General features: G+C 44.5%; 6 protein-coding genes across 11 annotated transcripts; 4 read left to right on the top strand and 2 right to left on the bottom strand.

Moving 5' to 3' along the window:
- Positions 1-2,778: 2,778 nt before the first annotated feature.
- Positions 2,779-3,934, top strand: LOC133929415 (uncharacterized). The gene has a single exon (XM_062376157.1). The coding sequence runs from the start codon at positions 2,921-2,923 to the stop codon at positions 3,593-3,595; it is 675 nt and encodes a 224-aa protein (XP_062232141.1). The 5' UTR covers positions 2,779-2,920; the 3' UTR covers positions 3,596-3,934.
- A 2,893-nt stretch (positions 3,935-6,827) lies between these two features.
- LOC133929416 (splicing factor U2af small subunit B-like) lies at positions 6,828-10,216 on the top strand. Of its 3 annotated transcripts, XM_062376159.1 has the most exons (3): positions 7,044-8,789; positions 8,908-9,680; positions 9,759-10,216. In XM_062376159.1, the coding sequence occupies exons 1-3, from the start codon at positions 8,631-8,633 to the stop codon at positions 9,886-9,888; spliced, it is 1,062 nt and encodes a 353-aa protein (XP_062232143.1). In that variant the 5' UTR covers positions 7,044-8,630; the 3' UTR covers positions 9,889-10,216. The 3 variants fall into 3 exon arrangements, with proteins under 3 accessions (XP_062232144.1, XP_062232143.1, XP_062232142.1); XM_062376160.1 differs by lacking the exon at positions 7,044-8,789 and adding an exon at positions 6,828-7,037 and having other exon boundaries at positions 8,908-10,216; XM_062376158.1 differs by having other exon boundaries at positions 7,045-8,789; positions 8,908-10,216.
- Positions 10,217-14,969: 4,753 nt separating this feature from the next.
- LOC133929418 (probable E3 ubiquitin-protein ligase ZFP1) lies at positions 14,970-23,644 on the top strand. Of its 4 annotated transcripts, none has more exons than XM_062376161.1 (6): positions 14,970-15,108; positions 20,363-21,265; positions 21,518-21,822; positions 22,553-22,651; positions 22,740-22,904; positions 23,170-23,644. In XM_062376161.1, the coding sequence occupies exons 2-6, from the start codon at positions 20,437-20,439 to the stop codon at positions 23,314-23,316; spliced, it is 1,545 nt and encodes a 514-aa protein (XP_062232145.1). In that variant the 5' UTR covers positions 14,970-15,108; positions 20,363-20,436; the 3' UTR covers positions 23,317-23,644. The 4 variants fall into 4 exon arrangements, with proteins under 4 accessions (XP_062232145.1, XP_062232148.1, XP_062232149.1 ...); XM_062376164.1 differs by lacking the exon at positions 14,970-15,108 and adding an exon at positions 16,450-17,479; XM_062376165.1 differs by lacking the exon at positions 14,970-15,108 and adding an exon at positions 19,380-19,694.
- Positions 23,645-35,378: 11,734 nt separating this feature from the next.
- On the bottom strand, positions 35,379-37,060 carry LOC133929419 (ras-related protein RABA1f-like). The gene is made up of 2 exons (XM_062376166.1): positions 36,586-37,060; positions 35,379-36,052 (listed from the first exon to the last, which is right to left on the bottom strand). Exons 1-2 carry the CDS (start codon positions 36,801-36,803, stop codon positions 35,620-35,622), a joined length of 651 nt encoding a protein of 216 aa, XP_062232150.1. The 5' UTR covers positions 36,804-37,060; the 3' UTR covers positions 35,379-35,619.
- A 5,942-nt stretch (positions 37,061-43,002) lies between these two features.
- LOC133928193 (WUSCHEL-related homeobox 12-like) lies at positions 43,003-45,947 on the top strand. The gene is made up of 4 exons (XM_062374429.1): positions 43,003-43,120; positions 43,283-44,323; positions 45,590-45,831; positions 45,936-45,947. The coding sequence occupies exons 1-4, from the start codon at positions 43,003-43,005 to the stop codon at positions 45,945-45,947; spliced, it is 1,413 nt and encodes a 470-aa protein (XP_062230413.1).
- A 13,917-nt stretch (positions 45,948-59,864) lies between these two features.
- Positions 59,865-60,662, bottom strand: LOC133928194 (ethylene-responsive transcription factor ERF094-like). The gene has a single exon (XM_062374430.1). The coding sequence runs from the start codon at positions 60,660-60,662 to the stop codon at positions 59,865-59,867; it is 798 nt and encodes a 265-aa protein (XP_062230414.1).
- Positions 60,663-60,948: the final 286 nt, after the last annotated feature.

Here is a 60,948-nt window from a genome sequence, read left to right on the forward strand (position 1 = left end):
AAGTAAAAAACCAAACAACCCCTTAGTTTCTTTCGGGCCGAACACTGCTTCCCGGGCCTAACCTGGTAAGGTAAAGCTACACAGGCCTTGAGTGTTTTGGGTCGGACCATCATGTCATCTTGACGTTAGTGTCTGGCTCAGTTCCGAGTAGGGCTTCTGTCATGCTGGCCAGGTCCGGTCCAAACTAGCTACTGGGCCTGAATACCACAAAGCTGGAGCAGAACACACAGTACTATGTAGTTAGGGCCGTCCTTCTTTGAGCCCAATCACCGGTCGACAGTGTCGTTAAGGGTACAGGTGTCTTAATGGTTAGGCTAAGTACGTTACATGCGCTGTTAGATACGATGAATCATTAGAAAATAGAAATTTAACTATATCATATGTATCATGCAGTCACAACGTGAATCCGCCTCCCGCGTCTCATGCAAGCTACACCATATAAGGTGTGATTGGTTACCTATTTGGGTCTTGCTCCGCATAAACGGTATATACAGGTTGAGAGGAATTATACTGGAGAGAGTCATATTTATTAAAAATAAAAGTGTTTGATTAATTATATTTATTAGATATATTGAGCTGAGTTTCTGCTTAGTTGATCGAATCTGAAGTCACATGAGCGAACGAAAAATTTGAGATTACGATTGATCGTTCATATACAAATGATTTTATAACAATAATAAGTAAACCTGTATGTATGAGTGAATCTGCAGATGAAGAAGCTTATATTCATCAGACCAGTTTACAGGCGTACATTTGTATCCACTAATCAGAATATAACAATATATGTAAATAAATAAATAAATTTCTCTTTAAAATTATACTATCTATTAGCTCCGTGTGCTCTCGTGAAGACAACTGGCAGCCATCTGAATTGTGACTGACCTACTCGCTTAACCGAGCGCCAGCCAGCGGAGGTGCCTGAAACGATGGACGCCGCCGAACACAAGTACAAAACCTTTTCGTTTCTTCTCAGATAAACAAACACGTCAGGGACACCGTGCCGGCGCCATGGCTTATGCCAGCCCGAGCATACTAGTTCCCGCGTACGGCCCAGGGGCGCCTGGGCCTCGCCGCCGCATGTGGGCGCGCGCGATCGAGCTTGAGCCGGCGGGCTTGGTCCTTCGTACTTGCACAGGGTTCAAAACATCTTCGGTTACCGATACATAACCGTGATTATCACATATGGCTAAATTTGTCATTCGGGCTGGCTCGGCACGATCCGGCTACGACACGGCTTGAACGACTCAACTACTGTAACAGGACATACCGTGTCAGCTCACGTGCCTCCCCTCCGCCCACGGTACGGTCCGTCGGTCACCGTGCCGTGCCGGATTGGTCCAGACACGATTTCAACCCGGCGGCACGGTCGGCCCGGCGGGCACGGTGCCACGGGCAACCTGTTGGCACAGCTAGCCCGAAAACATAAAAAATAGCTACAAAATTAAAAATATATAAAAATAGATAAAAAAAATAGCTATAAGATTAAAAATATATATATATATAAAAAGAAAATAACCGGATCTATGCGTGCCGGGCCCATGCCGGCCTGGGTTAGGCCGGACCCGTGCCTGCCCGACTCAGCCGGGCCGTGCCGGCACGCCGTGCCGCGCGCTCGGCCCAGGCATGGTCTGTGGCCTCGTGCCGTGCCGGCTCGGTCCATTTTAACTCGGATCGTGCCTACAGTGTCGTGCCTCAGGCCAGTCCAGTAGGCACGACCTATTTAGATATCTTTAGTGATTATCAATCTTACAGAGTCACATCGATTTTATAAACCGATCGATTATTAAATTTAAATATAAAATATTCAAATCAAATTTAAAAAAATAAAAAATCATATAAAGACGATTCTAAGATTATCTAGGAAACAAACTTTTAAAAAAATATTGTTTGCATCATGAAATATGTGCTCAAATATTGATAGGTTGAAAAAAATAAAAAAAAAGAAAATATCAAAATAGACCGAATGCATAAGTACAAATGACCCATTTTGACCTAGCTCAATGGATAAGCGCAGGAGCTCTTCTCTTTGTGTTGTTCCACAGCTCACTTTCCTCTCGTGTCGTTCCACAGCAAGAATTGATTTTTTCTTTTTTTCAACCTATTTTCCCCTCGTGTCGTTCCACAACCTAAAAAATATATTTTTTTGCATGTTAAGCTTTTTCAGTCAATAAATAAATTGCATGCTTCAACTTTTTTTTCTTTTTTTTAAACTTTCTTCCTATAGAATATGATGTAAACGATATTATTTTTAATTTTTTTCACAGAAGGTCTCAAAATTATTTCCCGTTTTAAGAATGTTTATTTTTAAAATTTAAAATTTAAATTAAAAAACCACTCACATTATAAATTCGGTGTAGGTCAATAAACTCGATAATAACAATTTTAGACTGGTTACCAACTATAAGTTAAAACCTCTCCCCCCATGTTGGGTTGCAGATTTGCTTTGCTCCATGAACTTTTAGAGGCATTTCTTTAATTTCAAATTTAGATGAGGGCTTTCAAGTTTAAGGATATATTTGGTAGAGTTCTTTATGATTCAAATTTTCTACGAGGAATGATTCTCTGCGGGAAGTGATTATGTGGCTAAAGTGATTCTTTAAAATAAAATATATAGAAAAATTGATTCTGTACGGAAAGTGAATTAGAGAAAGTTGTGTTTTTTAACTTTCCAGTTTTGAATTAATTTCAAAAAATCACTCTTATAAATTTTACTCAAAAAACCAAAAGCTAAAAACTCCTCTATTCTAATCCAAAAGCTGCTTTTAGAGCTATGCTAAACAGCCCTAATATTCTCTCCACTGACGCTCCTCCGGAAGTCCGGATCGGCCGCGCACGGAGCTGCAGGCAAAGGGCTGCCGGCGGGCAAAACCCTTCGCCCCTTCGCATGGCTTGAGTGACTTGGGCGGGCGGCGAAGAGGAGATGCGGTTCACGGCGTCTCCGGTGGTGGAGCTGCCGGTGGGCGGCGCCGTGCTGACGTTCGAGCAGGACAACGACTCCTTCGAGGTGGGCACCTCCGTGTGGCCCTCCTCCCTCGTCCTCGTCAAGTTTGCCGAGCGCTGCCTCCGCGACCCGGCCCTCCCTTTCGCCGACGTGCTCCGGTTCCCCGGCACCCGCGCCGTGGAGCTCGGCTCCGGGTGCGGCCCGGCCGGACTCGGCCTCTCCCGCCTCGGCCTCACCGATTTCGTCCTCACCGACATCGCCGCCGTCCTCCCCGCGCTCCGCCGCAACCTCCGGCGCAACCGCTGCCACCTCCCCCGCGCGCCCCGCCTCGCGCAGCTCCACTGGAACTGCCCCGCGCACCTCGCCTCGCTCGCCTCCCCGCGCCGCTTCGACCTCGTCGTCGCCGCAGACGTTGTCTACGTCCAGGAGTCCGTACCGCACCTCGTCGCGGCTATGGACGCGCTCGCCGACGCCGAGCGCGGCATGGTGCTTCTCGGGTACCAGATCCGGTCGCCCGAGGCGCACCAGGCATTTTGGGACGCCGTCCCCGCCGCCTTCCCGGTGATCGAGAAGGTGCCGCGGGAGCACCTCGACCCTGACTATGCCTACGAGGAATCCGATGTTTACATACTCCGCAGGAGGCCACGGCAATGAGATGGTGAGCTATTGCTAACTAATTGCTCGTCAAAATTGCTTTGTTCACCTCAAAAGTTATGAACTTTCAGTTATGGTGACTCGGTGAGGATATGTAATAGAAGTTGCTGAGCTTTTGTCTTGAGCATTGTGTGGGCTAGCCGATAATTCGACATGCTTCTGATGAATTAGACCAGGTTGATAATCAGACCACTACAATAAGTTATGGAGAAGTCGTTGCTTTCTGTTTTAGGCTTGGAGCATCAGTTTAGATGCAAATGCTATGCATGATGTTTTTGTTGTTGTTGTTGTTGTGAGAGGAGCTTACTAAGTGATTTTGAGGATGTTTTTTGTTGTGTACATTTTGAGTTCTTCATGCTCATGGTTTCCCTTTTATGCATTACGTCGTGTTACTGACAAGAAAGAATTGCTTATACACTTATGGTTCTAATGCTCAAGTTTTGTGGTAAAATCGAACATTTCCTGTAAGTAAGGAACATTGTGTCATTGCGGGGTTTTATGCCTTTCTGGCTGCTATATGAGCTAGTGAAAAACCAGAAATACTTCTCTTCCTAACTAGCATAGGAGATAACAAGGTGTGACCTCAGACTGAGCTCCACCCTGTCTCAAGTACGCAGTCCAAGCTGAATGTGTTGGGAGGAATGTGCCTTCTGTTGTTTCAAGGAAATATTTTGCTGCTGTGGTTTATGAAAGATTGGACAATGGTTGAACTTGTTGTGTCCTGGACTTCTGGTAGCCTGGTAAAATTAGTAAAACACCATGAGCTATGGATGCAATGATGCGTTTAGCACCTTGATCAAATCCCATTTCTTTGTTTCTGTCCATGTGCCTTTTAACTCGAAACAATGTGGAATGTGTCCTTGGATGAAGATGGAACTAATTGAATTCAGTGTGGCATTTCTGATATGTATATTTCAAGTGAACGGAGCTCTGCATTCGCAGTGGAACAGAATCTCCATATATCCACCCATTATCCGCTGATGCTTGGTTGAAAGTTCAAACCTATTGTGATGCTCAATGGACTCCAGCCTGTAGTTGTTTGGTATATCTCTCTAATCTTTACTTAGGGAGTTGTAGCATCCAGAGATCAAATGTTGAAAAATACTTTCTTCTAGGAACTCTACTGAGTATACATATCATATTTTGTTTTTTAGTTCCGAGGAAAGTCTCATATTTGTGCATCCTGTATGGTCAGTTTTATGATGATCTGCCTACTAATTACCAACAGAGATTGCAAGGGGTGGGGGGGGGGGGTGCTTTTGTTGGTGTTCTGTGCCTGAACACATTGCAATTATCTCTCCATATACATGCTCAATCTAATCCTAACTCGGAAATCTGACATATTTGCGGTGGTAGCGTAATACTGCCCGTACTGTTTTATGTACTATTATCTGCAGTGTTTTAAAAACAGGTCCACTAGAGTGGCAAATAAGCGAAGTCATTTCTTAGTGGTGAGAAATAATCAATTGGCCCTCCGATTATACCGTATAATCGCTACTATTGGGTGACCAGTTACTGATTTTTTAAACCTTGATTGTCTATTTGTTCACTGTTGTATCTGGTTATGCTTGGGCAATGGGCATGTATTATTTGCCCAGTATCAGGGGAAGATTTATCCATTTTATTGGTGTACTTTGGTAGTGGCCACTTGGTTTTTGTATAGCTGTAGTTATGTCTACCGAAAGCGCACACATGTATATATTGAAATCTTATTTCTTAGTATCAATTTTTTACTCTCTCCTCTTATATATCACATAAGAAACAAAGCGTTGGGACTGATCTCACGGCACTGCTGCGGGGTGCGACTAGTGGCCGGTGCGTGCGGCGCACGCTTGGTAGGCGTGTCCGTCGCGCGGTCGGCTCATCTCGGCGAGGCTGTGCACTGCGACGACGAGGTCAACCAATCTGTGGCGGTGTTGACCCTCCGTGCATACGATCGATCGGGTTACTCGTGTGGAAGGAAATTTTAGTAGATTCGGTCTCATAGAGAGATTTTATTTTGTGTATGTCTTTTTTTTTTACGACTTTTGATAAAAATCATATAAAATATCCTTCCCACTTGCGTGGGGCTCGTCTACTTTGGCTTGTGGCTCCTCAGTGAACGATTTGGTCTCCCGGCGAAGGGGCAACATCGTCAGGGCAACATGACAGAAATCCTGATTAGCAATGAATCAAACGTAGAGAGATCTGTTGCCAACAATAAGAACGGAATACCCGATCAAGAGCCAAGGATAGTTACATAATTCATTTGGTTCATTTACTGCATGTTTTGACATTTGAGTTTAAATTGCAAATAATAAGCAGCCGACTCAAAACGTAGAACTTGTGCGCTACTTGTTTGGGTCCGATTCAACATAGGAGCATTTGGCAATTCCGTTTTTTCTTTTCCAAGTCCCACGACACCATTTTAACCATAGGAGCATTTGTGGGCTTGTGGCAACAGCCTAGGGATTTCGTGGAATTTTTAGATTTTAACCATTTTTAAAAACATATTCAATGAATAGATCTTTGTGAAATCAATTTCTAAAAATAGACTCTTTTGTCCAGCGCTATGATATTTTGACATTGTAGTTGAATAGCACAACATCGTGATAATTGACGTTGTGTTAGCTGTAACGTATGATTTTCGATGTTAGACTTGCAAAAATATAGATAGCATCTACTACAACGTCAATTACCACGACACTACTCTATTTAACAACAACGTTAATAGTCATGGCGTCGTAAAAATAGTACATTTTTTGACATTATTTCTCATAGGTCCATACATAACAAATGTTTTTGAAAAGAACCAAAATCTAAAAAAAAATCACGGGGATTTCAATTCAAAGAAAGAAAAAAGGGTAGAGGATTCGAACTTAGGGGCAAAAATGTAAAAGAACAAGACAAGTTCTTTTGCCTCAAACTCTCAAACAAAACAGGAAAGAAAAAAAATCCATCAAATTGAAAACACCAGAAAAATAAAAATAAAAAACATCAAATTGAAAAGGCACCCGGAGATGAGGCTTTTGCTAGCCGGTGAAAAGGTTTTGGAGTTAAAAGAATACAGCATGAAATAACAAGATTAGACATAAATTAGCGAATGATGCTTGAACCTATGGTACGGCTATGATTTGGTTATTGCAGAATAATAATGTTGTAACTTGTCTGAAATGTGGTGATTAATATATTCCCTTTCCCCCGGAAAAATAAAAAAATGCACCAGATATATCTATATATATATATATATATCCCCTCACTCCACCTGCCCTAACTAATCGATCCTCTCCCTCTTGCGGCGGCGTGGTGACAACGCTCGACGTCTCTGTGTACTTTCTAGCGGCTCCCTCCTCTCCCCCTTCCCCTCGCTGCGGCAGGTGCGGCCACCGATCGACGCCTACTGCCTGCGTCCTCCCCGATCGCTGGCCCTTTCGTGGCTTGGATCAATTTCCTCTTTTGTTGGGTAAGGAAGCCATAGCTTGCTTTTTTTTTTTTTACGTTTTGCTGTGAGCAATCGAATCCGCGTTGTTATCGATGGGATGGATGCTTCAATCATCCCATTTGAGGCGGATTTGATTGCTGTGCTTAGGGGTAATAGCAATTTATTTTTCTCAAAAAATTTGGGGCTTCAGGCGTTCAGCTGAGCCCCATACCCTACGAAGACAGATCTAGGGTTTTCGATTGTGTAAGTCACGCTGCCACCTGCGCTGTTGCTCCACTGCTGCCCCGCTGTTGAGTTCGTCCTCTTGCAGTTGGGAGCTGGCATGGCAGTTACAGACAGGAGCTGTATTGCCCCTTAGGCCTATTGAATCAACTTTTTGAATCAGAAGAAGCATACCGTCGGTGAGATTTGTACCTATCGGTTGTTAGCTTCTGGAATTGTGTGATCTAATTACGTATTTTGCCAGATTACTGAAATTGTGGACAAAATACAGTAGTATACTAATCCACTTCAAATAATGAATGGATTTTGCTTTTCTCGGTGGTAGTTGTTTTTGCTTTGTTTAGGGTTGTTTCCTTAGATTGGAGATTAATAATTATCAAGCTTTTAAATAGTGATTTTCACGGCTTCGCGGCATGGTCCCAGAAAAGCTATAGAAGCTATCATGGGAGGTATCCTTCGTCTCGTTTTAGTATTAACAAATACAAAATATTATTTTTTGCATAATATAATTCATGTTTCAAAAATTAATTAAGATAGTACATAAGAAGGTACTTAATATAATATAATAAGATTATAAGTCATAATATTCTTAACAAAATTACTTGATCAGTAAAAAATATAAGTGTTGGGGTATTGTAAAAAGAGCGACATATGGCATCTTGCTAGGTTTTCTTATAATTTAAGCTTATAAGATAAATTTTTTAGGCCTTCCAGCGAAGTTGGATTTCAAAATTAACTTTTTTTGGCATGTGAGTACATATGTAGGATAGTGGAGCTATTTCTAGCTAAGTGCTATGGAAAATAGCGCATCTATTTAGGGCTATAGTGCTTATAGCTCATATAGCGGAAGATTGGCCAAGTTTAGGGTTTAGCTCATATACCGTTGCTTCACGTTTGAGGTCCGAAACAGCTGTTGCGCAGCTATAGCGCAGATGTAGCTATCTATTTAGACCATGGTAACTATCATAATGGTGTGCAGCTTAGGTTAAAATCAAATTTGTCGGGCAGATAATACAAGGCCTGCCCCAGAAGGAATACCCTTGTGCAGCAGGCGAAAAGCTGTCTCTCTTTGTGCCATGTTGTTTGGTCTCTTTTGCAGTTGCAGGGGGAGAAACTAAGCATTCTCGTGGAGAATCATTTTTTACTTGTTTACATTTAGTTGATTTCTTGGGCTTTAACCATTTTGAAAGGTGTGCAGATTTAGGTTAAAATGTGATCAGTTTACCAGGAGCAAGATCTAGCCCTGATGACAGAGTCCTCAAGTAGATTGCAGCTCTTTTGGTCTATCTATTCACCTTTTCTCCTGATATTAACATTTTTGAGTAAGTGTGCAGATTAGGTCTAAAAAAGGGATTGGGATTAGGATTTTCTTTCAAGAGCTTGAGCTGTATAATGTTCCAATCACACAGTGGGCCGTACAGGGGTAAATTCACAGGAATTTTACTTGTTGGTGATCCTAAAAGATTCATATGCTTTGTGAACCTGGTTTGTTTTAGCTGCCTGTGTTCCTTTTTGTCTACTTTGTCTTGCACACTGACGACCTTAATTGAGGTATTCCTTGATCCCCGTGGTTTCAAGATAACCAAATCATGAATGTATAAGCACTGTAATTATCCTTATATTGAAGAATGAATAAGGATTCTGACACTGTTCTTTCTTATACTTGCAGCTTTACTGTCAGTGTGAGAGTTATATCATGGCGGAGCACTTGGCTTCGATCTTTGGCACTGAGAAGGATAGGGTCAACTGCCCCTTTTACTTCAAGATTGGGGCATGTCGTCATGGGGATCGCTGCTCCCGTCTGCACAACAGGCCAACCATATCACCAACTCTTGTGCTTGCTAACATGTATCAGCGCCCTGATATGATAACCCCTGGAGTTGATGCTCAAGGCCAACCTATTGATCCTGAGAAGATGCAGGAGCATTTTGAGGACTTCTTTGAGGACATCTATGAGGAACTGGGCAAGTTCGGTGAGATTGAGAACCTGAACGTTTGCGATAACCTTGCTGACCACATGATTGGGAATGTATATGTCCAGTTTAGTGAGGAAGAACAGGCAGCCGCAGCATACAATGCACTTCAGGGCCGCTTTTACTCTGGCCGCCCAATAATTGTCGAGTATTCTCCTGTGACTGACTTCCGTGAAGCAACCTGTAGGCAGTTTGAGGAGAACAGCTGTAACCGTGGTGGCTACTGTAATTTCATGCATGTGAAGCAGATTGGCAGGGATCTTAGGAGGAAGCTCTATGGGCGTTCCGCTACCAGGAGGTACCATGGGAGAAGCCGCAGCCCAAGCCCACGCCACAGGAGAGGCCATCGTGATCGCGATGACTACCACCATGACCGTGATGATTACCGTGGTGGTGGTGGTGGACGGGGTAGAGGCGGCAGGCATGACATGTATGATGACAGAGGGGGTAGAGGCGGCAGGCATGACATGTATGATGACAGAGGGGGTAGAGGTGGCAGGCATGACAGGTATGATGACGGAGGGGTTAGAAGTGGCAGGCATGACAGGTATGATGATGGAGGAAGGCGCAGGCATGGTAGCCCCCCAAGGCGTGCTAGGAGCCCAGTCAGGGAAAGCAGTGAGGAGCGCAGGGCCAAGATTGAGCAGTGGAACCGTGAAAGGGAGGCAAGGCAGTGATGTTTCTGTGGGAAGTGTTACAAGACGAGCATTATTCGCAGGAGTCGTTTTTTAGCTCGTTGTTACCGCTATATATTCTAAGTGGGCGTGCCCGGGCTGATATTATTCTTGGCTAAGTAACCTTTAAGAGTTTAAGTGCAGGATTCCTCTATTTACTCTGGTTAATCAGGCATGTAAACTTTCATTTATTTCCATCTGTGTTGCGTTGGATCTTTTGCCAGCATATTATGCTGTCATGTTGTTCTAAGCTAGCATTGGTATCAAACGTACGTGGTGTTAGCAATTATGTCAGCAGTGATTGGTCCGTGGATTCACAATCTGGTTTTCAGCCTGGTATTATGTTGTTCCTTGGTGGATTTTAAGTCTTTTCTGAATGTCCGGACCAAGATATGCTGCCATTTTGGTCTGTGCGTTAACTTGCAGCAGATGCGATTCAATTTCAGGGCTGCTCTTTTGTCAATGGCTGGTTACGAATCTCTTGTTTCTTGTGTTGCAAACTTGCAGTTCAGCAAGCTACTCTTGACTTGAGAAGAAGTCACCCTGGATCCTTGGTGGCTTTGCTTGTTTCAATATTGCTGCCTGTTGCTGTCATCCTGTTATTGTGTGCTATGCACTTTAAACAAACAAACTTTGTTTGACTTCTGAATCGGTTTAGCCTGAGTTATAGACGGGAGCTCACGGGCCATAAACCAAAATTGTTGACCTCTCAGTTCTGACTCAGCGAGGCCCGACTTGAAAACAGGATGCACATCCGTGATGCGGTCCCTGAATAGCGTACTCGTACTGGTTTGGACTTGGAGAGGCTTGGGCTCATGGGGGAACAAGATTCCATCGCCTGGCATGTTCGACGGGGAATATCCAGCTCCGGTGGACAAAGATGCTCTCGTTCGCCCCGGAACATTCTCCGAAGCGCAAGCTACATGTCACTACTGTTTCATGGAATCGACCTGAAAAAAAAATCTCATTCACCGTCCTCGCCGGTGCTGCTGGCCAAGTAGATTAGGCCAAATGGATCGGTAAGATACATGGATTTTCGAGCACAACATAATGATAAGTGGGTTGGATCGGCATAGCACGGTAAGCTGAGCTGAGATCTCCATACGGCGTGCCGGTCCGGTCTGGCTAAGCCACACCGCCGCCTTGCTCTCACTGCCTCATCGTCTCACCCTGTTACCTCGTCGTGCCCCATTATACCTACCGACCGATCATGTCTAGACCGAAATAACACGACATAGTTCCTCACAAATTGTGCCATGGGCTAAGAAAGAGCATATGGATCGGCATAGTACAATCCAGTTCTGTAGCTAGATTTGACGGATCATGTTCTAATCAAGTCGTGCCGTGCGTAGACGTGTCCGTACCGAACCAATCCGTTAGGGCTCAGCACTAGTCCTCGTCATTGCGGATGGGTACGCCACCGCATGCCACGGCACTGCTTCCGTTCCTGGGAGGGGGTGAGAAAACCTGGTGCTAAGGCCTGTGGTTTGGCGGGGACCCGTGTGCCGCCATGTGCGGACGTGCCGGTGCCGATGTCGATGGCTTCAGATGGTGAGTGGGGTGGCCTCTTGGGCCGTTGGGCGTTTTCACTAGAAGCGTCCAAATAAGTTGCACCTTTTGGGGGGTTTTGTAAACATTAAATCCAAACTATATTGGCTCGTTGCATAAAGCTTCAAACAGCATGAGCAAACCCCCTCGCACTTATCCGAAAGAGGGCTCTGTCGTCATCGTTCGCTTAAGCGGCATGCTAAGGTCTAAAGTGGTCTGACGTAATAAGTCCAACTCTTCTCACATCGATCCATCAAGCGTCAGCAATGTCCAGCCCCTACTGCCCGTGATCCTGAAACGATAGATCACATCGAACTCATGTTCATCTGATCCAATCTGTTCAGGTTCCGATGTGGACATTGGGGGACTGACAAGCAGTAACAGATGAACCAGCAACAGCGAATTAATAAAGCGTCCTTGCAAGAACCACTCGCAGCGGCCCAACCGGCAGTCTTGTGGTGAGCGGAAGACTGGCGTCCATATCCAGCGGTGTCGTGATCACGGAATGCTTTTTTGCGAGTTGGATGCTACTCTGAGATAGCGAAGTGCAACCAATAGCGGAAGTTTTTCTTGCGCTGAGGAGAATTGGAGCTCGTGAAAAGAAGTTGTGATCTGCTATCGGACAAAATATGTTTTTATCATACAGGCTTTCTAGGGTTCAGAAGTCTGAAAACTAGTTTCTAGCGATCCACGTGTGAATGCGTCAGCATCGACGAGTTTAGAGGAGGGGTTATCAGGTTTAGAATAACTTATAAAGGAGAAAGACTAGTCTAACGGACGAGACAAGTACGGGGGCATCACCGATCACGAGCGGCGGAGGACCGTCCGATAGGCCAATGCCAGGGTAGCGAAAAGAGCTTCAAAATATAGGTATTAGCGTGGTGGAGATGGTAGATGCGGATTTGGCGACAGGGGCATCATCGGAAATAGCTGGGCGGGATCCCACGGAGTTTGAAAAAGACTCGTGGCATATTGAATGAAAATTCGACGGCTCTGCATTGCTAAATAGATATTATTTGGCTCTGCATTGCTAAATAGATATTATTTTTAGACGTCTGAAAAATAGAATCACTCTTTTATGATCTCATGATTCACAAGAACGCATCGGCATGTCTCCAGGTGTGAGATAATGCAAGCATATTGAAAACAAAACCTTTTTGTCAAAAAGTGGCACAACAAATTGGGAACTGGGCACAATGCAAATGCACACCTCAGGGATGGTCAAGATAGCATAAGCATACCAAAACATTTTTCGGGGGTTAAAAGTACCAGCCGATCGAGAACACAAATGTGCCTCTGGGGTCGAGATAGCGCAGGCATATGCATGGGCAGATCCACGGGCACGGGGTTTGAGCACCCTACCCTCCGGGTATATTTGAGAGTTCTCAAGTCCACTCTACAATTTTTTGTATGGAAGAGAAAGAGAACAAGAGTAGGAGGAGGAAGAGAAAAATAAAGGAGAAAGAGAAAAAAAGAGAGAAAGTGCTCTATTTTTTTGGTTCTGGATCTCCATTGGGCATAGAAAACATAAATCTTTTTTCAGAAGTACTAGTTGATTGAAAGTAGAAAGTCCGCCAGGACATGATGAAGGATAGATACATCCTTGTCGACTGAGGATATTTTTTTGACACAGATATGGAGATAAAATAGATAAGCATAGTACTTCCTCCAATCAAAATACTTGATATTTTTAGCGTACCACGATATTGATGCATACCATTAGCCACTATTTTCAACTAGAATATATTTATATAATCTAATAAGTTTATAATATTATAAAAATATCTTTAAGATAAATTCTACATATAATTTTTATATTTTTAAACTAAATATTTTACAAATTATTGATGACAAGGTTTTAAAAGTGTGACTGGACTTGTGCAAAACATCATGTAGTTTTGACCGAAGAGCAACGGTGGATCTTCAAGGTGACTGGAGGGGCTCAAGCCCCCCTAGCGGCTGCCACTTACCTATAACCCCTCAAGTTATTCCTCCTTTTTTTTGCAAGAGAAGAAGTAGAAGAAAAGAGATGAGGTGCAGAGGAAGGAAGAAGAAGATCTGCCCCCTCCATGACTTCACGCTGCGCCCACTGCTAAAGAAGAGAGTACTAAAAAAAGATAACACATTGAGGCTAAGACTGAGAGAATAGGGAAGCAAGCACGAACCACCCTATCCTTTAGCAACAAGTCAGCGAAGGAGCTTTATCCTCTCATTGCTACAGTTGAGTAGAGGTGAAAATGAGGTAGCGAGAGGTCTAGGTGCTCCTACTAGCAAGGCTGTCGGTCCTCCTCGCCTCCTACGACTATTTCAGCCTCGGGAGGAAGGGGGACCGTTGTCCTTCGTCTGGTTGTGTATAACAGGTCTAGTTTTGTCTAGGGTTTGGTGTCCCAACGACGATGGCAAAGTGGTGGCAGTGTCGCTATTCGAGAGTAAGGTCCTCTGGCCCTTTCTCTGCCTTGACGGTGTTCGCTCTGGCGATGGCGACGAGCTAGTGAGTTGGGAGTCCGTCAGATCTAAGCTTTGGTTCTTTGTAGTTCCTGTGTTGGAGTCTTTTGTCGTTCGGTGCTCCGGCCAAGTTTGGCGGTGTTGACGACGAGTGGGTATGGACTCCTCCTTTACAGTCTTCTGGTGGTCTGCCTAGGTCCAAGGTCGGAGAAGCATGGGGTGTGTCCCCTGGCCAATGGACGACGTCTATTTTCTCTTTCCCATTTTCGGGATGCTACCGCGACTCTCTTCAAAGCCTTGCTGCGATGGTGCTTTTTCTGATCCCGGTTTGGTGTTTGTGGCCATCTTCCTGGTCTAACATTTGTCAGTCGATGGTGGAGTTCGGAGAGATGCTACGTCTCCGGCAAGCACACCTATTTGTTTTTCCTTTTTAGGATCCTTTGTGTCAGTAAGTTGGGACAACTGTTCCCTCTGTATCCTTTACGTTCGAGTATGTATTTCTACTTGTCTTTATATGTTCTCCTTACATCACAATAAAGGCGCATGTATAAAAAAAAAAAAACAAGCCAGTGGAGGAGCCGAGAGGAAACGTGAGCTATTTCACTATCTGACTCTCGCTCTAGGAGAAAAAACAAAGGTAAAACGAGGAGAGAGAACATGGACCGTGAGCAAACGATTTAAATTAGGAGGATTGGTGTCTCTGCATCGCGTCCATTTTTTGTTGCACAGATTATGATAAAAGAAGGCTAAAAAAAATTAGTTTCACCAATTTTGGGCATCTCAATATTTATTTATAAATTTATCAATATTTAACACATTTATTTAATTATAGGTAAAACAGTAGTACTTTCATGTATGTATATAATTTTAACATGTAGACGATAGTAATACGAACCTAACTAAATTTGTTTCATATTTTTTTGAGTTTTAGATATTTTTCTATACATTTTAGATATTTTCAGACGATTTATCGGTATGACTATTATTACTTTCGCTATTTTTCTGGATTTTTTTTAAAAAAATTATGTGTACTTACACATATGTATATGTATATTGCAACCATGAGAGATAACTACATATGTATCCGTCTATATGTGTATCCAGGATCGATCCCCCACCGGCCACCACCGCCACCAACCGGTCGTCCGCCTGCCCGCCGTGCGATTCCCGAGGCGAGGGATTTCCTCGGCGCCGCAGCTCCTGTGCCGATCGCGCCCGCTACCCCGATTGGTGACGATTCCTGAGTCCTCTCGACGTTTTTTCCCTCCTCGAATTGTCTGCGCGCGCGAGCTTGCTACTTGCTTTCGTGTCGCTGTGGCGGGGGGGGGGGGGGGGGGGCAGGATTGGATCCCGGGGCCCCGCGATTCGGGCGATTGGGCGTTCGGCCAGTTGCTCGGAGCTGTGCGGGGTTTCGTTCCAACGCCTTCGTGCGCGTTTGGTTGGTGTTGGGGCCATTCCTGCTGCAAACCATAGCGGTTGCGGGAAGCTATTGGAAGATGGGAGCTATGTTTCGGTGCTTGGTTCATGCGCGGGACTTACATTTTTGACGGTTTTAATGGTGTAGCTGCATGCGCGCTCGATTGATGCAGCGAAGCTCATTTCAGAATCCAGACTGTGGAGCTTCGAGTTTGCATTGTTGGTGATTGAGTTGTGGATGCATGGTCTGACATTTGTGCGATTGCGTACACTTTTCATTGGGGGTGACTGTAAATTTGAGATCGTGCCTCTTCTGAGCACAGTCACATAAGCATTTTGGTCGGTGCAGAGAGTTTGTGCTTGGGATTTGGGAATGAGAAACTCTTAGTTGACTGGAGTCAGGAGATAGCTGTGGCAGTTCGTTGTCATGTTCATAGGTTAATGATGAGACTTGGTTCTAACGATTAGGGAATAATTTGGAGGTCCAACAGTTCCACGTGAACTTCGGTTTGGTTGGAACAATTTGGTTCGAATGAGTTCTTCGTTTGGTTTTTAAAATTCAGGATATTCATTAGTCACTACTGGGGCTTGGGATTTTGCAGTTGCTAGCATTGCGGGTGTAGGTAGTTTTTGGTGGGGTTGTGGTGCTTTTCTGGAAATATGGAGTTGTGATAATTGTTTCTCAACATTTTTGGATTGTGCGGACGTGCTTGTAGCACAATGGCAGCGCTCCATGGGTGGAGCCAGTCCGACGGGGGTTCCACCCCCGTCCCGCACATCCTCTATTAAGGCCTCCAATGAAGGCCCGGGTAAAGGGGGCCGTTGTAAAAAAAAAAACATTTGTGGATTGTTTCTCAAATGTGGAACTACGAGTTATTGTAGTTCAGATTGGTGTTTATGCTTTCTTGCTTTGGCAGTGGTAGTGTTGAAATCGCCGATATTTTTTTCTGCGCTTTGCAATCATATAGCATCCGTTGAAGTTTATGCCATGCATATGTTTGTATGCTCGCTTTAGATGTATATCTATTTGCCTTCATGATTTGAATACAGTTTCATATCACCATTGCGCCCAGAAAGGCTGCTTAGTCTTGGCTGTAGTTGAACAAGGTAATTCATAGTTTGACATTTGTTTCTTTATTAAAAGAGATTGCGAGATTGCAATTGATTGATGCCCACTTAAACATATCAAAATACAACAAATATTTCTGATTATTGTTAGTGTATTATTTCTTTTGCTTCTGCATCCAGATGTATAAAGTTCATCATACATTATATGTATTAAGAAAACTATGCAATCTAATGGCATTAAACTGATCTTGTAATAAGAAAATCTTGTAAGTTCAAACTGCTGGCGTTATGCCACAGCTACACTTAACAGATTTTAGAATCACTTATGCATGCAGCCATTGTGTCATTATTTGTTTATCACCTTTTACTTACGAATCTGAAAGTGATTTACCATTGTACATATGGGAAATAATTAGTTCATGCCGGTGCTTTTGAGATGCATTGTTCATGACATTTTGGAAAATATTTAAGTTGGGTGATCTAAAAGTTAATAATTAAGTGGCAAAGAAGCGCATACTTCAGTTTTTTTATGACAACTTGGAATCTTCAAACAATAAGGTTAAGTGGGAACGTGGATGTGTCTGACATTCAGGTATTTCATGATTTAATCTTTGAGTGGAAGGTAGAAGGCTTGATAACTTAACTTTGCAACGGAAGCTCTAGAAGAAGGGCACAAATGGGGCAGGGAGGAACAAAGCAACGCCAAAGGAGAGGCGAACTCGAGAATGGACAAGGAGATGAATGCGCAGGGAATGTTTTGTTATTCCATTGCTTGCTAGACTGCCATACATTGTTGACTCATCTCACATAGAGGCCTCTAATCTTCTTAAACAAGGAAAGGGGTGACTAAATCTCTTAAATAAGGAAAGGGGTAACTAATTAATTTATTCCCAATCCATGGGATCTCTATTGTTGTTGGCGTTATAATGATTCATGAGCTGCCGTGACTTCTTCCACAGCTAGCTTTGCTCTTGCTTCGTTGCTTGGTTCTATTCCCATAAGATTACTCCTCTCCCAGAGAAACAACTCATCCACAACAGCTTTCACGCCCTGATGCCTCCACACTTGGACCTACTTCCCGATGGTGCCCCATTTTACCATGGCAATGTATTGCAAGGTTGAGGCCCTATGTTGAATGTTATTTTACATTCATACTATCTTTGCTACCAATGCATGAAATTCTCGTTAACAACTGTTTAAGTTGTTATGGAGTGGACTACATAATCCCTCGATATGCGTTTGAAGCCTGGGATTTTGTTCAGACCAAGCAATTCCAGTCCAGTAGTCCACATTGTAGCAGTGGCTATGCATAGGGATCTAGCCACAAGACATCATACCCAGGCTTGAAGCTTAGTAATTAATGTCGCTAACAGATTGTTCACTATGCTTGAAGCTTAGTAATTGAATACATGAAGATTTGAAAACAATATAAACTAGCTACTGTTCACAGGTAACTGTACATAAAGCTTTAGAAAATTGTTCCAATTGGATGTCGCAAGGTTGTGGCTAGTCAGCATCTATTCATCGATTAGTGTTGGTAACCATTCTACCTAGTGTTCCAGACCATGGATAGATCTAGAGTTGTAGGCTTGCAGTTACGGACTCACAGCTAGTCAAGTGGCTGCCCAGGCTTGGATGTCGAAGTTCCTTACTTAAACCATAGAGACCTTATTTTCTAATCTTGCTGAATTGTACCGCCTGCCTCTTGCATTCATGTCAAAGTAACATTGCCACACACAAATCACATTGACACCATAGAGCCAGATCAAAAGACATCTTCTTTAAGAGGAAAAGATGTATAATTGCGCAGCGAGATGGACCATGCGGTGAGCTCAACATCCACCGCGAGGCTTGCCAGGGATAGGATGAGTAAAAATGAAAAGTGAACGAACTGGTGCAACATTGTGGTGTGGCTCAGTCTCAACCACATAGTTTCCACTTGCTCACACGTGATCCATTAGGCTGAACATGGCCCAAACTCCAATACGGCCTAGACTACAGCGCCTCTTTGCCCGGTGTAAGTTCTCACTGCCTCTGTCGCTCCCGACTCCAATGTTATTCCAAGATTGCGGGAGCGGGAGTAATGCTGGAGCACCCTACCTGCACCCTGGTAGATCCACCCTTGCTTAGCGCAGAAGGGCCTATATAATGTAAATTTTTGTAACTGACATAAACCCTACGACCCGTTTGGCAAGTCTTCTGTTCCTGGTTGACATGTAAATAGTGCACTCATTGGTCAATGATGTTTGGTAGGAAGTTTCATTAATATTTTTTTTAACATAACTACCCACCCGGCCACCCATGGGCAAATAAATGAGTAACTTTATAAGGCATAGCTGTACCTTGATTATATTATGTCATAAGTGTGGTTCCCATTGGCGTCAACAGTTGCGCATCAATTACCATACTCATAAGTTATGATGCCTAGCCTTTTGTAGGGCTGGCTTGACCTGTCACTTAAGATGCTAACGCTATGTATAGCATTCCAATTTGCACTAATCATACTGGAGAAGATTCGGAATATAACGGGTCAAAATCTGTTACAAACTAAAAGATAAGAGGTAATCTAATCTGTTGGTGCCTTGCATGGTAACCACTATTGTAGCTACTACACTATCGTGCTATAGCAATCGTTGTGCAACTAGGGTGACAATGGGTCGGGTCAGGTTCGGGTTGAGCAAAACCATATCCGACCCGGAACCTGCCAGTCATAACCCTACCCGAACCCGAGTGCCCAAACGGGCTAAAATAAAAACCCTAACCCAAACTCGTCAGGCGCCCATCGGGCGGGGGGCAGCGGGGAGGGGGCACAGCAGGGTCGGGCGGCACGGGGTGGCTGCAAGCTGGTGTGGTCGGGCGAGGCGGCTTGGCGCTGGGGCAGGGCGGCGTCGGGGAGGGGGCGGAGCGGCGACAGCAGGCCGGCGTGGCTGAGCGACGCCGGGGAGGCTACAGGTCGGGTGGGGCGGTGCCAGGGCGGGGGCATGCGGCAGGGTCGGGGTAGGGCGGTGCCGGGGAGGGGGCAGGGCAACGGTAGAGCGGCGGCGGCGGGCCGGTGTTACCACGAACGGACGCATCGGCAAGTGAGAGAGAGGATAGATGGGCCAGTGGAAAGTAAAAATTAAATAACTGTACAAAATTTCATGGGTACCCAACCCGATCCGCAGGCGAATTCAGAAACCTGAACCTGACCCGATCCATTTCGGGTACCCGACCCGCTGACCCGTGGGCAAAAATTTGAACTTGAACCCGGACCTGTCGAGAGCAGAACCCGCGGGTACCCGCACCCATGGGTCCAATTGCCAGCCCTATGTGCAGCTGCTGCCGCTGATCAGGTCTGTGCCCATGATATGTTACTGGAAATTCAGTTGCAATTATACAATTGATGATCTGATGCATTGAAGGATTTCGCTTGCATAAATATATGGAGAAATAATTGTGCATAAAAATGGTAAATTAAGAGAGAGCTTTGTTGAACAAATAAGCAATAAAACATTTCTACCGTTATATGGATACACATTTTTTTCATGTAAGATATAACAGCCCATAGTGGAAGGGCTGATGCCATTGAAACTGAAGCTTTAACTGCAAATCGTTGTACGAAACAAAGTGATATTGTGCTTTTAGTAAAGAAAATCCTCTTGATAAAACTGATAAACATGTGTTGGCCTGTAAGGCTGTAAGTCAATTTGTTGAGGTTCGATGCTGCCTCTGTTATCACCAATAACTAAGCTATTTTGTTTATATATGTACCATTCAATATCTTCTGTTACTTAGGGTTCAGCCAAGTGCATGTTTGTGCTTCTTTTGTCAATCTTTCCTTTCAATCTTGTGTCCAGAATGCAAATGATTCTATTGCTTCCACTCACAATCTTCGGCATGTCTTTGGGAATCTTGTCTTCTACCACCATTACTTTAAAAGACATGCTTTATTTGCATTTTGCGTCTCTACTTGTCCAGATTAGATAGAATGCTAACCATGATTGGTCAATCTTGTATGCAGGGAGAGGTGATGATAAAGGATAATTGCTGATCCAACTTAGTGTAATTTTCCTTAAGGAAATAGAAGTTGGCATTATGTCACATAGAAATATGGTCTGGACACGTCAGGTTGTTAATCCTGAATTGGAGCAAGGATATGTCCAAGTTCAACCTGAAAGTTACAATTATGGTGGCACTGGGAGTGGTTCATCCAACCTGGGTGTGCAAGTTGCAGTCGGAGTTCCAGGAAATACCGCTAATGTTGGTATCTGTGATCCGCGGAATTACTATGAGAGCATTAATCATGAGCACCAGCATGTTCAGAATTCATACCCACATGCCGGTGTTACTTCGAGTTTTGTCTTCCCAACTGCTATGTACAATCCTAGCATGTCAACAACAGCTGTGAACATCTATATTCCTCAAAGTTTTGGATTGGGCAATGTGCCACCACCATCTTTATATCATCAAGTTGCCACAGGAACTATGGATGAGGGTAGCAGCAGTGGCAATTTCGGTGACAGCGCTAGTGGATTCATCAAAAGGAAAAATGCAGTAGTTTCCGGTAACCATCATTTTCTTCACGGATTTGCAGGCTCAAGTTCATCTGCTCATCTGCCACAGAATCCTGCGCAAGGGCCATGGAATGCTTCATTTCAGTCAAATTGTTTACCCAATTCTGCAGCTTCGAACCCACCTGAATACCAAAGTAGTAACGGTTGGCCATTCTTAGAAGGATCTTCTGCAGATGTTCCTAGCAGTTTCAATTCAATGGCTGCCCACCCGGAATTGATACGTCATGGTAACTATGTATTTCCAGCTTGCCACATGGGCCAGTGCAATGCATGGACTGCACAGGCTGCAAATGGGATTGTTCACGGAGTACCACAGTGGGGATTCAGTAATGCAGTGGCCAATCCTCCAGGTAAGTAAACCTTCTGAATGAAGATAAGTTGATCTGATGTTTGCTGAATGACGAACTAAGCAATCACATCATCGTTTACAGTTTATTTTGATTACTGAAGTAGTTTACTATTTTTGCCGGCTTTGCTAGTAAGGATAGCAGTAAATTACTGGTATCATGGACTGAATGGCCATAGAATGGAAATATTTGAGCATGAGATTTAGTGATGTATTTGGCAACTCTTGGTTTTAATAGGTCTTGCTGTTCATTCAGGAACCAGAGACATGCCAAATGGAAATCTACAGGATTATCAAGCTGGCCATTCTATTCATGGGCCTCTACCTCATTTCTGCCAGAATCCTTTGCATAGTATGCAAGCGCCTCAAGTACAAGTACCCCATCAACAGTTCCTCAGTAACAATGTGATGCATGGTGTAAATCCTTCTGCCACAGGCCTTCTTTTAGATCCAAGAATACTGGCACTCCCATTCAATTCTGAGCACACTTTTGGGCATCCAATGCATCCACCTCTGACAAACCAAGTTAACAATGGGGTTTTAAGAATTCTGTCAGATCAGGTTACTTTACGTTTCCACTCTTTCTTTCCTCCTGAATAATGTCTGTAGTTGCATGTAGCTACTAATGACATGCTGGATGCTGAAAAATATATCTTCCTTGAATATTTTTGTCCACTGCGGTCTTTCACCCTTTCTTCTTGGTATTCACATAAGATTTTCAGAATGAGCGCTTCATACTCATTCTGAAAGAACAGTACATTTTTTTTATGGATGGTGGCACTACGAATATAATCGGTGTCAGAATTCAGCTGCAAAAGTTCACTGAACAGAAAAATATTGTTCATTACATTGCTGATAGTTCTTCGTAGTCATGGAAGCCTTGTAGGCCTTCTTTACTGAAATACTTCAAAGTTTGTGTTGGTCATCAAGTTCCAGAAATCAGATTCCCTGGCATTTTTTTTTGGCGTCGATACTTAATACGCAGGAAACATCTGACACTATGTAACTTACCACTGCATTCATAGTTGCATGAATAACCACTGCATCCATTGTTGTCTGAATATTCCTTTATTTTTGCCAATATATACGGGTCATTTTGTTTTATTGCTGTGATTTGTGAATCTCGTATCCCAGCTACCTGCTGCCCCTAGCTGGAAAGAAGTCCGTAATACAAATGTGATTATTGCTTCAACAGTACAACCTGTCTGCAATGTCTGCATAACTGAACCTGCTCTCTGTGAATGTTTCCTAATTAATAAGGCTGTCTGAAGTTAACAATGTATCCATGCAGAATGTTACAATGATGGATCGTTCAAGGATTTATGAAGCAGGACATGTTATGGATGAACATAGAGATATGCGTCTAGATGTAGATAACATGACTTACGAGGTATGGATTTCATTTGGGCCTGTGAATTTTTTATGCGCCTTTTCTGAGTTTATATGCATCTGATTAAATGTGTTTGCGTATTCTGCAGGAGCTTGTAGAATTGGAAGAGCAGATAGGTGATGTCAGTACTGGTTTGACAGAAAGCTACATCCAAGAAAACTTGATGTCAAGTTTTTATGTTCCAGGAGCAGCTCGCTTGTCCGATCAGTCTTCTGAGCTTTCTGTGGAGAATGACTCTTGCATAATATGCCAGGTCAACCTCTTGCCATGTTCACTACTGACTTGTAATCCGTTAAATTTGTAGTGAATCATTAACCAGCTACCAGCTGCATGATAGATTCCACTGGTGCACATTACCATAGATAAAGATAACCTGTACTTCAGCAGTATTAGAAGCACTAGTTTACTGAAAACAGTGAACCCATCACGTTTGACATTTGCCTCGTGATAGCCAAATTTGTATATTCTCAACCAGTATGCTTCTTGTTCTTAAGGATACTTTGGTCCTTGTCTTGCAGGAGGGGTATAAAGCTGAAGAACTTATAGGAACCCTTGATTGCGGTCACAAGTACCATGTGATGTGCATAAAGCAATGGTTGATGATGAAGAACCTGTGCCCCATCTGCAAGACATCAGCTTTGTCAGGATATAAAAGAAATGGATGATCGTCGCAAATAACATTATTGGTTATTTACGGCGGGGAAAATTAGCTCAATTTTGTATATAGACATGGTTACCTGGATTTGCTTCCCCCTTTGTTGTGGACATAAACTGAGCTTCCGAAAACTGTACAGTCATTCTGTAGAATATTTTAGGCGTTAAATGGCCCCATGGTGTGTAAAGCTACCATGATGGCATTGCTAGATGCTCCTTTCCTTCCTATTGTACATTGTATTTATCTTTACTATTTTCGAAAAAGATAAACCAGAGAACCTGTAGTTATGTATATTCTGGAATTGAAAGAACTAAAAGATCTGGTCATTTCTGGAGCAATCACCTTAATAGCCTGTCTGAAAGAGGGTTGCTCTAAATGCATATAATTTAGATCCCAGTCCACCATTTCCAAACAAGCCCTTGATAGAGCAGTTATCAGCTTTATTAAGTTAAAATGTATCTTAATTTGTATATGATAAAATATGAGAAACTAAGTTAAAATGTATCTTGTTTTGTATACGATAAAGTCATTAATAACGTTGTATTTGAAATTATTTTAGTTGAAATGAGTTTGTTTGTGTGTGAGTTTGTTTATGGCTAATCAAAGTTTGAATTAGAGTAGACTATTTTAAAGTCCAGGAAAATATGTCTCATCAGAATATTTAGTGTGGGTTTTTGATCACACCGGATAGTCCGGTGTTACGGTGAAGTGAGCATTGGAGCATTTTTAGTGTTGATGCAGAAATAAAAGCAAACACCAGATGGTTCGGTGATAGATTTAGAGAGCGTCGGAGTATTTTCTGTAGAAAGGGGATTTTTGGCGTCAAGTTTTATTGTGTACGCCGGATAGTCTGATACTGAGTTTATGAATATCGGAGAATGCGTCAGACCTTTTGTTGTAGAGAGGTTGCAGAAGGGTGGTTCAGTGGATTGACACACGTCGGAATTATCCGGTGATGGATATGAGATCACCAGAAGCTTTCACCGAACCTTTTCTTGCAGAGAGTAAACTTTTCTTGGAACAGATAGTGCTACACTTATCGGATAGTTCGGTGTTCAGGAGAAGAACACACCGGAACATCCGGTGTTCATATTTTTTGCAGGATGTGCTCTGAGTTGAAGTTTTTTTTTTTATTTTGTGCTAACCTGGAGATGCTTTGGAGTGTGGAGAAATGTGTTTGCTTGTTTCAAGGTGTGCAGGTGACAGATGCAACTTGGCGGTCGACAACGGGTGATCGGGGCTAATCGGGTGCTTGATGTCGGATATCAAGGAGGGTCAGACGGAGTCAAGGGTGATCCTAGCCATACATATAAAGGTCAAGCAAAGCATGATACAGATGATAAAAATGACGTGTTGACAAAGTCAAACGAAGGGGATACCAGTGCAAGTGATAAGGTGGCCTGAGGGATCGGGAGCGGGAGAGACTTGTCAGCGGTCAAGATCGCAAGATGGAGGACACACGTCATCATCAGAGCACTTGTTTCAGGTGAAAGAAAGTGGTGGCTAGTCACGCTTTGAGAAACATGCTAAGGTTTCGCGGTTTAGCCTCAAAACTGTGGAAGAACTGGAGGAGTACGTGTCACCATCGTAAAGTTTGCGTTGAGGCAAAGACAAGTCGTGAAGGCACTGAAGCCGTCCGATGAATGGAGAAGAAAATAGACCAAAATACATTCGGTAGTAGGTATAAGTGTACTACAAGAGAATATCATTTTGGAAACAAGCTAGGAAACTTAGAGTCAAGTTTCCTAGGTCTATAACTAGGGGAGTAGAGCCATAGAAGATAACGAACCAGCAATTTAAGCCCCTTGTGCTACTCATATAAGAGCATTGTGCTAGAGTTTTAGAGGAGAGGAGGATGGGTGCTTAGCCTATATAATATGTGGGAGTTTTGAGAGAAAAATCTTTATAATCCTTCTAAAATAGGGCTAATCTCTTTGAGTAATGAAGTTTATTTTGTTACATATGCTTGAATTCCCCTCCTTCTAGTTTCTCTCTTGGTTCCCTTGCCTTGTGTGCAAGTTTTTCCTTTTCAGTGTTGATTTTCGTTTTTCTTTTTGAGCTAAAATTTTAATACCTTGGAAGGTTGTTCTTCTTGATACTAAAGGCATAAAATTCACATACACATGCATATATGATAGGGTCTTGAATTTCTTTGCTTTTCGATCATTATCTTGGAGATCTTTTTCACCCGGTGTTTATTTTTTTATACTTGTGTGATTTTTTCTAAAGATTCAACCTTTGTGTGGGGATGAGCCATGAATTGGTTTGTTGTGGAACTTAGTGTCTGATTCCAATCATAAGACTCACATTTTGTTGGATCTTTAAGTTTAGTTTTTTATTTTTCTCGGAAACTCTGGACTCTCCGTACTTTTTGGATAGGTGCAGTTTTTTCGCTGTATGTTTATGTTGCGTTCTGTTGTGATTCTCTTTTAGAGGTACGTTGAGTGATCAAATAGGAGAATGCCATCAATTTTCTAAAAAATCTGTTGAAACACCTATTCACCCTCTCTAGTTGCTACTCTCATTTCTACAATTGGTATTAGAACTAGTTTGATCACTTGTTGACCTTAATCGGCTTTGTGATCCGTAGGTAACATTGAGAGAAGTAGGAAGATTCTGTTATTTGATGACCAAGATTTTTTGTACTAGAAGATGTGCATGGAGGCTTATCTTCTAATCTAGGGAAGTACAATATGGGAAGTAGTTAATTTTAACTACGAGATCTCTGCTGCTCATATGACTTTCAAATCGAACAGTATGATGCCAATAATAAGACCAAGAATATTTTGTTCACTAGCTCAAGTCGGAATGAGTTTGATAGGGTCTAGCACCTGTGTGCTATCCAGAAGATCTGGAATACTCTAAGTGTCTTTTATGAATGCACTAATCAGATTAAGGTCAGTCGCCAAAGCACATACAACTAAGAATACTAAATATTTGTGCAATGCCCCGAAGAGTCTTTGGATGCGATATTTGCTCGCTTTGATGGGATTGTTAGCAATCCTCGATCAACTGTTGTGTTGCCCTATTTTGACCACGAGAGAGCGATCAAGATTCTATATACTTTTGACCGCAACATATGTGAAGTAAAGATCTCGAGCATTAAATAGTCTACAAGTTACGACACGTTAACTTGTGATGAGCTCTTCAACAAGCTCAAGTCCATCGAGATAGCCAAGGCGACTCGGATCGGTCTCGAAAATCTCCTGTCTCAGAACATGGTGTTGGTTTCCGGACCTGGTGGTGGCAATCAATCTGTAGCTGGCTTTTCTTATGCTAATATTGCATCGAGTGAATTTGTTTTGTCTTCCTTGTTTTCTGTCACAGAGGAGCAGGTGGTCGTGCTGGATGATGAGGACCTTGCGCTGATTGTGAAGAAGTTCACCCGCTTCTACAACAATCATCGAGACCAGAGGAGGGGTGGTTCTCGTGCCTGCATTGAGTGTGATGACACTACCCACTTCAAGGCGGATTGCCCTAAGCTTAAGAAGAGGGAGGACGACGACCACGACTACAACAAGCACAAGAAGAAGAACAAGAAGTCTTTCTTCAATAAGAACCACGACAAGATGGCCAAGAAGGGGGCCAAAATGGCTTCTAGGGCATTCGTGGTGGCTCTTAGCGATATCAATACCTCTTCCAGCTCGGAGGAGGATGAACCGCAAGCAAAGAATAGGAAGAAGGCCAAGGACTTCACCGGCCTCTGTTTCATGGCGGACGACAACAACGACGATAGCGACCTCGAGCTGGATACTTCTAAGGTATCGCCTTCCTACGACCAACTTTTTATCCAAGTCGATACCTTTAATGGTGCTCTCGTTAGCCAAGATATGTTATTTAAGAAAGTTATGCATGAGTTGAATGATCTTAGGTCTAAGTATGAGTCTATCTCTACTGAACTTGTATTGCTTAGGTCTATGTCCGATGTTGAGGAGTGTGAGAGTTGTTTGATTGTCATGGCTAAACTTGCTGAGCTTCATAATGTGCATGCTCAAGTCGCCAGTCAGCTTGAGAGTACCGAGAAGAAGCTTCTTGAGGAGGAGTCTATGTTTACTCTCTTAGGTGCTTTTAAGAATTACCCTTTGATTACAAAGGATGTTGAACTGAAAGACAAGCGCATGAAGGAGCTAGAGTCTAGATTGGAGAGTGTTGGGGATTCTGAGGATGTGCAACCAAATTATTCCACCTGCACCATCTTTTAGGACAAACTCAGTTGTGTTAGAGGGCAAGTTCAAAAGCTTTTGACTGAGAATGAGTACCTCCTTTCTCTGGTGGAGAAGTGCTTAGATGGCAAAGGGAAAATGAATTTGATCTTGGTTAAGACCAAGATGTGTGCTGATAAAGCGGGTTTGGCTCTTGGGTTAAGTTTTGGGAGGATGGATTACAATGAGAAGAGTAATACTGTATTCACCACACCTACTACCCTAGAAGCTGAGAAGTCTAAAATCAACACCACACCACAACCCATCAAGAAACCCATTACTCAACCCACAAAGAAGAAACTCGCACCACAACCCAAGAGAGCTCTAGAGCCTAAGATGAGAGAGCCTGTGAGAGAGCCACGAGTGATCGATAGACGAGTTCCTGAGAGATGCTACCACTGCACCTACTGCCAGAGAGAGGGTCACTTGATTGTGTTTTGCTTTCGTCGTAGGATAGATGAGCGACGTGAGTGAGAGTGGAGCACTTGGGACATGTACCGTCCCTCTATTGGTGTAAATGAGTTTTTTTTCCTCACTTTCACTCACGAGTCCCTAGCGCTTTTCAGTCTTTTCCTATAGATATTGCCCGGCGTGGATTTTGCCATGACTCGTATGGTTTTGGTCCACATGTAAAAGGCTTTGAGTCCCAGCGCTTTGGTGGATCACGTTTTTCTCATCGTGGTAATCACCCTCAGCGTACTAGACCTGTTTTATCTGCACTTGCTTTTACCACTTCAGGGCGGACGACCCAGTACTAGATTCCCAAGGGTTTTTGACTAACCCCAGTATTGAGCCATCCACATATTATTCTTCTCATATGTAGGTGACAGGTGGAGGCCTGTATAACAAGTAGCTCATTGACTCTGGTTATTCACGCCACATGACCAGAGATTCATCATGGTTCTCCAGCCTCACCGCCGTGAAGCGACATGAGTACATCACATTCAGGGATGATCGGAAAGAAAGGGTGAAAGCCAAATGTCTGTTAAGGGTGAATGAGAGTTTCAATCTCAATGATGTAGCTTTGGTGGAGTATCTGGGATACAATCTTCTCTCGGTATCTCAATTGTTGAATGGGGATTTGAAAGTGCGTTTCAAACGTGATATTTCTTGAGTTCTCGATTCTTCTGGTACTTTGATTTGCAAGATTTCTCGAGTTAGGAGAGTTTTTGGAGCTGATTTTTCTAAGTCTACTGGTTCTTCTCATTGTTTGATTGCTCAACCTTGTTCTGAGCTTTGGATATGGCATAGGAGACTATGGTATATGAGATTTGATTTGCTTACTCGTTTGAGTGCCCTAGGCTTGATCCGAGGATTGTCCAAGATCAAATTTGAGAAGAATTTTGTTTGTGCTCCTTGTCGGTATGGCAAGATGGTTACTGCCTCCCACTCACTAATCAATCTGGTGATGACTAAACGATCGGGAGAACTTCTCAATATCGACACTGTTGGTCCTTCTCGGGTTCGTTCGGCGGGTGGAAAGTGTTATGTTCTTGTCATTATTAATGATTTCTCTTGCTACTCTTGGGTCTTATTTCTTGTGAGTAAGGATGAAGTGTTCTCATACTTTCAGAGCTTAGCTTTAAGATTGCTCAAGGAACTCCCTGGTGCATTAAAAGCAATTCACAGTGATAATGACACCGAGTTCAAGAACTATCTCTTTAATACTTTCCATCTTGAGCATGGCATTGAGCATCAATTTTTTGCCCCACGCGTTCTTCAGCAAAATGACGTGGTTGAGAGAAAGAACAAGACTTTAGTTGAGATGGCTAGGATAATGCTCGATGAGCATAGGACTTCTAAAAAGTTTTGGACTGAGGCTATTAGCACAGCGTGCTACATCTCAAATTGGATTTTTTGTGTGCTTGATATTGAATTTGACTTCTTATAAGTTGCGCTTTGAGAGGAAGCCGAAGGTTTCGCGTTTGAGAGTTTTTGTGTGTTGGTGCTTCATCCTAAAGCGTGGCAATCTTGACAAATTTGAGTCGCGTTCTTTCGATAACATTTTCTTAGGGTATTCTCTTTATAGTCATGCTTACATGGTTTACAATCTTAACACTAACACCATCATGGAATCTTATGATGTGACTTTTGATGAGTCAACCCTCTGTGCTAGTTTTGTCCTTGAGTGTGCAGGTGATCAGGAGATGGGTGAGAGTATCTTTGTATATGGCGACCTTCCAGCTCTTGGTGATGATGAGGATGACCCACTACTTCCTTCGACCACACTTGCTCCAAAGGTAGCTCATGCTTCTTCTACTCTAGCAGAGGGTCCTGCATCCTCTACTTCCACTTCAGTTGCTTTCGAGTCTGCACTAGCAGTGTTTGAGGGGGAGGTACACTCACATCGTGAGGCCCCTCAACACATTCAATGGCGACACCCTCCACAGATGATGATCGGTAACATCAATGAGAGGGTAACGAGATCCAAATCTGCTTCTTATTCTCATTTTACTGATTCTGCATACGTTGCTTCTTTTGAGCCTCATGATGTTGGACATGCTTTATCTGATTTGAGTTAGGTCAATACTATGCATGAAGAGCTTAAAAACTTAGAAAAACCAAGTTTGGGTCCTTATAGAGCCACTCACTAATGTTCACACCATAGGAATTAACTGGATTTTCACAAACAAATAGGGAGAGGATGAATCTGTAATAAGAAACAAGGCTACACTAGTAGCTCAGGGTTTCACTTAGGCTGAAGGGATAGACTTTAGAAAGAACTTTACACCCGTAGCTAGGCTAGAAGCCATTAGAATACTTCTTGCATTCGCGGCATCCATGGGTTTCAAGTTATATCAGATGGATGCCAAGAGTGTTTTTCTAAATGGTTTCATTCAAGAAAAATCTATTTTAGACAACTCTCAGGCTTTGATCACCTTAAATACCCACATAGAGTTTACAAGCTTAGAAAGACTTTGTATGAGCTTAAGCAGACACCTAGAGCTTGGTATGATAGACTTAGTTCTTTCTTGCTAGAACATGTGTATATGATGGGGTCAGCTGATAAAACTTTATTCACTCTTAGGCATGGCAATGATTTCTTACTTGTTCAGATATATATGGATGATATCATTTTTGGTGGTTTTCTCATGCACTTGTGACCAAGTTTGTAAAAACTATGATCAGGGAGTTTGAGATGTCGATGTTGGGCAAGCTCAACTTCTTCATTGGGCTGCAAATCAAGCAATGCAAGCAAGATACATTCCTCCATCAGACGAAGTACACTAAGGATTTACTGAAGAAGTTTGACATGAGTGATTTGAAGCCCTTGGCAACATCGATGTCTACCTCGACCGTGTTTGATCCAGATGAAGATGGCAAGGAGGTGGACCAGCGAGAGTATAGGAGCATGATCGGCTCTCTCTTATACTTGACGACGGCAAGTCCCGACATCCACTTTGCTGTTTGCTTGTGTGCTCGCTTCTAGGCTTCACCAAGGACGTCTCACCGCCAAGCGGTAAAACACATTTTGAGGTACCCCAAGCACACTCTCAAGTATGAACTTTGGTTCTCTGCTTCCTTTTTGCTTTCTGTTTAAGGTTTTTTGGATGCAGATTTTGCTGGTTATAGAATTGACATGAAAAGTACATCTGTTACTTGACACTTCTTGGGTACTTCTCTTGCGTGTTGGTCTTCTCGTAAACAGTCTAACGTTGTGCAGTCTACTGCTGAAGCTGAATATGTATCTACTGCTAGCTGTTGCTCATAGATTTTGTGGATGGTTGCTACTTTGAGGGATTTTAGGTTGAATTTCAGAAGTGTGCCACTTTTGTGTGACAACACCAGTATCATAAGTTTAGCTAATAATCTAGTTCAACACTCCAAAATCAAACACATAGATGTGAGATTTCACTTTCTAAGAAACCACAATGAGAAGGGGGACATTGAATTGAGCTATATAGATACCTAACACCAGCTAGCTGATATATTCACCAAGCCTCTAGATGGTGCAAGATTTGCTTATTTCAGTGGAGAGCTTGGTGTGTATCATCCTTATGATATTGTGTGAGAGGAAGTTGTACTTTGTACATACTCTATTTTACTTTTGTTGCATTTGCATTACATTTCATTCTGTAAGATAATTATAGTAGTTGAGCTTTGACTTGTATGTCTTTAGCATTTTCGATTGCTAGACTTGAATTTGGACTAAGTTGAGTAGTTGTGTGAAGCAATATTTTAATCTTAGCTCTTCTTGATGCTTTAACATGATACATTTAAAACAAACTTGCTTTCCTTAAGATGAAATTTGATAATTTTATGAATCATGTAGGCTATAAAATGATACATTCTTGATCATCATGTTTATAATTGCTTAGACTTAGTCAATACTTATGTTAAGGCTAGTTTAATGAATATTTTACTATAGGTCTTCTTGGTTCAAGACATTGGATTTAGGAACATTGCACTATGTTTTCTGTTTTTGTTAAATGTTTAACTCATGATAGAACCTTGGGGAATATGTGTTCCTCATGTAACAAAGGTACTACATAACTTGATCTTGTGACTATCTTGATAACTTGTGCAAAATAAATAATCATAAAAAATTAAGTCTCTTGTGCTAAAATGTGATACAATACGGTTGTCTTAAAGCCTCAAGGTGTTTATAGTACCCAGTCACGCGACACTTTTCTTGGATTAGAGGCAACTTGAGGATAAAATAAAATTCAAAGAAATGTGCCTACTTGTTAAATTCTTTTTAATCACTTGATCAATATAAGTCTTGATTTCATATGTGAGCGTTTGCAAAACCTACTATCACCAATACTTGTTTGCCTAGTTTGAGGTTGAAATTGGCTAGTTCTTAATGCTTGTATTGCCTCGGCACGAGTGGATGCCTATATGGTGGTCATTTTGGAAATGATTCGGTTATGTGAAATTAAATACGTCAACCAATTCTTCGGGTTTAGCTTGTCAAGCTTCATGCTCTTGTGTCACTGTCTCTTTTTGAGCCTCTATGCGATTGTGAGCTCTACATTCTACCTTCTGGAGCCCATTGACATTTCTAGCTCTCGTAAATGCTTTGTGATATACTTGTAAAAACTCATTTAGGATTTCATGCTCATAATATATCCTTGATGTTTGCATTGCCAAAGGGGGAGAGCATATGCACAAAGATGAGAATATGCATAAATATGATTCAGAGGAAGAGAAATAAGAATATTTGCAACAAACCTCAAAGAAAAATGAAAAATATGCATTCATCAAGGGGAGCATTTGTTTTTGAGTCTTTGAGTTTTTTTTTTGCTCTTTTGAGGTTTGTGGTTTATCTTTTCCTCTCTTCGGTCTTTTGCAATCTTTTTTATGCCAAGTGACATAGTTCTTACTCTTTCTCGAGTTTTGTTCACTTGGACATGCTTCAATTCTTCAAACCCAAATCTTTATATTTTGAGGGTTATCAATGTACTCATTAAGAGGGAGATTGAGAAACTAAGTTAAAATGTGTCTTAATTTGCATGTGATGAGTCATTGATAACGTTAGAATTGAAATGATTTTGGTTGGCATGAGTTTGTTTGTGTGTGATCTTTGTTTATGGCTAACTAAAGTTTAAATTAGAACAGACAGTTTCAGTGTCCAGGAAATTATGCCAAACCGGAGCATCCAGTGTGTTGATTTTTTACCACACCAGATAGTCCGATGTTGCGATGAAGTGAGCACTGGAGCATTTTCAGTGCTGATGCAGAAATGGAAGCAAACACCGGATGGTCCGGTGATTGACTCAAAGAATGTTGGAGTATTTTCTGCAGAGAGAAGATTTTTGGCGTCAAGTTTGATTATGTGTGCCGGATAGTCCGGTGCTGAGTTGTGAACACTGGAAATGTGCCGGACCTTATGTTGCAGAGAGGTTGCAGAAGGATGGTTCGGTGGATTAGCACACGCTGGATTATCCGGTGATAGACATGAGATCACCGAAAGCTTTCACCGGACCTTTTCTTATAGAGAGAATTTTTTTTTTTGGAACAAATAGTCCTACACCCACTAGATGGTCCAGTGTTTAGGATCAGAACATACCAGAACATTCGGTGTTCATATTTTCTGTAGGATATGCTTTGAGTTGAAGTTTTTTGATTTTGTGCTAACCTGAAGATGTTTTAGAGTGTAGAGAAATGTGTTTACTTGTTTCAAGGTGTGCAGGTGACGGATGCAATTTGGCGATCGACGTCGGGTGATCGGAGCTAAGCGGGTGCTTGGTGCCGGACGATCAAGAAGGACGGTCAGAGTCAAAGGTGATCCTAACTGTACACACGAAGGTCAAGCAAAAAATGAAATGGAGGATGAAGACGGTGTGTTGACATAGTCAAGCAAAGGGGATGCTGGTGCAAATGACAAGACGGCTCGAGGGATCGGGAGTGGGAGAGACTTGCCGGCTGTCAAGGTCGCAAGACGAAGGACACACGTCATGATCAGAGTGCTTGCTTCAGGTGAAAGTAAGTGGCGGCTAGTCATGCTTTGAGAAGCATGGTAGGGTTTCGCGGTTTGAACTGAAAGCCGTGGGAGGATTGGGGAAGTATGTGGCACCATCGTAAAGCTTGCATTGAGGCGAAGCTAAGTCGTGAAGGCGCCAAGGCCGTCTGATAAATGGAGAAGAAAATAAACTAAAATATCCTCGGGGTTGATAGGAGTGTACTACAAGCAAAGGGTATTTTGAAGAAAAAAAAGCTAGAAAACTTATAGGTCAAGTTTACTAGGTCTATAAATAGAGAAATAGAGCTATAGCAGAGGAGAAACCAACCATTTGAGCCCATTGTATCACCTATATGAAAGCACTATGCTAGGGTTTTAGAGGAGAGTATGATGAGTGCTTAGACTATGTAATATGTGAGAGTTTTGAGAGAAAAATATTTGTAATCTGTCTAAAATATAGTTGATCTCTTTGAGTAATTAAGTTTATTTTGTACATATGCTTGAATTCCCTTCATTTTAGTTTCCTTCTCTTGTTTCCCTTGCCTTGTGTGCAAGTTTTTTTTTATGTTGATTTTTATTTTTTAGCTAAAATTTTAACACCTTGTGAGGTTGTTCTTCTTGATGCTAATTATATAAAATTCACATATACATGGTCTTGTATTCCCTTACTTTTATATCATTATATTGGAGATCTTTTTTACCCGGTGTTCATCTTTTAATCCTTAAGTGATCTTTTTTTAAGATTCAACTTTTATATGGGGATGAGCCATAGATTGATTTGCTGTAGAAGCTAGTGTTCGATTCCAATCATGAGACCCACTTTTTATTGAATTTTCAAGTTTAATTTTTAATTTTTCTCGGAAACTCCGAACTCTCTGATCCCATCTCCAGAGTCTCCGGACTTTTTAGATATGTGCAATTTTTTTGCTATTTTTTTTAGAGATATATTGAGTGATCAAATAGAAGAAAACTATTAATCTCATAACAAATCTATTGAGACGTCTATTCCCAATCCTTTAGTCGTTGATATCGTTCCTACGTAATGTCCTCCTCTAGTTATGGTAGCAGTATTTTCCACATATGTTACCACTGGTATCTTGCATCTGTATTATATCCTGCGGTGTTGAGCACTTGTGTTGCATTTGCAGTTCATGCAGTGCTACATCGCGCATTCGCGCCTTATACATCATCAATTCTTACCGGGCACGTGCTTTGCTGATACTGCTGCTGCTGACTCAAAACAGCCACATACTGCACATAAAAACACTTGCCATGCAAAGCATATCAACATGATGCAAGGAGAACGGGAGAAAAATGGAGAATCCTAGTACCACTTAGCACCCTTGTAACTCATAAGATAGGAATCATGAATTTTCAGCACAGTAGCAGTCTAGCAAAGGAAACAAATTGTAATAGCAATGCAACTATGCTAGGCAGGAAAGCAACAGTATACAAATCGAGAAATGAAAGCAAAAGGCAGAAAAGGGCTGTGTGAAAATCTGATAGCCGCACACTTTTTCATATCCCTAAACTATACCATCAAGCTGAAGTCCTGAATGAATTAATTAATGTATCAAATGGCAAAATGAACACGAGACACTTGGTAACACATGAATACAGATGAGGACCATGATTGCAATAACATCCTGTGTCCTCTGATGCAAAAAGTATCAGCAACCTCAAGTGCATATTCTAGCATTCAAAGCTAAGACGAACAGCAGGCAGATTTCTTCACCGCAGAGACATCATCCTTGCCGCCAACGTTGATGGTCTGCCCCTTCGGAGGCGCCGCGGGATCGTCGCCAATGTCGAGGGCTTTCTTGCTCACGACGTGGTAGATCTGGGTGAGCACTTCAGTGAAAGCGCCCTCCACGTTCATCGCCTCCAGGGCCGACGTCTCCATGAAGAAGGCTTTCTCTCTCTCGGCGAACGCTTTCGCATCCTCGGTTGGGACGGCCCTGAGGTGGCGCAGGTCCGCCTTGTTCCCGACGAGCATGATCACGATGTTGGCGTCCGTGTGATCCTTGAGCTCCCTCATCCACCTCTCCACGTTCTCGAAGGTGACATGCCGTGTGACATCATACACAACGAGTGCCCCTACTGCTCCACGATAGTATGCGCTTGTGATGGCTCGGTACCTGCAGAAGCAGCAGAAGTGATGGTTAGTTGCTATGCGAAAAATGGTTGAACGGCAAAAGTCGCATGAACAATCGTTATCAAACACAGGAATCAATGCCACAAATCAATCTAACTGTTCAGCACAGGACTATGGTTATGATTTCTATCCTCGATTTACATGTCCGTGATTACATATATAACAAACCAGCCTGTATCAGCTCCTGGTCCTACACAATCTTTAACTGCAAATCTGATTGCTAGAAATGTGATAGATTGAGAAATGGTAGGTGCAATCACGGAAGGCAACGAATCGAATGAGTGCAGATTCTTTCAATTTTTCTTGCAAGGATCCAAGCAGTTCAATTGTGTCCATTTGCATAAACAATTAAAAAAAATAGGAAAATTTCCAACAATTAAGGATCACCGACCAAAGCTACAGAGATCCATAGGACGCAGAGATACCAATCGCTAAGGAATGGAGGAATCAGACCCTCAAACAACAAGAAGGGGATCGATGAGCCTCAAAGAGCGCACATGGATCTGGGGTTCGTACCTTTCCTGGCCGGCGGTGTCCCAGATCTGGGCCTTGACGACCTTGTCGTCGACGTGGATGCTGCGGGTGGCGAACTCGACCCCGATGGTGGACTTGGACTCGAGGCTGAACTCGTTGCGCGCGAATCGCGAGAGCAGGTTCGACTTGCCGACGCCCGAGTCCCCGATGAGCACCACCTTGAATAGGTAGTCGTAGTCGTCTTCCGCGCGGTACGCCATCCCCCTCCGACGGGCGCTGCAAGCGCACTCTGCGCAGCGCGAGACGCTGACGGGTCTCGGCCCCCCCTTCCCTGCTTCCGGGCCGGCGGGGTGCTGCACGGGGCGGCGGCGGCGGAGGAGGAGGACGAGGAGGGAGCGGATGGGAAGGGCGGAGCACGCGGACGCGGTATTTTGTTTGGTTTCCCTTGGTGTCGTTTGGGGGGTACGCACGTTCGGTGCCGTGCGGGCGTCGTGCTCGGTTGGGTTAGAGCGCACGCCGAGCGGAGATCGATGTGAGGAGGACGTGGAAAAGGGCGGGGAAACGAGCAAAACGGCCGTGCCCCGGTTGGCTTTTGGGTTGTTTGGTTTAGCACTCTAGTGTGCCGAAGATAAAATTTAGTTAGGTTCAAAACCAGTGTATGACCAGATTTTAATAAAATATGATGCAGTTGGATTGTAACTATGTTTAAATATGTTGGTATAAGTATGATATGTGGGTCTTACGTGGTAACAAAAATTTTAACATTCAAACATAATTAATATGGATCTTAATTTGTAGATTTAATTATAAAGAGCACGAAAGTTCAAACAAAAAAGAACCAAACCACGATTTAAGATATATATATATATATCCGTTTCAAAGTTTTTAATCCAACAATTAATGTCATACAAGGCAAAGCAACTCACCCTCTCTTCTCCAATCACGTCAGACTGTCATGGGCGTTGGCTGCCCAGCGCAGCTCGGGCGAGCAAAATGGACGCCCAGATCTTGCTCAGGTTTGGGTAGCCCAAAATTTTCTAGACTAGGCTAAATTTTAGAATGTGTTTCGATTGTAGCCTTAACAAGCTAAGTTAAATTTTGATCTTGTTTATGAATTTGGTCTCTATTTGATTGGGGGCTAATTTTGGTCATGTCTAAATTTTTTTTGACCGGCCTAGCTACAGACAACGAGGAACATAGCAAGGCTCCGTCCAGCATTTGGCTTCACCACTGGCTGAGGTGGCAGCTGCCTAGTTACATGTATTTCAAAAACTTTGGATTAACAAATTTAAATCACAATATCTCCTAAACCAAGCATTCGACTTTTAATCTGATTGCACCGTTGCATTTTTTAATTAAATCTACAAATTAAGACCCATATTGACTATATGACAAAAAAAAATTAGTTATATATAGATCCCATATATCATACTCACAGTTTTTAAAAAATTTAGCATGATTGTAATCTATACATTTCTTAGCATTGCCCCAATTTATACATGGCCAAAATTTGGCTTGTGACCTATTGGGCCTAAGAACCAAACAGACCTCGGCCTCTCTTTTTTGGTGGCGGGTGGTCTGGGAGGAGTCTGTGCCTTTTGGGTTCAGGGGTTGGGGAGTTTTGCGAGGGATCACGTAGTAAATGACCATCAGTGAGTGGAAGCGCTGGGCATGTGCACGGATAGCCGGAGGCCATGGCGGTGGTCTCACTCAGATGGAGTCGAGATCTCTCCCCTACGGCTCTGAGCCCTCCCTACAATTAGATTTCATATAATGAGTCCGTTTGATAAAGTTCTTTATGATCTAAATTCTCTAGAGAAACGATTCTATGTGAAAAATAATTTTGTGGTTGAAAGTAATTATTCAGTGATTCTCTTGTATAAATTCTGTGAAGGCGTTTTCGTGAGAAGTGAATAAGAGAAAACTAATTTTTTTCAGCTCCTAATATCTACATCATTTTAGATAATCATTACTATATAATCACTCTGAAAACTAAAAACTTTAAACCACCATTTGGCAAAAGTTCCCTAACTCTACTCTAGTTTTTATCATTGTTGCGCCAAGCCAAAATTTGGCTGAGCTTAAAAAGTTATTCATCCATTTGGTTTTGGACCGATATTTCACCATACCTCGAGAAAAGTTTGGCCCCCAGATTTTTTGTCTTACGAACTTGGGAGGCTGAAACGGCTGCCCCAACTTTGGCCGGCGAAAGATTAACATTGTTTAGGTTTTGATATAGCTAGCTGGGACTTGGGAGCACATACCAAACAGGGCACCGAGAACTGATGCTCTGTAAACGAGTACATGTTGTACTTAAGCTTAAACATTCTTGAACATCAAGCAAGAATTTTGTGAGCTCCATCAGATGTTTCGTAGGATAAATCATGCATCTAACAGTCTGCTTTGCATAGCTTTAGCTTTAAGAATTTTTTAAGCAGCTCTAAAATTTTGTAGAGTTGGAGCTATGGATACATTGACAGTTTAGGTAGGTTATCTTGTTTATATATTTTAGATTAAAAATATAGATTTAATCTACTTTATTTTAACCCACAAACTTCAGATTTGAGATGGAACCAAACTACTATTACTACCTCTCACTGTGCAACCATGGTCATGAAGTATGAACTTGTGTCCCCCAAGCATGCAACGCCCACAATTACTTTGTCCTCGCTGTCTCACCTCCATGTCTCCTGCACCATAAATACTGTCGCACTTGACACGGCAACAGCAGCTAGAAAGATTCCTGAAGCAGATGCCTTGAATGGCAGGGTGGCCCGCGTTGGTCATTCGTTCCGACGTCTCCGGCCGGCCGGCCGGTCTAATCCCCATGCATGCAAGCTGCACTGCCATGGCTGGCTGGGCCTGGTGCCTGTGGTCCTGGTTCCCTAAAAGCCAGGAGAAGCTCTCCCGGTTCGTGCTTCACCGGAAGGGCGGCCGGAGACAGCCAGGGGCTGGCAGTTTGGTACGGCGTGGTTACTGTCATTGTGCAGACACTCGATCTGTCACAGTGTCACCGCTCTCTACTTAAGCTATTCGCATGATGTATTTCTTCTTGGGCAACTTCAATCATAAACAATGGCGAGTGATCAAGTGATGTGAATCGAAGAGGCTACGGAGAAGAACGGGGGAGAAGTGTGTCCCTAGTGGGCGCGCGTGCGCACCATGGCACGACCGCACGAGCGATGGGATCGATTTGATGGCGTCGACCGTTCAATTCCAGCTGCAAGTCTGCGCGGCGGCCGTACGCTCCTCTCCGTCATTACTGCAATCGCTGGGATGGCTCGCCTCTTCTTCTTTCTAGATCTGCGAGTGCCTCAGCCTCGCTTCTCGCTGCCATGCATGTTTCTACGAGGTGTGTCAGAGTCCCCCACAGGGGAGCACACAAGTCGTGCCGGCTTGCGCACGCACGAATTGGCCGTGCGCGGCTGCATGCGATGCAAGGTTTCACTGATGGCTGCGTTCCGTGCCACTGCAGCGACCAGCCGAACACCGTGAACGCGCGCGACTACGCGAGACGCTAGCCGAGAGCAAAATGCACGTCGTCGTCGTCTTGTGGGTTTCGCCCGTGCGCGCGCATGCACGTACGGCCGAGACGCCGGCGATATTTGGGCTACGGAACGGGGCGTCCCCGCGCGCGTGCGCCTTCACGAGGGAGAACCGGCCGGCACCGTGGCGTGGCACGGCGCCCGCGGCCATGCGTCAGCAGAATATCGGGCGAGGCATGGATGGGCTTGATGCCTTGATCTAACTCTTAATAAGTCTCGCGTGTCGGGGCGACTTCACCGGCCGGTGACCATATATGATCTCTCCGTGGATGAGGCTGGCCATTTCATTTTTAATTATTCGCATACATGTACGTGCGCGCCGCCGAGTCGGTTCCCGGGGAGGACTTCGCCGCAGCATACCACGCGTGCACCCATGCTGCCATGCATCACCGGCACCACCTCCTCGCTAGTCAATCCATTCGCAACCATGCGCTCGTACGTGCGCCCGTGCCGATGGTCGGCCCCGAATGCTGCTGCGCTCGCGCTCGCTGCCATTTCCCAATCAAAGGCCGGTCTTCCCGGTCTCCTCCTCCTCCTTCTTCCTCTCGATCGTCTCAACTCCCCGGGAGCAAACGACACGCATCCATGCGCCCGCGCACGCACAACCCTCCGGCTTTCCCTCAACCCCTAGCTCTGCATCATTTACTCCGCAGTCTGCACACCAACATCATCCATTAGAATACTCGATCCTACTCGCTTGGAGCCCGGCACTTCTCCCGCTCGATCATCTCCATTGCCATTTAATACCAACAAGAAACCAAGCATGCGTGCGCGTGCGTGCGTGCGTTCGTGCGGGCAGGCGCTCCTCGCTCGTGTGTTAGATCGGGCAAGTCATCATCTGGAAGGGACGTATCTTTCTCTCTCGAGCGCTCACGCAGCGCTGAATTGAAGGAGAAGGGGAAATGGTAGCTAGGGCGGTGGATGAAGACCACTCCAGCCACTCCCATTAACGCTGCGATTTGACTGGCATGGATACACGTTACGACGAGGAGTAAATTCTAAATTGCGCTCCTAGCTGGCTAGTCTTCGAGTTGTTCCTAACAAATTGGGAACTTGTAACTCTAAAAAAATTTGGAAACTTGTAGGAAACTTTTAGGGATGTAATAGGTTGCTAATTCTAGTTTTTCAGTATCTGCCCATACATGCTGTTAGGTCAGTACTGGAGCTCATTTATCTGGTTTAGAACATCAACATGGTATATGATACATTCCTAACATTTTCCTGATTATATGATATGACAAGATTATGGCACATGCAATAACAATGAAGCCCCTTATGTATATAAACGTAAGTTTCCTCGAGTTGATTGAACACTATCTAAAACAACAATATCTACTTTCTATGTCAGGTGTCACATCAAATTTCAGATATCACATAAAAGTTCAGATAATTCGTAGAAACGTCTTCACTGCATTTCAGTAGTTCTTTAGGGAAACTGCATTTCAGTAATACCACATATGGCTAATTAACCCCTATTCCGAGACCTCATACTACGTGAAGCAAGAGTACCTCTACTTAGATAATACTCTAGCTAGCTGATCATAAATACATGCCATTTTAAAAAATGCTCGATCAAGCTTTTAAAACTTTGACTAACAATAGCTTTCAAAATATTTAATTTAAAAACCTTAAAATCATAGGTAGATTTATTTTAAAAAATATTTTCATAATAACATAAATTTTATAAATATATTTTAATAAAAAATAGTAGTTAAATCTATGTATTAGATACCGTGTTATATCTAAAGTGATAAAAACATGTCTTCCTTGCTTGGCAAACTAGACGAAGGATCAAATCACAGTATACTTTCATCTATACTACAGTATAGCTAGGCATGTCCACATCCATCAGTACTGTAATAAGCACCTCTTCAAATTTTCCTTCACCGTGCAAGGTTCAACCCTGTAAGTCTTCCAGATGTGGAGACTACCTACACGGGCTCAATCTCGTGGCATGCACTAGGGCTTGCCCTTAAAATATTCTTCCGAACAGCCTCGAGCTCCTATGAATCACAATGAGAAGATGACGTGGCTGTCACTAGCGAAGTCAGAGACTTGTGAATCTCTTCAGTAGATGTGTGATGTGTAAGTATAGTTTATAGATCTAATGTAAGTCTTAAAGTGTGTATGTAGATAAGATGTGGGTTTGAGCGTATTCAGATACTGAGGCTTAAAAAAAACCCTGCTCCCTATCTCATCGGTCACCAGTCATCCGTCCCCTCCATTTACCCATGCACAAGCACAATTCCGAGGGAGCAAAACAAAAGGAAGGAGGAGAGTGGTAGCATTAACTGTGTGCTGTGACTCTGCTGCACTGCACTGCACCATGGGGTAGGTGAGGCCATTATAATAACATCATCAACTATATTTTCTTTATTTCATTTCTTTTCTGATTTCTCTTCTGTTTCTAGTTCTCTTTATTTTCTCTTATCTTTAACTGTTACTCTTCGAAAGAATTTATGAAGAGAAAGAAAAGAGAACGTTATCCTAATGGAATGGACTTGAGAATCTCTTCGTAATAAGAGTAAAACCGTTAAAATGCTAAAGGGAACGAAAATGCATTCGCGAAGGGATTCTCGTCCGCGAAAATGCATTCGCGAAGAGATTCTCGTCCTCTAAAGGACTCCCTTGAGGGTGGTCTAAGCCGCGGCAAGAACAGGAGAAGAGCCATAACCAAATCCATAGGGTTCTTCCTGCTCTACTGTTCGTCTACAGACTACAGGAGCAGCTAGCAACTTCTGTAGAGACACCCCTGGGCCCTGGCTGGCCCTGCTTCCTGTTCACCATCTCACGAGTCACCAGCACTGATCGATCGAGCACAAACCACAGCGCCCTGTCCTGCTGCCTGCTGGAGGCAAGAAGGGAAAGACCACCAGGAATCGGTCGATAAAAGGGCAGCAGAACAGATCGAAGCATGGCGTCCTCGAACAGGCACTGGCCAAGCATGTACAGGTCCAGCCTTGCCTGCAACATCCAGCAGCCGCAGCCTGACATGAACAACGGCAGCGGCAAGTCCTCCTTGATGTCCTCAAGTATGTCTCGACATGGTGCACCCTTGCCTGCATGTTACTGTTTCTTGCTGCATGTTTATCGGTAGTACGTACCTAGGGTTTGGTTTCTTGAAGAGTTTTCTCATCGAATGAGGAATCCATTGACAGTGTTGTGTAATTTTGTTGTGCTGTGCATCTGCTTAGGGTGCGAGGAGAGTAATGGAAGGAGCCTGGAGCCGAGGCCGCGGTGGAATCCGCGGCCGGAGCAGATCAGGATCCTGGAGGGGATCTTCAACTCCGGCATGGTGAACCCGCCGCGCGACGAGATCCGGCGCATCCGCCTCCAGCTGCAGGAGTACGGCCCCGTCGGCGATGCCAACGTCTTCTACTGGTTCCAGAACCGCAAGTCCCGCACCAAGCACAAGCTGCGAGCCGCGGGGCAGCTGCAGCCGTCCGGCCGCGCCGCCCTGGCGCGAGCTTGCTCGTCGTCGACGGCGCACGCCCCCGTGACGCCGCCGCGGCACCTGCTCGCCGCTCCCGTGGCGCCCACCTCCTCATCTTCATCCTCCGACAGGTCCTCCGGGTCGAGCAAGTCGGTGAACCCGGCCGTCGCGCTGACGTCTCCCGCGGCGGGCATCCAGGGCTTGCTTCCGGCGACGCCCATGGACTTTCTTACGGCGGCGCCGGCGCCTGCTCTCGCCGCACGCCAACTCTATTACCAGAGACAGCTCGTGGCGCCTGCCGCGCCGCCGACGATGCCCGAGCTTATCGGCTCCCCCGAGCCCCTCCTGCAGTGGCAGCAAGGCCAGTACCTGCCGGCCACCGAGCTCGGCGGCGTCCTTGGCGCCCATGCGAACGCGCTGGCCATGCAGCCTGCCATCTCGCCCAGCGTGCTCTTGGGCCTATGCAACGACGCATTAGGGCAACAATACATCGACATAAGCTGCTCCAAGGGACTTGGCCATGGCCAGTACTGGAGCAACACCTGCGGTACTGAGCTGAGCAACAAGACTGACGCGGTGAGCGCCGTGATCAGGGACGACGAGAAGGCGAGGCTGGGGTTACTGCACTACGGCTTCGGTGTCACCACCCCCACCGCTGCTGCTGCCACTTCTTCGGCGCCTCTTGCCGCTCCTGTGCATGCTGCTGTTGCTGCTGCGGCAGATGCTAGTACGGCCATGCTTCCAAGTTCTGCGCCGAGCAACGTGGCTGCCACGACCGCCGTACTCACCGATCAGTTGCAAGGTATGTGCACTGCAGTGCATGCATGCAAGATAGCTTAAATCATGCATGCTTGTCTGTCCCCCTTTTCTGTTGGGTTTTCACATGCATTGTTCATACAAAGCTTGTAAGCATGTGCATAGAAGTGTCTCCTCTCGGGGGGTCGCCTCGTTCTGTCGTGCATGCATGCATCGTTGAGCCTGGGCTGTCTCGACCTACTTGCAGCCTTGGCTCTAGCGAGCTTGGCATGGATGGAGAGGGAGGAGAGTACTTGCCACTTTGATGATAGGAGTGAAAGAGAAGGGACGTGTCTTTTGTGCTAGCAGCTAGATAGCTTGCATGCATGGGGATGGCTCCAATTTTTTCCAATCACATCGGATGCCAACATATGCATGGGGGGTGTGTGGGTGTGTCCCATGCAATGAGACAAGGTTAGGCATGCATGTAAAATCTCCTGTGCATGCACCGATCTTGTCATGCTGTTGATGCGTAGAGGATCGATGTTTCTGTGACAAGGGTATACAGCCATACAGGGCAACTTGTCAGTTGGTAACCATGCATTGCCGATAGCTGTAGAAGGTAGAAAGAACCAAAATCTGTGAGCTGTTTTCCATTTTTTTATTGGAAAGCATCGTGCAAGTCATATAGTATTTAGAGGTACATTGTACAGTACACATTTGGACTAAACACATAGGACTATGGAACATGTTCTTGCAAAAGAACCCATGGCAGTGTTGGAGAAAGATTGAAGCATAAGATTCTAAAAGAAGACTTTATGGCTTAACTGCAAACATGCTGATTGTGTCATCGTCATCATTCATGAACTAGGAAAGATCATGTACACTCTACACAGTTAATTGGACTAGTACAGTGTGATACCATACCACCTGATTCATGTGGAAAGACATAGAGAGATGAAATGATGAACCATGGAGATGCAGAAGCAGATACTATCTTCAGTGGACAGTAGCAACTTGGGTCTGGGTCGAGGTAAAAAATGGCGCCCTTGTATAGTCTTGTCGTGGTGCTTCTTTCAAGGGGGTAAAAAGATCAGACGCCCTTAATATGCATGCGTACGTTTGTTGAAAAGATTGAAGTGACGGTGGTCAAATCTATTCTCCCGCTCGATCTCCAAGCAAACGCTTGAAAGCTCGCTCTTGATTTCACATCATCATCTAGGGTGGCGTTTCTAGCTAGCTTCTGCCAAGATTAATTGGACATGTGCATGGCCGCAGCTACGAAAAGCTGCAGCACGTTTGATTTCATTTCCCTCTATTGATCTGTAAGCAGGGCTGTTGGATGCTGGATTGATCGGAGGGACGCCGCCGACGGCGACGGTGGTGGTGGCCGTGGTCAGGGACGCCATGATGTGCACGAGCACCTCGCAGTTCAGCGTCCCGGCGATGCGCCTCGACGTGAAGCAGTTCGGCGAGGCGGCCGTGCTGCTGCGCCACACCGGCCACCCGGTCCTCGTCGACGACTCAGGTGTCACCGTCGAGCCGCTCCAGCAGGATGCTCTCTACTATGTGCTGGTAATATAACCTTCGTTCGAGTACATCTTCCATAGTTTCTGCTCATGATGAGTCGGCGAACATTAGCGTTTAGTCTAGGGATTTAACCATGTTCTTGTGAGCAGGCGACTAACTGAGAACGCTGCACGTCGAGTGAAATGATCGGCCAAAGCATGGAAGAGCCCTTAATCACGTCGGTGACATGGCATTACTAATGCATGCATTTGGAGTCTTGCTACCTGCTCATCTGTATTTGGCTATTTTCCTTTGTATCATGCTTAAATATTAGTATTGTTTTGTATTTGAGCCCAGATAAAACATCAAGGTGTTTGTTTTAATTTCATGCAATAAGCCATCCAAAGTTCTTCGTACCGAAACTACGGAGTAATAAGACTCTTGATCTCTCTGAAACTCTTCTGTTTTTGATGAAAAAAAAGGAGACTCTGAGGCGGGAGGAAACTATGGTATGGTCTGCAGCGTGCAGAGGGGAGATTTGATGATATTTTTCAGACGTGCAGCGTCCTTTTCGTGGACTTGATTAATTACTACCTTGTACCTGTGGGTACGTGTAACCGTGTAGGGAACATACGTTACGTGTGGACAGGCCTCTCCCGTGCGCAACCTGCCTTGCTCAGCTGGCCGGGCAGGACTGATCGACTTCGCCCTTCCGTCCGGTCGTCGGCAGACCAACCGGACGTTTCTGCACCCATATCTCTCTCTCTCTCTCTCTCTCTCTCTCTCTTCACACGCAGAATCAAATTAAAAAAGGGTAGGATCGTCGTCAGCCAAGCAGCGGGCGTGCCTGCAGCGACAATTGGGCCTGCTGGGGCGGCTTTGACTTCACCATGGTTGCTGTAATTTGCACCTGTAAGCAAAAATGTTTTGACGTTCTATTGATCGATGACAACGACAATGCACTATGCACACAACCACTTCACTAACACAAATTCAGTATGCCGATGTTCACGTGCATCCTTGCTTTCAACGTACACTTCAGATGCAATGCACACATCGACGTATGTACCAGCATTGATATTCAGATCGTCAGTTCCGCTTCGGAATTCCTATATCACATGTTTTGAAGCCCTCCTCACCTGATTTTTCCGGCCGACGGGTCTGTGGCAAGAGCTTCTTCGGAAATTTTCGTTAGGCCATCTTCAGCAGTTACTTTAAATTTTTATTTTAAAAATATTATTATAATATCTTCTATCACTATTACAATATCCTTTATTTTTTCATCTTTAACAGCTACCATATTTCCTTCTTTCTACTACTCTTTTTCTCCTTTTAAATCCACGGTCAGCCTTTATAAACAGTACAGCTACAGTGTTGCTACAGTACTAAAGCAGTGTTTCTCTCGCCCCAGCCCACTGTCAACATCTGTGGAACAGTACTGCTACAGTATTGTGTACTGCTACAAGACCCCGGCAAAAATGCAGCTCCGTACCCTCTCCGCAACACTGTAGTGGTACTGTAGTACTGGATAGAGTAGCTGTTGGAGAAGGTTTTTGTGCTACAGTAATCAAAAACACTGTAGCACTGGATTTGCAGCTGGAGTTGGCCTTATGCGCGCAGCAACCGGAGCTCCTTGATCATCTCCTGTTGAGTTGCCCGTGCCGCAGAGAAACGTGGTATGGTTCCCGTGCTTCGTTGGGCGCATCTTGCTCATCGGACTCCAACACACCTGGCGATCAGTTTGTCAACTGGTGACTGTGGAGTCGCAAAGAGGTGCCCAAACTTCTACAAAGCCGCAGTTTCGATCGATGATGATCCTGATGATGTGGAGGCTATGCAACATACGCTGCATAGCAGGGTGTTTCGAGGCGCCAGCCGAACTGTTGCAGCGGGTTGTGGAGGAGGCGGAACGATGGGCCAGCGGGGATTGATCCTTTTTGTCGGATTTTATTCAGCAATGGCTTATGTATGTCTATTGTTGAGTTGTTAATAGTTGTTAACCTCAAGCCCGAATGTCACTCGTGCCAAACTATAGGGCTATCGAAGCTTAAAGGAAATTTCAGCAACACCTCCTCTAAAACTACAGTTAAAACTGACAGCAAACATACACATAGATAGATAAAAGTTTTAAAATATCACACAAGCAACATATATATCCTAGCAATGGAGGAACAAACCTCAATCACATCCAAACCACCACGGGCCAAAACATACATCACATAGCAAAGTATCATCATCTAACAATATAACTATTTAACCAAAAGAGAAAGGTGAATGTGCAAGCGACTGTAGCTACCCATCCCAAATGCGCGTCATCACTCAAAAATTAACTGGAAAGAAAGCAAGAGTGTGATTCAAAAATCTTAGCAAGCGAATTTGCTTAGCTATTTAGCCATAGTTAATTAAACAATCATCTTTAATAAAAACTAGAACCGAAACATACTAGCAACATCTAGAAAATGTGTCTAAGAAAGAACAACGGCATCGTCAACCATTATAGCATCTTTTAGCTTAATCCTTCACAACTGTATCATATATAAGCAAAAATAAAAGATCTCCTTGCAAAGTAAAACAATGATGCGATTAAATTAAAGAACTTTATATGATTACATATGTATGCACATTATATGCTCTTCCTCACCCTTAGTCCTCCTCAGGTAACGTAAGGGTGTGCATTGTACTCCTTCTCAGGTAACATACGGTGTTACACCAGTACGGTCGTGACAAAACAACGACGATAAAATTTTCAATGCATAAGATGCATATGTATGACATACTTCATGCATAACCAACAACGCAACTTTAAGATATGCTTAAGACTTCAAGAATTGTATAATGTAGTAATAAAAAACCGCAAGTGGCATATCAAGCTTATAATCAGTCCATCATGTTAGATGTATGCAATGCAATTAAAGGAATGGAGACAACCAAATAATAAGTTAAAACGTAACATCTTCTACATTCACTTGGCTTCATCGGTGACCTGGAGTGACACCACCTAAACAAACACACAATTAGCACCAAGACGCCGCAACGACAAAGTAAAATAAGGTGCACACTTCTACGCTCAAAACCCCGTAACCCAACAACCCAAGGCTACAGAAGGGCATCTACCAACTAGTTCACTAGACGTCGAGTCAGAATCTCCTCTAGCTCGATCAAAGACTGAAGAACAAGACACAACGCACGGGCTAATCTTCGCCGGACACCAACACTACCAAGCCAAAAATGCCTAAACCGCTTACCCAAAAAGAACAATGTTTGCGCCACAAAACATCTTACGATGTGAACTACAACTTCTATTATAGACATACACTTGCATCCAACACCAATTAGACCTCAAATTGAACTGATGCACTACTCGCTAATCGGACCAACAAAAGCACTCAACCGACGACGAGGGCGACCAAATCCACTACCTACAAGCCTCTAAGGACTATGAAGAAGTCACTTGAGAAATCAAGTTGATATATACCTTGATGTATATGTGATGAGTCATTGGCAATGTCTAAATTGAGTTGAGTTTGGTTTGCATGACCTTGTTTATACATGATTTTTTATTATGACTAATTAGAGATAGAATTGTAGAAACGTTTGTGCTTATCATGTCATGTATAGGTGATGGATGCAACTTAATGGTCGATGGCGGGATGATCGGGGCTAAGCTGGATGCTTGGTGCTAGACGATCAAGGAGGTCAGACAGAGTTAAGGATGATCCTAGTTGTACACATAGAGAGCAAGCAAGGCATGAGATGGTGGATGAAGACGGCGTGTTGACAAAGTTAAGCGAAAGGGATGCTGGTCAAGTGGCAAGGTGGCCTGAGGGATCGGGAGCGGGAGAGACTTGTTGACGGTTGAGATCATAAGATAAAGTACACGTATCAATATAGGTGGCTTGCTTAAGGTGTAAGCAAGTGGTGGTAAGTCGCACTTCAAGAAACATGCAAGATAGTTTCGTGGTTTGGCCTCAAAACCATGGAAAAGTGTGACGTGCACATGAAATCATCACAAAGTTAATTCATGAAGGTGCCATGATCGTACGATGGATGAGGAAAAAGATGGACAAAAATGCCCTCAATGGTAGTAGAAGTGTATTGGAAGAGAGGTGCATTTTGAGAACCATTTAGAAAACTTAAGGTTCAAGAAATCTAGGCTATAAATAGAGGGGGGATGGTTGAGCCCTATGAGCCCTATTTGAGAGTTGTGTGGTATGGTTTTAGTAGAGGGAGATAGAAGTGCTTAGCCTATGTATTAGGTGATAGCTTTTTGTATGCTAAAATATTTTGTAATCCGTCAAAAATAGGGTGTTCCTCTGCTCGCAATGAAGTTGGTTTCTACCATACTTATGTTTATCTCCATCTAGTTTTCATCTATTGGCTCTCTTGCTTTGTTTGCAAGTTCTTCGATGTTTATGGTGATTTTTGTTTTTGTTGTTGAGCTGAAATTTTCCACCTTGTTGAAGTTGTTATTCTTATTGCTAGAGGGATAATAATCACATATAAGTTATTCTTGAACCATCCACATCCTCTAAATCCACCAACTTGCTGGTTCTCATTTCTTCAGATCTAAGTTTTTTTTAATCAAGTTACAAGAGTGTGTGAGCGATGGCACTTGGATTGGTTTCTCATGGAACCTAGTGTTCAGATTCATCTAGTTGAGCTATGGTCTTTTCATGATCGTTATGATTTTCTCATGTTTCTCTAGGTTTTTTGCTTTCGCTCTTTATTTTGATGTGCGTTGGCTAGGAAAATAGAAAAAAAAAAACCTATCTAAGAATTTGGTGAGGTGCATATTCCTCCCCCTCTAGTCGTCGTTCTCTGTCCTACATCACCTTTGGAACGAAAACGCAAAACGGCGAAGGAAAACCAGCAAACTTGCGGAAGACGTCCTCCTCCATTCTTCCACTTTCCTCCCTTCCTCTTCTTCATTCTTCTTTTTTTTCTTTCCTTTCTTCTTTCTTCTTCCTCTTTCTTCTTCTTCCTGGCCGACCAGCTAGCCAGCCCCCTGCTCTTTCCCCTCATGCACTCCCCCTGCTCCCCTCCTGCACCACCTATTGATGGCGTGGCGGGAGACCGGCGACGGCAGCCAAGCGCGTGATGGCACGAGGCATCAACACTGGTGACCAAGATGGCGGGAGGCGGCGGCGATAGCCGAAACACCGGCAGCTAGGGTTACGGGCGGCTAGGGTTGAGGCGAGTTTGGCCGAATGGAGGTGGGATCGAGTGGGAGCTGATCCCACCGAGACTTATCCCCTTTTTTTTCTAATATATCCAACGGTCTAAATTCATTGGGCTTGCCATTGTCTCATCGAGTGCCTAAACACGACGTTAGATAGCAACATGAAATCGTCTTGACGAGATCTACACATCCACGGTCTCTGATTGTCTAGCCGAGCAACGATCTAAAAGGTAACATCATCATCATCATCATCATTATTATTTTCGGGTATTACATTAGGGTTTGGTGTTGATGGTTAGGGTTCGGGGTGGGGGTTTATTGGAGTCTAGTAGGCTTAGAGGGAAGCCCATGGTGGTATGCCAGGCCAGCGGTGGTGACGGTTGGTGGGTGGGGTACCGAGGTGGCCGGGCACCGCCAGACAGGGTAATGAACGACGATCGATTGGCAAGGATGGGGCTAGAGCATCAACACGAGATGTGTTAGCATGGCATTGGTTCATGATGACGGATTTGGCGCCAAGGAGCCGCCAGAGATGAGAAAGGAGGGCAAGGCGGCATGAGAGTGCGGTATGAAGCTCACCAAAATCGAGGAAGCGATGGTGGGGTGTGTGGGCTCGGGCTCACCGAGGGTGCTTGCAGACAAGTGACAGGGCGATGGGGCGAGGGTTGAGGGTGGGTGTGGATGGCGAGGGAGGTATCAGGGTAAAAAAGAAAAATAGAGTGCCAACCTCTCGATTGTGCTTGGTGGAGGATTGATTTGCTGCAATAGATGTCTTTCACATACAACTAGAAATGAATTGGTACTGCAAATCAACTCTCTAAAAGTGAGGCGTGAAACTGGTTAGAGCAAAACCTAATTGAAAATGAATCGGCCAATTTTTTTTCTTTTTATGGTTAGGTCCATTACAGGAAGGAGGTATAGAATATGTTCATTCTTTTTGTTTAGCTCAACTCCAAATACTGAGATTCATTATAGTTCATCCTGAAATACTCCAACCACCCTATGAATTGGTTATTCCTAAACGAGTTTGCCTCATCTATTGTCCTTAGAAGTTTGTTTGGTTTCAAACTTTGATTCAAACTGGAGGAGTATGCCATGCTAATGTGCCTTGGATGATCCACATCCTACAAGGTTAAGGGAGGGTCCACTATGTGGAGCTATGGATGACCCGTTTTGCTTAGATCGAGAATGCATATGTGAAGTATGTATACAATAATCATGAATCTCGACGCCATACTTTTGTTGAACTGATGATCTACGCCAACATGCATGGACTAACAGTACTATGCAAAATATCTTTTGAAATTTCTGTTTACATCAACCACTAAATGACTATACATACATATATACGATCAATGAATCACCTAAGTAACACTACACGTACATATGACATGACCGAGAACAATTGATCTTGATGTATACAGATTACTGATGTGAAGATTGAGATTTAGCTACCCTCCTCTTGTCATGCACAAGCCTATTGTCACACCCCAAAAATCCTAATCTTGGTTAAGCGAGCATAATCACCATAGTTTTATGTTTTGCGCAGATTCCATCACATGTATAGTTGTACTTGTGAGCATAAATGGTCTAGGCCTAACTAGAAGTACCCCCTAGGCTTTGGAAAAGAAGAAGAGAAGGAGAAAGGGGGAAAACAAAAAATAAAGACAAGGTTTTCAGAATAAGACCATCCCTCGCGGTCTGACCGAGACCCTTCGTGGTTTGATTGCCAGGGCGCAGAAGGTTTTGAGCACGAGACCACCCCTCGTGGTCTGACCGCCAGGGCGCAGTGGGTTTTGGGTTAAAGCCCATCGAACGACGTTCCCTCTCCCTCTCCCTCTCTCTCTCTCTCTCTCTCTCTCTCTCTCTCTCTCTCTCTCTCTCTCTTCCATTTCACTCTCACTCGCTCACTTCGCCAAAAGAGAGAGAGAGAGTGGGAGAGATCACCCCGATGTCCCAAATGGCCAGAGATCGACGGAGAGGACTCCCATGAACTTCTCGAGGATTTCCCCAAGTTCCTCCCTGTCTTTCCATCGCTAGAAGGGTTTTTCCCTGAGTTTTCTCCCTCTCAAGCCTAACGGCCACTTCGAGGCCTGATCCACAAATCGTAGCATCCCCGAGGCGAACTGATCTAATACAAAGCTCCACTAAGCCAAGGTGAGCATCCCCCTTGTTGTTTTGTCGTATATTCACACAATATTCCTACACATATACATGCATATTAATATATAAAAAAGAAAAAAAAAGCAATTGTAGCTGGGTGGCCTCCTTTTCTCTCTCCCTACGGGCCGTGGCAACCCAAAACTGCCCAGGGCGAGTCGGCCCAGTGTGTATCTCTATCTCCAGCTAAGTCGACCCAATCCTCCCAGCCTCCTCTCTTCATTGGGATGGCCCAGACCAACTGTTTGCCTCATCCTCTTTTCTTCTCTAGCCCGAGCCAACCCTAGGGCACCGCCCCTTGCTTCTTATTTCTCCAGCCGCCAGAGTCGAGCACCTCCCGCGTTTATCTCTCTCCCTTCACTCTATCTCTTATCCGAATCCAATTTGAACCCCCTTCAATCTCAACTGAATTGGCATAATCTTCTGTATTGGAATTCTTGACTAGTGCCTATATAAGGGGCTCGATTGGATCTGAGAAAGGGGGTGGAAGATGATAGGAGGCCTTGCCGCCCCTGTGCCATGTTGTCCCAGTGGGTTGCCGTGTCGTCCATGCCACCCATCGAGTTGTGCTGGCCACCGCTGTGATCTGGTGGTTGGAGCCCACCTGCCACGCCATCTGCTGCTAGCCGCCCCTCCCATCACTGCTTTGTGTTGCACTGCTCTCCGACCGGGCCATGTTCTCATTGCCACCGAGGGGCGTCGGTGAGCCTTGCTGGTCGCAGATGAAGGGCGCCACAATGATGCCCCATGGCCACACTTACGCCTGTGGTCATGCCATCTACAGTGGGCTGCCACCAGTGGCCGCGTCGTCCATGCCGCTGGCCGAATTCTGCAGGTCGTGCCACTTCACCACTGGGCCAGAGCCCTGCTGGACACGCGTCGCCGAGACCATTGTGTCTAAGAAAGAGGAGGCAAAGGCACAGTTGAATCGCCAAACCATCGCCCATGCACCAAGAGGACCGACCGGAGGCTTGCCCGCGTCGAGGCCCTACAGTATAGGGCTGCAGCCCTTTGACTTCGCCATAAGCAAGGTATGAAATCATGCCATCAAGCTTAGCCTAGTCGTGCCATCGTAGCTGGAGCTCGAGTCGTGCCATGTGATATCTCCCTTCTATTCTCTATGATGTTTGGCCATCATGCTGAGGAGCTTGTGCTTGTCCCTGGCCATTGCATCGTGGTGCTACCGCCCGTCGCTGGCCGATTCTTGTACCATGCTCAACATGACCCCTTGTTTGCCCTTGGGCAGTAAAGCAAAGTAGGGGAGCCTCTGACAGTGCTACTATCGTGTCGCGAAGCTTACACATGTGCTTACTATCGTGCCCTGCTGGCCCGACCATCGTGCTATCTCTTTGTCTGTGCGTGCCATCATGTCGCCTATGCTCGATGTTGTGTCTAATTGGTGGCATGGCTGTCGTATGCTCTATCTATGTTGTGTTCTGGGTGTTGTTGTGCTTGATCCTAAAGCCCAACTACTCTCGTATTGGTCTTTCTTCTCTTGTTGTTGCAGACTAGCAAGTCGTGGAAGCCATGCTCTGGCCTCACGCCATCGATGACTATGCTTCGGTTGTCACCGTTGAAGCCTTCGTGCTTCGGTCTGTCGTCATAGTCTATGTCGTGGCCACACTGTTGAAGCCGCACATCCAGGCTACCACATCTTGGTCGCTGTCCTGGCCGGTATATGTGTGTGTCTGTTTGTCATTGGGATGATCACCCCCCCCCCCCCTCTCTCTCTCTCTCTCTCTCTCTCTGTTGATGCCATGAGATAAGTGCTCAATGTACCCATTGTCACTTCAGCCGGTGGTGACCATAGGTTGTGGTGGTTCTTTCACTCTGATGATCTTTGGCTATAGTTGACTATTGGTTGTTTATGCTAATGATAAGCTTGTGGCCATTGTCAGTCTTATATTTGGTGAAGGCCCACTTTTGGACAGCATCTGTTACTGTTGTTAAGTTGGGCTTCTTCCTATGAGCTTCCTCTGTTGGCCCTCAATGATGAATGCCCTATTACACGTCACTTGTTGCTGAAAACTTGTCTGTCCAGAACTATACGTGGGAGATGATTTATATCTTGCATGGAATTAGTGGCTCATTAGTGATTACACTGCCTATGTGGCTATCCGATGACACCTATTTCATAAAATAGAGTACCCTTGTGATGGGAGCCTGTGTGGCCCATTGTGATTACCCGCCTGTGTCGCTTTGCTTTTGTGGCTCTATGCCTATGTGGTTATCCGATCATGCTGATTGGAGAAAATATATGTGCCATTGCGGCAGGAGCCTTCGTACCCCACAGTGATCATCCTTGCCTTTGTTGCTTTTGCCTATGTGGCTCGTTGCATGTTGCCTTCAAAGATGGCTGATGAAGACAAGTCCAAGGCCTGAAGAGGGAGTTAGTAAGTTAAGCACGGCATAGGGCTCTTGTTTGTGGCCTTGTTGTCACTTCTGGTGGAAGCTACACGTCATACCATGCTCCTATCCCACATCTTCACACATACATACACAATGTTGAGGCTATATGTGGCCGATGATGACCCGTGATGCATAAACAGTCCCAGAAGCTCATGCTAGACTGTTATCCCGTTCTTTACTGCTTTTTATTGCTAATATTATCATTTTTCTTGGTCTTTGTTGCTTGTGACTACAGCCTTGCAAACTTGGAGACGACCTTGATATGACGACTGCCATCGTAGCTTAATCGGAGGTAGGCTGAAGATGGACATAGTTAACCAGAGTCACTTCACGAAACCCCAGGAACCAAGACGAAGCAATCGTCAGATCATATGAGATAGTCAGATAGTGTGTGCGTTATGGAGTAACATGTATAATGAGAGAAATTGTGATTTATGATTTTGACATGAATAAAGAAAGTTTATGTGTTTCCGATTATTACATTCTTCTGCCTTTCGTATACTCTGTATATTGGCACATCCACAAATATTACATTCACAATTATACATAACATATTCAACACGAGTTTAGAATCCGTGAAACACCCATAACATTTTGCCGTCGTTTTCGAGCTCTAATCGGTCTCCATCTTGATTTGGCCGAGTTCAACCCTAGCTTTAGACCTTGTTCATGAGGTTTCTCGAGTTTGGCTCGGTACGTGTTGTCCAAACCACCCCCAAAACACTCATGTAGTCTCATGGAGCATTTTGATACCCTTCATGGTTGAAGGCAATGTCGGAGCCTTCACCGGCGACCTCGCTGAGGTGGTGCCAGCAAGGCCCAGCAGTCTGACGCTGCTATGGCCGGTGTGACCGCCGGTTGTGGTTCAAAGTACTAGTCGAACTCCATAGTCAGGAGTCAGATCGCCACTAGGGCCGGTCTGATCGCCTGCCGTGGTCTAACCACTAGACTCACTTAGTACCATTTTTCTCCTCTGCAGCCCGACGGTCTGACCATCGCTTGGCCTGTTTTGACTGCCAGCTTCTTAGAAACCCTTTGAACTTACATCATCCTATCCAAGAATTCGAACCTTTTCTAACCTGAGTCGTTTAGCTTTCTGTTGCTAATGTTTTCGAAACACAACGCTTTTAACGTTGTTCACGAGCATGCATCATAAGCATACATTTCCATCATTTGTTTGTTTATGCGATGCATTTTGGATTGTTTTAGAGAGTGACGCACCGATAGTTCAAGCAATCGAGGTCTATACTACTTCAAATTGTTGATATATGCATAAATAGCATTTCAAGGATAAGACTTTACGGTTTAGTTTTAAGTGTAAAACAGTTTTATGTAGTCATTCAGTTGTATTCTCTATTGATAGCTTTAAAACAGTTTGAAGTAGGTAACAAGTCGTATATGGGGGTTTTCGGTCCGAGGAGGAGCTAAACCTCACTTCGCAGTCCCAATCATCACATCTGGTGTACCTCTAGTACCACATAGATCCTGACTGATTGAGCCAGCAACTTCATCACACGGACATTTAGTCCACACCCTCACTCGTTGACACGGCTCTGCCTTCACATGTCCATAACCGTGGACACGGCTATTCGAAAAGGTTTACACTCTGTAGAGGTTGTATACTGTAACCACACGATATGCTGAGCCTCCAACCGTTGCAAGCAAATGAGCGTATCATATTGAAACACTTGAATCACCTTTCATGCGGGATTTTCTATGAGATTTACACCCAAGTACTAAAAGGTCTTGTACTAAATGCCATGTTCCATTTTTAAGCACTTGTCAGTCTCTACACATTGAAACAGAGGGTCAGATAGTCATTTGACTGCTCGTTACTCTCAGCCTCCTAGTATGATGTCTAACCCAGTCTGGTGATAGAAAAATCAAGTCCTGCCCATACAAGATGCGTGGTTGCACTAAGGTGGCTTAAGCATGGCGCTACGGGGAACTCGGCTAGGGGCTCGCTGACAGCAAGCCGTGACCGGAGCAATGCCAGACAACAGCTGAAGGAGATAGCGGTGGAGCAAGAAATTGGGCAGTACCACCCCTATTCTACGCACAATCTACCTACCAGGAAAAGGGAGCCTAGAGCTCCTTGGCTACACTTCACGAAGGCCAGACCACACACCAAGGGCATATGCACGCTAGCGATGAGAAGTCAATGCGGTGGTGGAAGAAGGCAGCAGCTACGCGAAGGGAAGGTACAGGGATGATGACATGCTAGCTAGGAGGTTGCGTGAGGGGACCAGGATGCTCACTGAGCACAAGAATGGTGATGGGTAGGCCGGCGGCCGACGATGTGTTGATGCGGTGGCAACGGAGCGGCTCGACTTTCGGCACGGGTGGCCTTCCGTCGAGCTCTTGGTGGACGGACGACGGCACATGGACGACGATGACCTCTTGGTGCTCCTTAGGAACTCGTGAGGACAAAACAACAATGGTGGAGCTACATCAACTAGCAATGGCATGGCGATGGCGTGGCATTAATTTAGGGAAAAAAGATAAATAGAGGCTGTGCGTGCTATTTATAGAGGGAGAGGCATAACAGTAAGGCAGTGGGCGTGTCTTGCTGTCCACGGTAAACAGAACAGCAGTGGCGGTGATATTTCTTGTGGCATGGTAGCTCTAGGGCGGTGGTAGGGCTACAGTGGTGACTCACGCGTGGGGTCCCATAAGTCAAGTGGTGTCAGGCGCTCGGGCTGCAGGAGAGAGAGAGTTGAGAGAGGGAGAGAGAGCAGGAGCGTGACCATGGCCGACGCATTGAATGCGGGACGACAATAATATTTCCCAAGGGGAAGGCAGTTATCGCGGTGACACACAGCGCGAAGCAGTGTCGCGCTGGAGGAGGAAGGCGATGGTGTTGGCGGGGGCTTGCAAGATGGGCGACACGTGGACTGCGCAGTGTGCGGACGCGGCACGTGGGTGAACGGGCCGAGAGGCATGCTGGTGGTCAAGCGCGAGAAGAGGAGAACAGTCGGCTGGGCCACGCAAAAGGGAAGAGGGAAAGAGATTTGGCCCAGGGAGAAGAAAGAAAAGAAAAAGGATTTCAGTTTAAATTCAAATAGAGGTATTTGAATTTAGGTTTTGACTTTGGATTGGGCATTAATTTAAATAGATATATTTGAATTATGATTTGGATTGGACTTGGAGATCTGAGAGAGGCTTTGAATTCAAAGAATTTGAATTTATTTCAATTTGAGTTGAAGGGAACTAAGAGTAGATTCGAATTTGAGAGACATTCAAATTCTAATCTCCACACAAAGAACCATAATAACAACAAACCAAATGCATATGAAATAATTCTAGTGTACGAATACCTAGCCAATTTAATATATTTGAATATATTTATATATACTTATAAGTATATATATACCAAATGCATATGAGTAGTTCTAGAAAACCTCCACACATATAGGCGCATGTTAAAACGGTTAGAGCTTATTAAGAAAGGTTGTCATGAGTACCTCTTATGTGAACTTTAGCGTGTCGCACAAGCCGAATGGTCCTCATGTCGTGTCGGTAAAGATGTACCTCTGCAGTATGTAAGATCAATTTGAATTGTCATGCTCTCGTTTATAAGCACGCTTCTGTCCATTTACATCAGTCGTAGAGTTCCGATGTATGAAGTGGTTGTGATAGTTGAGGTTGGTTATGAGATGGTTCCTTGTACAGATATGTTATGATGTTGATCTCTGGATAGGAGGGTATAGTTGGTTAAGTTGTAGATGCTCACATTGTTGTGTCAAGCTATTTTGTATATGAATTCACTTAATCTTATAGCCGATTTGTTGCTAATTCATCGTCAAATACATTATCCTTAGTGTCGGATTAGTATATGTACTCATTAATAAATTAAGTCTTGTGAGTACCTTCGTACTTACGTTGCTTTGCTGTGTAGGTGAGAAAAAATTAGTGTTCAGCTACTTCACGCCTGCCGACGTTGGCAACAGACGAGAGTAGTGCTATCTACTCGTAACATACCGTTTTGGGGCGGTGCTTATGGCACATGATACTACCCTTCTTTTGTCTTTCTCATACATGTTTTTCGATGCGTGGAAACTCTAACTAACTAGGAGTCAAACTGTCTTATTTTACTCTAGTATTCCTGCTATGTAAATTATGATAAAATTATAATATAATTTCATTGCTCGTTCTTTAGTATACCTTGATGAATCATATTGTAAAGGCTTGTATTTTGATCTTGGGTATAAAACATTTGTCTAGACTACTGAGATTAGATTCTTATTAATTATTATGATCATGATTATATAAATAATTATCTTAATAATTAATTAGAATATAATTTAAACTTATGTTGCTAAGTACTGATACTGGCTGATGACCATCCTCCCTACACCAGAGGCGCGAACAAGTAGTCCCAGTACTCGCCACCGGTGTCCTCAAACTCAATCACTCCTCTTGCATCACTGCTAGAATGTTCCTGCGTCGTCGTTGTTCCTTGATCACTTCCCCAAGTGAATGACACTATCGTCTGATCAGAACCTGCTGCTGCCGTACTGACATTGCCATGGCTTCTTGATGTGTCAGCTGCGCTACTACCTCTCCTCCTCTTGCGGCGCAGCACGCGGGTCGCCTCGGCGCATCCGTTCCCAGCGGCCAGCTCGCGCTGCACCACGTCGAGCGGGAAGTTGAGGTGCGCGCGCGGTCCGCGCATGCGCAGCGCCGCCTTGTCGTACGCGAGCGCGGCCTCCTCGGCGGTCGTGAACGTGCCCAGCCACACCCGCGCGCCTTTCCTCCGCGTGTCGCGTATCTCGGCGGCGAACTTGCCCCACGGCCGCCGCCTCACCCCCCTGTAGCTCTTGCACGCGGCCGCTGCCATGGAGCTGGCCCGGTCATGTCGGTCTTCTTGGTTCGCCGGTGAGGCGACGAGCAGCCCACCTGAAGCGTCGGACGTGAGCGCCGTTCCACTGAGGAGCACGTCCCACTCCTCTGCTCCTATGGAAATCCACCTCCCCAGGCTCGGCAGCCTATGCAAGATCGCCTCCGGCTTCTCTTCGCCGCCCTCCGACGACACCACCGTCGACGACGCCGGAGTAGTTGACCTTGTCATGATGCTAGCCCACACGTTCTCGAGGATGTTGTTGCTCGTCTCGTTGGGCTGATGCGAACCTGGTGCTCCAATCGCCATGGCCGCGTTGTGGAATTATTTGCTGAATATTTTCCTCTGAAGATTTGGACCGTGGAATGCATTGGCATGTATATATATCTGCCTTGAACTAGTTGTGTCATGGCTGACACGGGCTGGCAGTTGGCGGTTTCTGACAAATGAAGTCAGTGTTGCTCATTCGTCAAGCGACCTAGCGAAATGAGAGGGAAACTTAGCTGGCCTGCAAACATAAACGAGTGAAGAATTTAACTTGTGCAAGATCTCTGCAGAAATTCAGGGACGTTCGTGCATGGTATCTTGAGGCTGT

The sequence above is a fragment of the Phragmites australis genome, chromosome 9 (genome assembly GCF_958298935.1).
Source record: "Phragmites australis chromosome 9, lpPhrAust1.1, whole genome shotgun sequence".
NCBI lineage: Eukaryota > Viridiplantae > Streptophyta > Magnoliopsida > Poales > Poaceae > Phragmites > Phragmites australis.

What these genes read in the sequence shown, in the direction of transcription:
- LOC133929415 (XM_062376157.1), top strand. Translation starts at nt 2,921, where the DNA reads ATGCGGTTCACGGCGTCTCCGGTGGTGGAGCTGCCGGTGGGCGGCGCC.
- LOC133929416 (XM_062376158.1), top strand. Translation starts at nt 8,631, where the DNA reads ATGTTCCAATCACACAGTGGGCCGTACAGGGGTAAATTCACAGGAATT. An exon ending in CACTGACGACCTTAATTGAG is followed by an intron (nt 8,790 to 8,907) that starts GTATTCCTTGAT and finishes TTATACTTGCAG; the next exon opens with CTTTACTGTCAGTGTGAGAG.
- LOC133929418 (XM_062376161.1), top strand. Translation starts at nt 20,437, where the DNA reads ATGTCACATAGAAATATGGTCTGGACACGTCAGGTTGTTAATCCTGAA. An exon ending in TGCAGTGGCCAATCCTCCAG is followed by an intron (nt 21,266 to 21,517) that starts GTAAGTAAACCT and finishes CTGTTCATTCAG; the next exon opens with GAACCAGAGACATGCCAAAT. An exon ending in TAAGAATTCTGTCAGATCAG is followed by an intron (nt 21,823 to 22,552) that starts GTTACTTTACGT and finishes GTATCCATGCAG; the next exon opens with AATGTTACAATGATGGATCG.
- LOC133929419 (XM_062376166.1), bottom strand. Translation starts at nt 36,803, where the DNA reads ATGGCGTACCGCGCGGAAGACGACTACGACTACCTATTCAAGGTGGTG. An exon ending in GACACCGCCGGCCAGGAAAG is followed by an intron (nt 36,053 to 36,585) that starts GTACGAACCCCA and finishes CTGCTTCTGCAG; the next exon opens with GTACCGAGCCATCACAAGCG.
- LOC133928193 (XM_062374429.1), top strand. Translation starts at nt 43,003, where the DNA reads ATGGCGTCCTCGAACAGGCACTGGCCAAGCATGTACAGGTCCAGCCTT. An exon ending in GTCCTCCTTGATGTCCTCAA is followed by an intron (nt 43,121 to 43,282) that starts GTATGTCTCGAC and finishes GCATCTGCTTAG; the next exon opens with GGTGCGAGGAGAGTAATGGA. An exon ending in ACTCACCGATCAGTTGCAAG is followed by an intron (nt 44,324 to 45,589) that starts GTATGTGCACTG and finishes ATCTGTAAGCAG; the next exon opens with GGCTGTTGGATGCTGGATTG.
- LOC133928194 (XM_062374430.1), bottom strand. Translation starts at nt 60,662, where the DNA reads ATGGCGATTGGAGCACCAGGTTCGCATCAGCCCAACGAGACGAGCAAC.